At 37.4% G+C, this 72089-nt stretch overlaps 1 protein-coding gene across 1 annotated transcript; it reads left to right on the top strand.

Annotated features, from left to right (window-relative positions):
• The first annotated feature begins 39170 nt into the window (after nt 1–39170).
• Nucleotides 39171–69367, top strand: LOC106082766 (THO complex subunit 2). The gene is made up of 20 exons (XM_013245495.2): nt 39171–39631; nt 39973–40138; nt 44371–44618; nt 44678–44811; nt 44870–45117; nt 45187–45330; nt 45488–46050; nt 46112–46298; nt 46368–46639; nt 49016–49133; nt 49196–49540; nt 49612–49896; nt 49955–50160; nt 50229–50331; nt 52836–53547; nt 53625–54224; nt 59910–59953; nt 64837–65014; nt 68256–68311; nt 68389–69367. Exons 1-20 carry the CDS (start codon nt 39309–39311, stop codon nt 68545–68547), a joined length of 5091 nt encoding a protein of 1696 aa, XP_013100949.2. The 5' UTR covers nt 39171–39308; the 3' UTR covers nt 68548–69367.
• The last annotated feature ends 2722 nt before the right edge of the window (nt 69368–72089 follow it).

The following is a 72089-nucleotide window of genomic DNA, read 5'->3' as shown; positions in this document are numbered from 1 at the left end:
TTTAAAAGAAAGTAAATGCATTTTTAATAAAACTTAGAATGAACTTTAATCAAATATACTTTTTTTACACTTTTTTTCTAAAGCAAGCTAAAAGTAACAGCTGATAACTGACAGAAGAAAGAATGCAATTACAGAGTCACAAGCTGTGAAAAAATTTGTCAACGCCGACTGTATAAAAAATCCGCAGTTACTTTTTGGGCAACCCAATATATAAAATTTGTGTTTGTTTGTTCCGCATAGACTAAAAAATGGCTGAACCGATTACCTTGAAATGGTCACAGATTGTGTAGGTTGGTCTCGAAGGAAACATAGGCTATATAATTTTTGGATATCGGGAGGGGGCGGACCCTCCCCCTTACCTCAAAAGTACTACTCAAAAATAAAAGTGAACCGATCGGGACAATATCGGATTCAAATGAAAGGTATTTAAGAGTAGGTTACGAATTTCACAATAAAAGTTGGGTCCAAGTATCTGGGGGGCCGCTCCAGCCCCAAAACCCCATAAAATAGGTTTATTTGACGATCATGACAATATGGGACTCAAATGAAAGGTATTCGGGAGTAGATTACGAATATGGTCATAAAGTAGGAATAGGTTTTATTATTTATTAATAACGGAATGGGGCGGACCCTCCACCGTAACCCCAAAAACACCACCCAAAATCAAAAGTGGATCGATAAGGACAATGTGGGTATCAAATGAAAAGTATGCGCGAGTAGATAACGAATCTGGCATACAAAAACAACCAAGATGGGCACATTAGCCAATCACGCATGTATGGGACTCGGTTTGTTTGTTCCGTATAGGCTGAAAAACGGCAGAACCGATTTTCTCGAAATTTTCGCATATTGTGTAGGTTGGTCTGGAAAGAAACATGGGCTATATAATTCTTTGGTATCGGAAGGGGGACAGACCCTCTCTCCCTTATGCCAACAACACAACTTAAAATCAAAAGTGAACCGATCGGGACAATATAGGTATCAAATGAAAGGCTTTGGAGAGTAGAACACGAATATGGAATTAAAATTTGAGTCTAAATAACCATCGGACCGCCCTAACCCCAAAACTCCCCCAAACAGACATATTGGACGTTCATTTCAATATGGGGCTCAAATAAAAGGTATTCGGGAGTAGATTTCGTATGCCAGATTCAAAATCGGATCGAAGTATAGGGGTTCACGCCACCCCTCAAAAACGCCATTGGACACATTATGATTATATGATACTTGGCTGACCGACGATTTTCTTAAAACATAGCCTATATAAATTTAGATATCGGGTGTAGGCGGACCCACACCCAAAAACGCCACCCATATCCGAAAGTGGTCCGATGGGCACAACAAAGGTATCAAATGAAAGGTATTGGAGATCAGAAAACGAACATGGTATTAAAATTTCGGTCCAAGTACCCAGCGGGGCCCCCAACCCCAAAACTCCTCTAAACAGATATATTCGAAGTTCATATGAATGTGGGACTCAAATGAGAAGTATTAGGGAGTATATTACGTAGATTAACATTAAAATTTGCATTTAAGTCTAAGTGGTGCTTTTCCTCTTAAAGATACGTCAAATGGGGTATTTGTGAGTAGAAAACGAATTTGATATCCAATTTCGGAACCAACTGTTTTGGGGTACGCCCTAAAGCACCCCCTTAACTGAACTTCGTTTCCGTTGGGAATAAAGAACGAATTTGATATTTATTTTTAGTGCAAAGTGCCGGTGGCCGCCCCAGCACCAAAACACCCTCCAAACGGTTCATATTTACCGGCCATGGCAATATGGGGCTCAAATTAAGGGGATTTGGAAGTCCTGCACAAATTTGATATACATTTTTGAGTCGAAATGTCTGAGGTGCTATCCCTCACCTAAAAAGCACTTCTCATTGCCCTAATTTTTAAAAACACCAGGAACCGAGCAGGGGCAAACTTCTTACACATCAATGAGTGCTTTCCGATTCATGTTTAAATTCAATGATAAGAAAAATTCTAAGATAAGAAAAAAATAACTCTTTTTGTTTGCCTTACTTGTGTCTATGATGTTGTTATATGTTGGTTTGCAAAGAGTGCATTTCAACAACAATTTTTTACTTTAAGTCGTGAAAATTCAAAAAAATTGTTGCAGGAAAATTAACAATTTTCGTAGTAGTTTTTTTGACCAAAGTTGTTGTTTTTCAAAATTATTTTTGTCTGTGTACTTCGCGGTAGACTTCTGTTACTAACACTCAGCTTGAATAAAACTTTTTTTTAAAAATTGGCAACTTCTAGCTTGTATATATGTTAGCATTTCGAGTCTTCGGGAATATGCAAAGACTAACTTAACTCGCTAAGGACGAATGGTAAGAAAAATACCTAAGAATAGAACTGTCTTTGAAAAATTCTTGTTCGAGTTAGGAAAGAGATAAGTGTTGCCTTTTATATTTCGGGATTGGACAACCCATGCGTTGCAATCTGCCAACTGACAGCTCTATCGTAAAGCTTGTCATTATACGTACTCAGAACATTTTCACATACGAGCGCTATTTGAGTTGTTTACATTAACTTAAAAGATTCATCTCGCCCAAAAAATGGAATTAAATTGTAAACATTTTCGTGCGATTATTTTTTACAACTTTTGATGTGGATTAACTCAACAACAACGCATCGATTTTTGGTGATGAAGCTCCATCAAGGGCCAGTGTTTATCGATGGTATGGTAAATTCAATCGAGTTCGTAGTTCACTCCAAGACGAATTTCACGAAGGTCGTCTAAAAGTCTGTTGTTATTCCAAAAACCATTGATGCTGTACGCCAACTGATATTGCAAGATGATCATGTGACCTATCGTGAGATTGAGACAGCCTTAGGCATTAGTGGGACCAGCGTACAATCAATATTGCATGAATATTTGACAGTCAAAAATATTTGTTCGTGTTGGACTCCATACAATTTGTCAATCGGTCAAATAAGGGCACGTGTCGATTGGTCAAAAGAAATGCTCCAAGAATACGATCGCTGTGCTTCGAAACATGAATCGTGGATTTACGCGTATGCTCCCGAAAGTAAACAGCAATCAGCTGTATGGGTGTTTCAACAAATGTTGCTCGCGCACGAAGCACTTCCAAACAAATGATTGCCTATTTTTTCGGAAAAACTGGACATGTCGCAATCGTACCACTAGAACAACACGGAGCAATAAATTCTGAGTGGTACACAATCATTTGTTTGCCAGTTGTCAGGAAAACAAACCGCCGAAGTCGGATCACTCTTCACCACTTCAATGCGTGCTCTCACAACTGCATTTGTGAGCACTCAAAACGTCGATTTGATGAGTCATCCGCCGTATAGTCCCAACTTGACACCGAATGGCTTTTTTTATTCCCGTACTTCAAAAATAAAATGGCAGGTCAACGTTTTTCGACACCTGAAGAAGAGGTTGATGCGATCATAATGCATGTTTTGAAGAAAGCTCAATCAGAGGGGCAAAAGTGCTTCGACAATTGGTACAAACGCATGCAAAGGTGTATTGATTTTAATGGGGAATACTTTGAAAAACAACAAAGCGATTTTTTGCTTTTGTTCTCTAATCCCGAAATATAAAATGCAACCCTATATTCTAATACAATTTGAATTGGCCTTCACGCCAGACAAATGAAACAGCTGGCAGCTATATCACGTTAGAATGGCAGCTACATCACCGATTTGAAACATATAAGAATTGAGCTCTGTCGTGGCTCAAGAAGTCAATATTCAAGATCGGATTATATTGCAGATATATTAAAACATAGACCGATTTGAACCATACTTAGTACAGTTGTTGGAAGTCATAACAAAACACCTCATGCAAAATTTCAGCCAAATCGGGTAAGAATTGCGCCATCTAGTGGCTCAAAAAGTCAAGATTCATAATCGGTTTATATGGTAGCTATATCAAAACATAGACCGATTTGAACCATACTTCGCACAGTTGTTGTAAGTCATAACAGAATACTCCATATCAGGCTCATATGATAAGAATTACGCCATCTAAAGGTTCAAGAAGTCGAGATCCCAGTTCAGTTTATATGGCTGTTATATCAGATAACGAACCGATTTGAAACATACTTAGCACAGTTGTTGAAAGTGATACCAAAACACCACGTGCAAAATTACAGCTAAATCGGATAAGAATTGCGCCCTCTAAAAACTCAAGAAGTCAAGACCCAAGATCGGTTTATATGGCAGCTATATCTAAACATGGGCCGATATGGCCTATTTACAATCCCAATCGACCTACACTGATAAGAACTATTTGTGCAAAATTTCAAACGCCTAGCTTTACCCCTTCAAAAGTTATCGTGCTTTTGATAGATGGACGGACAGACACGGACGGATGGCTAAATGGCTAGATCAACTTAAAATGTCATGACGATGTATAATATATATACTTTATGGGGTCTTAGACGCATATTTCGAGGTGTTACCAAGAGAATGACGAAATTAGTATACTCCCATCCTATGGTGGTGGGTATAACAAGTCACAATTTTGTCTGGTGCTGGTGGCATCATTGGAACGTACTTCTTCCAAGATGATGCGAATCGTAACGTAACTGTGAATGGTGAGCGCTACCGCAACTTTTTTTTTGCCCAAAATGCAAGAGCTTGACTTGCATGCCTTTTCGTTTCAACAAGACCGTGCCACATGCCACACAGCACATGCTTAACAATGGACTTTTTGAGAGGCGAGTTTGGTGAACATTTTATTTCACCTTTGGAACCGGTCAATTGGCCACCTATATCGTGCGATTTAACGCACGATATATGCACGCTTCAATTGACGCATTGGCAGGCAACATTGAAGCATTTATTCGTGAAATATCGGCCGAAATGTTGGAAAGAGTATGCCAAAATTGGACTAAGCGGATGGACTCTTTGAGGCGCAGTCACTGTCAACATTTTCATGAAAAGATCTTCAAACATTAAATTATATGGACCGTACTATCGATTCAAACAAAGATTTCAGGCATTTTTCTGATTTGTTTTTGAAAAATTTTCCTATAGCCCTTAAAAAATCACCCTTTATATACACTGAGGAGATCAGAGAAAGTGAAATATTTTTTGCACCGCTTAAGAAAGCCCAAGCACTTGAATGCTTCTTTCGAAACTTCGAATATATGTTTTGACCAACGGATATCACATTGTATTCTCATTCCTAGAACATCAAGAGCATTTGACTCCTCAACATCGATATTGTCAATGAATAATGACGATCGTAAAGGGTCTAAGTCTTAGTACATTCTACTCTACTCTGTTCAACTGACCACACACTGAAATGGCCAATAAGTCCCGGTATCATGCCTAATCCGCCTACTGTTATCAATCTCTTAAAAACTTCAAGACAGAGGTTGCTGTCATTCTCAAATGAGTAGATCGGATTCGAAGTTTGACGCAAAAGATCGTCAATGAAGATGTGGAAAAGGGAAGAAAAAAGGACAGAGGCTTTTGGTGCACCTTCGTTCAATTTGTATTCAATGGATGAGAACGCATCTATTACGATCTCGAAGAAAGCTCGATATAAATCTAACGAAGTCATTACCGATGCCAAAAGCGACCAGCTTTGACAAAAGTGCACCGTGCTATATAAAATGCCTTCGAAATATCTAGAAGTACGACCTTACTCTCCCCAAACTGGTGGATGAAGCCGCCCCAACGTTCCGACGGAATGCCATCAGAAAATGCCATCGGAAATGAGATGATAACAAATAACTCACAAGATTGTGATTAACCATGCTCTCTATAACCTTGGAAAATGCGGAGCATATCGCAATTAGTGTGTAATTTGTTCGCCTCGCCCTACTTGGGGATCGGCTGTACGTTCGCAATCTTCCAACACGCTAGGAAAACTCCCGCACGGTTAGCAAGGTCGAAGAGGTTGCGTAATGGACAAACAAGCGTCGAACAACACTTAGACAAGACAAGTGTTGATATACCAACCCGGCCCGGGAATTTATTTACGAGGAGATCCAAAAGAACCCTTTAAACCCCTTGTGTTCGAAAGAATATCTTGGGCATCGAACCAGATGCGTCTTCAATCACAGGCGGTGGTTGATTGCTTATCGGCAAAGAAGAATTTCCTGCGAATATTTCAGCCAGTAGGTAAGCATTATCAACCGGGTCAGTAAATATCTGACCATCTTTAACCAGAATCGGTATAGTCGACGAGTTGCCCTTTACTCTTTTAACAAATGACCAAAAGCTCTTACTTCCCCTTGGAGAAGCAACAATTTGTTCATAAAGAAACTTTTCGTTTTTACTTGTTATGAGTTAAATTGGTCATAATTATAGTCGACCTAAGTGTGTGTAATATCTGGCATTTATTCGAATCTACTACTTCAACTCGAAAATGAGTTTTATATTTCAAAGAAAATAACCAAGTTTATAGAGAGTGTCATGTTTTTCTGAGCAAGCAACCGATGACAATTCCATTCTTTAGTATCATTAAAAACAAACAAATTCTTTGTTTGTATCCCACCTTTATGAGTAAAGAGTACATATGATCTAAATTCTTATCGGGCAAACAAACAAAACTGGAAAAGCCTACAACGAACATTTTGAGTCATGTCTTCCCCACAATATCCACAAATGACTCCTCGTATGAGATGGGCAATGTGTCTGAGTAGCTAGAAAAACTACACCTATTATCAACTAAGTTCATATTCCTGTACATTATTGAATGAGAGGTAGAGGTAGCTATACGTATGGTAAGTGTTTAAGTTTTTGTTTTTTTTTACACCCTTCACAATAGGATGGGGGTATACTAATTTAGCGATTCCGTTTGTAACAACTCGAAATATTCGCCCAAGACCCCACAAGGCATACATATTCTTGATCTTCTCTACGTTCTGAGTCGATGTAGCCATGTCCGTACGTCCGTCTGTCGAAATCAAGATAGCGATCGAACGCGTTGAGCTAGCCTCTTGAAATTTTGCACAGATACTAACTATTTTCCGGATTTGACTTCTTGATCGCTTCCGAACTCGTAAAGCTAAACGCTTGAAATTTTGCTCATATACTTCTTATTACCGCAGGTCGGTAGAAATTGTAAATGGGCCAAATTGGTCCATCTTTTGGTATAGCTGACATATAGTCATATGGTTTGTTATAACTTTCAACAACTGTGCTAAGAAAGGTTTAAATCGGTTCATAATCTGATATAGCGGCCATATAAACCAATCTCGGATCTTGGCTTTTTGAGCCTCTAGAGGGCCCAATTCTTATCGGATTTGACTGAAATTTTGCAGGTGGTTTTTTGGTATCACTTCCAACAACTGGGCTAAATATGGTTTAAATCTGTCCATGTTTTAATATAGCTGCCATATAAACCGATCTTGGGTCTTGACTTCTTGAGCCTCTAGAGGGCGCAATACTCTTCCGATTTGACTGAAATTTTGCACGTGGTGTTTTGGTATCACTTCCAATAACAGCGCTAGGTATGTTTCAAATCGGTCCATGTTTTGATATAGCTGCCATATAAACCGATCTTGGGCCTTGACTTCTTGAGCCTCTAGAGGGCACAATTCTCGTCCTATTTAACTGAAATTTTTTACATAGTGTTTTGGTATCACTTCCAATAAATGCGCTAGGTATGTTTCAAATCGGTCCATGTTTTGATAATGCTGCCATATAAACCGATCTTGGGCCTTGACTTCTTGAGCCTCTAGAGGGCGCAATTTTCGTCCGATTTAACTGAAATTTTTTGCATAGTGTTTTGGTATCACTTCCAACATCTGTGTTTAGTATGATTCAAATCGGTTTATAATTTGGCATAGCTGTCATATAAACCGATCTTGAATCTTGACTTCTTGAACCAATAGAACACGCAATTCTCATCCGATTTGGCTGAAATTTAGCATGAGGTGTTTTGTTATGACTTCGGATAATTTGCTAAGTGTGGCGCAAATCGGTACATAACCTGATATAGCTGCCATATAAACCGATCTAGGATCTTGACTTCTTGAGCCTCTAGAGGGCGCAATTCTCATCCGATTTGGAAGAAATTTTGTACCACAGCTTCTCTCATGACCTTCAACATACGTGTTTAATATGGTCTGAATCGATCAATGGCTTGATACAGCTCCCATATAAACAGATCTCCCGATTTTGCTTTTTGAGCCCCTACAAGGCGCAATTCTTATCCGAATGAACTGAAATATTACAGAATGACTTCTGCAATATTCAGCATTCATTTATGGTCCGAATCGGACTATACTTTGATATAGCTCCAATAGCATAACAGTTCCTATTCAATATTCTTTGTTTGCTTGTAAAGAAAAACCGGGCAATGAACTTGACAAATGCGATACATGGTGGAGGGTATATACGATTCGGCCCGGCCGAACTTAGCACACTTTTACTTGGTTTTTTTTCTGTGGTTGCTGCTGGTGATATTCTATTTGCATTTATCATTCATGTGGTGTAAATGTGTAAATATTTGAGATGTTTTTCTTTCTTTGTTTTTGACGTTTTTTATTCTAAATGACATAATAGTGACAAAGCCTAAGCCGAACATAGAAAGAAGTAGCTGCAGTTGAAATGTTTGAAAAAAACTCAAGTAATTTGCTTGAAATGTGGTGATTCACTTGTGCAGTTTATGTTTTATTATTTTTTTTTTTTTTATGGGCAAATACTAGGAATGCAACATGGCAAGCTGTAAATCACAGTGGGGGATTAAGTTAAATTTTCTATTAAAATTGTAAATGCCTTTATCTGAATTGATATTCTTATCTTTATCTTTATTGGTCTACGAATTCGCTCGAAGGGTTACTTACTTTAATTCGCTATGACAGAACATTTGTTTCACTTGCCGAACATAGAATATCATTCCAAGTGCCTCGATCTGCTGCGTTCATTCTAAAATCTCTGACACCAAGTTTCGTGGTGTCTCCTCGCTCGAAGGGTTTAGGGTCATTTAATTCTTGATGTTAGATGTACTCCACTCTTAAACGGCTTTTTTTGAGCCCGATATTTTGGGAGTGGAAAGGCCCCAGGGTGGTGATTAGTTGGTTTAGTAGGTAGTCTGGACCCCCAGTGTGGCACGCCAAAATTGGTTATCAAATTCGTTTTCTAATCTCAAATAACTTTCATTTGAGTCACATATTGTCATGGTCGGTAAATTGGTATTCTTTGGGGAATGTTTTGGGGAAGGGGTAGATCCCCAGCAAATTGGTCCCGGAAGTAGGTATGAATTTCGTGCTCTACTTCAAAATGATTCTCATTTGAGCCCCATATTTCCATGAACGGTATATAAGTCTGTTCGATTTAGGGGTGTTTTGGGGAGTGGGGTGGTCCCCCAAACACTTAGCCCTGAAAATATATCAGCATTGTGCTTTATCCTCATATATCTATATATCATTTATTTAAACCCCATATTGCCATTGGCCTCAAAATTCGGAAGCAAATTTCTTTCTAATCTCAAAAACCTTCATTTAATCCCCTTATTGCAAAAGTCAGCAAATTTGTCCAGTTTGGGGTATGGGCCCTAAAAACTATTAGTATCGAACTCCACTCTCTTTTAGGCCCAAATTGTCATGGTGAGCAAATTCGTCTTATTTGGGGGTTATTATGGGGGTGAGTCGTCCCCTAGACAGTTTGTCTGGATTTGAGCCCCATATTCCCATAGTCAGCAAACATATCTGGCTTGGGGGGGTGTTTTGGGAGATGAGGCGGCCACTCAGTGACTTGGCACCTGGGTATATCCCAATTGTGACCAGGGACCACACGACACACGTCACCTATTTAACTGCCAAGCCATACCCACCACACAGGCTAGAACATTGAGGTCCGATCTGTGTGGTGTTCGAGCTACCGGTTGCGTTCACAGGTTGCGGATAGTGGAATGCTCCATACTGAGTAGCGCAACGACAGACGCGGACAATAAGCGGTATCGAGGGGAGAGAGTAAAAGGCCGGGCGGCACCGGCTCTTGCACAAATACTGAGTGCCTATAATGCTCGGTATGATAAGGCAAGTTATTGGCACCTTTAAATACCCAAAGACCACCTTGTTTCCTCGGCGATCAGTCCTTTGGACCGGAATGAGCATGCTCATACAGGAGCTTGACGAGGATCCCCACCTCCACATGAAGATGCGGCTTCAACAACAACAACCCATCACCCCATCTTAGTCGCGGAGTTATTGGATCTGGATACTCAAGATCAGGCAGACGAAAGATAGAACACAACACACTGCTACAGTAACAACAACAACATGTTGGCAGATTGAGTGCAAGGCAGCCACTGCGGTTATGAGACTTAAGGCGATGGGAGAATGGATAGAGGATAGGAGCAGGTCATACCATCGCGGTATAATCGAGGCAACAATAGGAAACCTGGAAGGAATGGAAAAGATTTACGATCGGATACCTGAGACGATAATTCCTGTCGAGTGCGAGGCCTTGCTGCCAGCGGCACAGTCTTGAATTGACGCAACCCTGATATTGCCATGCTACACAATAGGATCAAAGCTAGAGAACAAAGTGAGCCTAGGGGTCTACATATGCGGACAGACGGACATAGCTAAGCCGAATCAGCAGGAATTTCTGAGGTCAACTACAAACTTTATCACAGCCGCAGTAGTGGTGTAGGGTACAGTTTGTGGTTTTGTAACAAATTCCATATAATTGTATACTTAGTTTACCAATTTTATGCTAGGACCTAAAATACTCAACTATAATCCTTAGAAAGCACTACATTCAACTTTGGACGCCGTTGTGGCACGTGTTATCGTTAACCGATCGTCATAATATTTCGTATTTGCTTAATGAGATCAAAGGGGGAAAATGGAGGGAATGCGTTAAAAAAAAACACTTTTTGTGTTTTGGGACACTAACGAATAGTCTTGGAGTGTAAGAAGGGGAATAATGCCTTCTCTGAAGATGGCATGATGCGCATCGTTTGGGTGTCGGACCACAGCAGAGTAATGGGAAAGAAAGAGAAGACGAATTGGCAGTAAAAGCCAGAGGACTGCCGTCAATAAACTTGGTTAACCCGAAGCCTTTCGGGGTGACGCAATCCGAGTTAAGGGTGTGGGCAAAGAACAGTCATGAAACACTGCGGAACAGCGAAACGGTCGGTAGGACGACGAAAATTATATCGGGAAATCCAGATCGTGAAAAGACGAGGCTATTTCTGAAGGAGGTAAGAAGGAGCGCAACGGTGGAGACCACCGTAGCGCAGAGGTTAGCATGTCCGTCTATGACGCTGAACGCCTGGGTTCGAATCCTGGCGAGACCATCAGAAAAAAATTTTCAGCGGTGGCTTTCCCCGCCTAATGCTGGCAACATTTGCGAGGTACTATGCCCTGAAAACTTCTCTCCAAAGAAGTGTCGCACTGCGGCACGCCGTTCGGACTCGTCTATAAAAAGGAGGCTCCTTATCATTGAGCTTAAAACTTGAATCGGACTGCATTCATTGATATGTGAGAAGTTTGCCCCTGTTCCTTAGTGGAATGTTCATGGACAAAATTAGCAAGAAGGAGGTCAGTATAGCTTTTGGTAGCATAACGGGACACATAGGACTACGAGCTCACATACGCAAAATCGGTGCGGCAAGTGATAGCAAGTGCAGGGCATATGGGGAAGATGATGAGACGTTGGAACATTTCCTCTATCATTGCCCGGCTTTCACTTAAGTCACTTAAGTAGGGACACAATACCAGACATGAATCAACCAAGGGGAGTGGTATGGAAATCAATTTAAGATTTTGTAGGTAGCACGGAATTCCTAATTTAGATTTTCTTTTGCCATGTTACTTTTTAGTATTTCGAGCGCACAACAAGCCAATTAATGGCTTTGGTGTATGTCCATAGTGCCATGGGGCGGATTAATATCCGCACCCTCTTTTCAATCTAACCTAGCCTTCTTCATTCAGTGAAAATTTCTATTTTCCCAATCAAAAGTTTTTCAAATTTCATTTATACACAAAATCTCTGCAAATAACACCCATTGTACATACAACATACAATAAAACAAAGCCCCTAATATGGCTTTGCCCGAAAGCTAAGCTATTTATTGGTTGATGTTGATTTTTATAGAGACTCTTAGCTGTTATCAATGGCCATAAATTAAATTTATCACCTTTTGTTTTCCTCAAGTAAATACCAATGGACGAAGCCAAGTATGGCTGGCTGACTGCATGCGTTCCATACGTATGACCAACAACCACAACAACAACAACGTGCATGTGCGTCCGTCCATCCCATATGTCTGTCTGTCTGTCTTTCTCATTGATGTAAATATGAAAATTATCTCATTTGAAATGCATTCAGTCCCAGTGTAGCTTATGTGGTACGTTGAATGGTTTCCAAATGAATGGGATTTCCTTTGTTTTGTCTTCTTGAATGGGAGTTGCAGTGCCTATGTGTGGTGGCTGTAGGCAATCAAAAATGAGAGCACCCGGTAATCGTGGCCGTAAAAGGAAAATAAAGTAACCCACTGTCAACGCATATCATATCGTATTTTTTTTTTTGTCAAAATTTATCTCTAAAAGCGTTTTTGTTTTATTTAGTTGGAAATTCTGGAGGTATCTGTTAATGTAGAGGATAGGGTTGGGCTGTTGATTTTATTATTATTTAAAAGAGTACTTAACAAAACACTAAGGTAGTTTTATAGGAATTTTAATGGATCTGATAGTGGCTTTGTCAGGCCGCTTCCCCTAAAATACTATAAATCATAAGAGAAGCTTAAAAATTTTACATTGCAAGTTGCATATTAAAACTTAAATTCTTAAAGTATGATACAAAAGAAAAAAAGAGTGTTAAGTTCGGCCGGGCCGAATCTTGTATACCCTACACCATGGAGCCCATTTGTCGAGTTCTTTTCCCAGTATCTATTTTTAGGCCAACAAAGGATAAAAGAAAATAATTGCTACGCTTTTAGAGCTTTATCAAGTTATGGTCCGATTCGGACCATAATAAAATTGAAAAATGGAGGCCATAGTTGAATCATTGTGTGAAATTTCAACCAATTCGGGTAAGAATTGAATCCTTTAGGGGCTTAAAAAGTGAAATAGAGAGATCGGTTTATATGAGATCTGTAACAGGCTTTAGACCGATTCAGACCATATTTGACGCGTATGTTGAAGGCCATAGGAGAAGCCGTTGTTCAAAATTTCAGCCAAATCGGATAGTAATTACGCCCTCTAGAGGCTCAAGAAGTCAAGACCCCCGATAGGTTTATATGACAGCTATATCAGGTTATGGACCGATTTAAATCATACTTGGCACAGTTATTGGACATCATAACAAAACACGTCATGCAAAATTTCAGCCAAATCGGATTAGAATTGCGCCCTATAGAGGCTTAAGAAGTCAAGATCGGTTTATATGGCAGCCATATCAGGTTATGTAACGATTTGAACTATACTTCGCACATTTGTTGGAAGTCATAACAAAACACTTTATGCCAAATATCAGCCAAATCGGATAAGTTTTGCGCCCTCTAGAAGCTTTAGAAGCTCAAGAAGTCAAGATCCCAGATCGGTTTATATGGCAGCTATCTCAGGTTATGAACCGATTTAAACCATAGTTGGCACAGTTGTTGGAAGTGATACACCACGTACACCACTTGCAAAATTTCACTCAAATCGTACGAGAATTGCGCCCTCTAGAGGCTCGAGAAGTCAAGATCCAAGATCGGTTTATACAGCTATATCAAAACATGGACCGATATGGCCCATTTAAATCCCAAACGACCTACACTGATAAGAAGTATTTGTGCAAAATTTTAAGCGCCTAGCTTTACTCCTTCGAAAGTTTGCGTGCTTTCGGCAGACGGATGGACGGACATGGCTAGATCGATTTAAATTTCAAAACTATCAAGAATATATAGAGATGGGTGATGGGTAAATACCCAAAAGGTAGTTACCCGGTAAATTGGGTAAATACCCGGGTATTTTCCATTTTATACTCAAAAGCTGGTTATTTATAAATTTGCAGATATTAACAAGTAAGAGCGTGCTAAGTTCGGCCGGGCCGAATCTTATATACCCTCCACCATTGATCGCATTTGTCGAGTTCTATGCGCGGTATCTCTTTTTAGACAAACATAGAATATTGAATAAGAACTGTTATCCTATTGGAGCTATATCAAGTTATAGTCCGATTCGGACCATAAATGAATGCTGATTGACATTGTAGAAGTCATTGTGTAATATTTCAATTCATTCGGATAAGAATTGCGCCTTGTAGGGGCTCAAGAAGCAAAATCGGGAGATAGGTTAATATAAGAGCTGTATCAAGCTATTGATCGATTCAGACCATACTAGACACGTATGCTGAAGGTCATGAGAGAAGCCATTGTACAAAATTTCAGCCAAATCGGATGAGGATTGCGACCTCTAGAGGTTCAAGAAGTCAAGATCCCAGATCGGTTTATATGGCAGCTATATCAGGTTCTATATCGATTTACGCCATACTTAGCACAGTTATTGGAAGTTATAACAAAACATCTCATGCACAATTTCAGCCAAATCGGATACGAATTGGGCCCTCAATTGGCTCAAGAAGTCAAGATCCAAGATCGGTTTATATGACAGCTATACCAGATTATGAATCGATTTGAATCATACTTAGCACAGTTGTTGAAAGTAATACCAAAACACTACGTGCAAAATTTCAGTTAAATCGGAAGATAATTGCGCACTCTAGAGGCTCAAGAAGTCAAGACCCAAGATCGGTTTATATGGCAGCTATATCAGGTTATGGACCGATTTAAACCATACTTGGCACAATTGTTGGATATCATAAAAAAACACGTCGTGCAAAATTTCATTCCAATCGGATAAGAATTGCGCACTCCAGAGGCTCAAGAAGTCAAGAAGAAGTCGTGCAAAATTTCATTCCAATCGGATAAGAATTGCGCACTCTAGAGGCTCAAGAAGTCAAGACCCAAGATCGGTTTATATGGCAGCTATATCAAAACATGGAACGATATGACCCATTTACAATACCAACCGACCTACACTAATAAGATGTATTTGTGCAAAATTTCAAGCGGCTAGCTTTACTCCTTCGGAAGTTAGCGTGCTTTCGACAGACAGACGGACGGACGGACATGGCTAGATCGACATAAAATGTCGCGACGATCAGGAATATATATACTTTATGGGGTCTCAGACGAATATTTCGAGTAGTTACAAACAAAATGACGAAATTAGTATACCCCCATCCTATGGTGGAGGGTATAAAAATAGAGCACATATGTAAATGTATGTCTTGGTGGATGTTTATAATCACCGCTGAATGTGTACTTTCCATAATCTTCTTTCTTTAAATTTAGATACAAAAGGCCATGCCATTCCTGTGCACATTAGTAGAACTATACCAATGGATGGGCCAGGTAGTTTCTTCACAGTAATATTCCACAAATTAAAAATATCTCTTCCAATAGAGTTTCTAAAACAAAAATTACCTAAAGTAATCAAAACAAGTAACAGACAACCACAAAATGTAGCATACAATTTTTTTTTTGGAGCAGACTTGTGTACTCAAAACAGCAGATTTTGTTACTTCAAATAGCAGCAAGAAATGTTTGCTAATACAGCAGCCCAGCGTTTGCTGAAACAGCAGTAATGTCTGCTTTCCCATTTTCAGCAGCCAAAACCTGTTGTTTTAGCCAACCTTTTTTGCTGTTCTGAATAATAAATTTGGTTGAGTGTATGTTACTCGCAACATAACAGCGATGACCTGATCTAATTAAGTTTTTCCTGTCATTATTTTTCTCACTTACTGCTCTAATACACATTAATATATCTTACACATACATATGTACTACACATACACACATACTTATGTACATTAAGTTTCGAAACATATGTAGAACCGCTGGGACCGCTGACATTTTGATCTACAATAGCCACCATACAAAAAACTAGGAATAGTTCGTAACAACCAAAAACCAACCAAATAGTTGAGTAGCTGAGTGGCCAGTCAGCTATCTAACCATCCGACCAGAGAGAGAGCATCATCATCATCCGCAGCATCAGTATCATCAACACCATACAGTTCACATATATGTTTTTCTAATGTTACCCAACGAGCAAAAGATGAAAAGTTTATTTTGCCAAAATGGGGTTTCATGCAGGAGTTATGGGGCTTGTGTAGGCGAAATAGAAGGCGGGCCACCGTTTTTTGTTCCAACTGTGGCGTTGTTGCCTGTGGCTTCCGTATTTCGTTGATGTTGAAAACTTACCATCCTCAGGGGCGAAAAAGAGAAGAACACCGAAAGGCCATGTACGAGTTTCATGTTAAAAATGCTCATATCAATGAATATGGTGGACGTGTGTGTTGGCAGGCCAATGAGTATAACGAAAAAAAAAAAACAAAAGCACGAAAAACATCAAACAAACCCAAGACGAGACCACTCATTTAGTAAAGAATCCCAAAAAATATCCACTCCATATTGAGATGCAGGAAACCATAGTTAGTTGGTGGAAGCACAGTGATGAGGCGAAAAAAGTTTTAATTAGGAATAGTGCCACCGAAACTCTAATATATCACCTGAAGACATTGCGTAAGTACACCCCTGCAGCTAATGGCAACAAGTAGTGTTATCGAGAGTTATCAAGGAATAAGATGAAGAGAGAAAGGGAAATTATGAATATACACAAGTATTTTACACAGGAGATCGATTTAGTTAGATGCATTACCAAATGTTTGAACCTTATGGACAATACTTGATAAAGATGCTACGAGTAAAAGTGGTTAAGTTCAGTCGAATTGGATAAAAATTTTGCCCTCTTGGTATTCTAATAGACTTATCGGGAGATTGGTTTTTATGGGAAATATATCAAAACATGGGCGGGCCCTGCCATTTAGATTTCTAACTGACCTTCACTTATAAGAAGTAATGGTGCAAAATTTCGACCTCCCTGCTTTACTCATTCGAATGTTATCATGCTTTTGGCAGACAAATAGACAAATGGATGGACATGGCTAATTAGACTTGAGATGTAATGACGATTAAGAATGCACTCAGATTACTATTTTGATGACTTTTAATGGTATGGCCAAGTTCCAAGACTAACGGCATAGAAATATAACCAACCGCCCGGTAGCTTTTTCTGCACAAATGTTTCGAGCTGGGTTTCAATTTTGTTGAACAAAATATTGGTCTTCTTGGTAGCTATGTCCAAATATATACCCCTCTGAACCATATACGAGCCTAACATAAGTCACTGTGTCAAATTTCAGCGAAATCGGATTATAAATGTTCCTTTTATGAGGCCAAGACTTTAAATGGAGAGATCGGTCTATATGGCAGCTATATCAACTCTGGACCGATCTAGGCCAAATTGAAGAATTATGTCGAAGACCCTAACACAACTCACTGTCCCAAAGATCGGTCTATATGGCAGCTATATCCAATTCTGGTCCGATCTAGACCAAATTGCAGAAAGATGTCGAGGGTCCCAGCCCAACTCACTGTCCCAAATTTCGGGAACATCGGACAATAAATGAGCCTTTTATTGGCCCATGACCTTAAATCGAGAAATCGGTCTATATGGCAGCTATACCAAATCTGAACCAATATGGGCTTAATTACAGAAAAATATCGAGGGGCCTAACATAACCCACTGTCCCAAATTTCGGCGACATCGGACAATAAATGCGCCTTTTATGGGCCTAAGACCATAAATCGAGAGATTGGTCTATATGACAGCTATAACCAAACCGGGACCGATCTGGGCCAAATAGAATGTGGATGTTGAAGGCCCTAACGTAACTCACTGTCTCAAATTTCGGCGACATCGGACCATGAATGCGCCTTTTATGGGTCCAAAACCTTAAATCGAGAGATCGATCTATATGGCAGCTATATCCAAATCTGGACCGATCTGAGCCAAATTCCAGAAATATATTGAGGGGCCTAACACAACTCACAGTCCCAAATTTCAGCAATATCGAATACTAAATGTGGCTTTTATGGGCCTAAGACCCTAAATCGGTGGATCGGTCTATATGGGAGCTATATCAAAATATAATCCGATATAGGCCATCTTCGAACTTAAACTGCTTATGGGCAATAAAAAGAACCTATCTTCTGTCTATGGAGAAGCTGCATCTGAGCGATATAATGATAATGTTTACAGGGCACAAGTTAAGAAATTATGATATCTGTCGAAATTGTCATCGCATTGACGTTCCAAAAGATAACTTTCATTTCCTTTGTCAATGCCCAGCTATATGTCGTAGTAGGGTACTTAGAAAGGAACTAAGACTGGTGTATCCTGGCACATTCAAGGATTTCATGATGTCATCTAAATAGTTGACGAACCGTCTTGAGGTAGAGGAGAAGGAGTTCGGTACAGACCCGTGGCTGAAGGAAAGAAAGGAAGGAGGAAACACAATAGGCCTCAACGGATAGTAAAAATATGTTATGGTATCAGCCTCTTCCAACCTAACCTAACCTAAATTTAGAACAATCACTTGCACTGGTCCCTCTATGTCCGATTTAGGTATAGTTGCCTTTGAAACAGTGGATTTTCTTACCATCTGTGGCGAGTATGACCCGGTTCAGACTGTATGGATGTATCTGCCATACTCTCGTTTCAGACCTTTAGCCAATAAAAGTGAAGGAGTATCCAAACTTCAGCCCCATCGTACATAGCACGTTGTTACTTGGTATTATTTTTTTATTTTTATACCCTCCACTATAGGATGGGTGTATATTAATTTCGTCATTTCGTTTGTATCATCTCGAAATATTCGTCTAAGGCCCCATAAATTATATATTCTTGATCGTTATGATATTTTAAGCCGATCCAGTCTTTTCCGTCCGTCTGTCGAAAGCACGATAAATTTCGAAGAAGTAATGCTAGCCGTTAGAAATTTTGCACCACTACTTCTTATAAAAGGTCGGATTGGATTGTAAATTGGCTAAATCGGTCCAAGTTTAGATATATGTCCCTTGTGAACCGATCTCCCGATTATACTTCTTGAGCCTCTAGAGAGCGCAATTCTTATCCTATTGCCTGAAATTTTACATAACTTTGACTTTTGCTATGACATTTAACATATGTACCAAGATCTACCGATTGGTTTATTTTTCTTTTTATCATTCCATTTGCAACACATCGAAATATCCTTTTGCGACCCTATAAAGTATATATATTCTTGAAATAACGCTACAATCTTTAAAAATAGAGATATTGTCCATAGACAGGTTAAGTTCGAAGATGGGCTATATCGGACTATACCGCGATATAGCCCCTTCTTCTTCAGCTTTTAGAGGGCGAAATTCTTATCCGATTTGACTGAAATTTTGCATGAGATGTTCGGTTATGACTTCCAATAATTGAGCTTAGTATGACTCAAAATAATATAAAAAAATAAAATAAAATAAAATTTGGGTTGCCCAAAAAGTAATTGCGGATTTTTTAAAAGAAAGTAAATGCATTTTTAATAAAACTTAGAATGAACTTTAATCAAATATATAATTGCCATTTTGTTCGATAACCTTTTGCCATCTTCCTGGCAAATTTAGTATTCCACGCTCATAGAGCTTCTGGCCTATATCTGCAAAAAACTGAACCAAGTGCCATTTTATAGCCTCATCATTGCCGAAAGTTTTACCATTTAAGGAGTTCTGCAAAGATCGAAATAAATGGTAGTCTGATGGTGCAAGGTCAGGGCTATATGGTGGATGCATTAAAAGTTCCCAGCCAAGCTCACTCAGTTTTTGGCGCGTGACCAAAGATGTGTACGGTCTAGCGTTGTCCTGGTGGAATATGACACCTTTACGATTGACCAATTCTGGTCGCTTCTCCTTGATGGCTGTATTCAATTTGTCCAATTGTTGACAGTAAACATCCGAATTAATCGTTTGGTTCCTTGGAAGCAGCTCAAAATATACCACACCCTTCCAATCGCACCAAACAGACAGCATAACCTTCTTTTGGTGGATATCAACAAATGTAAACAAAATTTCGCGCACTTTTTTTTTAAAGCAAGATAAAAGTAACAGCTGATAACTGACAGAAGAAAGAATGCAATTACAGAGTCACAAGCCGTTGAAAAAATTTGTCAACGCCGACTATATGAAAAATCCGCAATTACTTTTTGGGCAACCTAAATTTTATTTTATTTTATTTTTTTATATTATTTTATTTTATTATTTTTTACTTTATTTTATTTAAATTTTTTGTTGTATTTTTTTATTTTATTTTATTATTATTTTATTTTTACTTCATTTTATTTCATTTTGTTTGTTTTGTTTTATTTCATTTTATTTTATTTTATTTTATTTTATTTTATTTTTTTTAATTTAATTTATTTTGTTTTATCCTATTTTATTTTATTTAATTTTATTCCATTTTATTTTTTTTTATTTTATTTTATTTTATTTTATTTTTATTTTATTTTATTTTATTTTAATTTAATTTATTTTGTTTTATCCTATTTTATTTTATTTTATTTTATTTTATTTTATTTTTTTTTTTTTTTTATTTTATTTTATTTTATTTTATTTAATTTAATTTTATTTATTTTATTTATTTTATTTTATTTTATTTTATTTTATTTTATTTTATTTTATTTTTATTTTATTTTATTTCATTTTATTTTATTTTATTTTATTTTATTTTATTTTATTTTATTTTATTTTATTTTATTTTATTTTATTTTATTTTATTTAATTTTATTTTATTTTATTTTTTTTTTATTTTAGTTTAATTTATTTTGTTTTATCCTATTTTATTTTATTTCATTTTATTTTATTTTATTTTATTTTATTTTATTTTATTTTATTTTATTTTATTTTATTTTATTTTATTTTATTTTATTTTATTTTATTTTATTTTATTTTATTTTATTTTATTTTATTTTATTTTATTTTATTTTATTTTATTTTATTTTATTTTATTTTATTTTATTTTATTTTATTTTATTTTATTTTATTTTTATTTAATTTTATTTTATTTTATTTTATTTTATTATATTTTATTCGGAAGTCTTTAAATGTACAAAGTTACTGGCTGGTTCATCGATATTCATAGAGCGGGATCTAAGCGGCGTACGTTTGCAAAAAAAGAAGGTGATGTTGTTAATGAAAAAGGAACTACAGAAGCTAAATAGAGACAAAAGGATTGGTGTAAGAGGTGAACAGCTTGTGGTTGAAGGAAGAACATTTTACTGGAATGCTGAAAATAGGCTTATGTGTGGACAAAGTTGCGGTATAGAGGAGCTAACAAACATGTTTGGTGACGGTATGAAATCCCTTAATATGAATTATAATCATTTAGTTGGTAATTTATCTTCAAAAAACTATTAAAATTCAAAAACTCCATTATTCAAAATAATAATATAAGCGAAAATAATAATATATATGAAATAAATGTAGAAACCATAGAAAGCTATAAACATGTTACATTAAAAATTATAGCATATAATATTCACGGCTTGAGCAGTAAAAATCTTCACCACCACTTTTTTGAATACTTAGAAAACTTTGATATCTTTATGCTTTCGGAAACGCATGTTGAGACAACAAAACAAGATTTCTATATAAGAAAATTTAAAAAATTTAAAATATACTGGAATGCTGCTACCAGGAACAGTACAAGAGGTCGAGGCATTGGTGGCCAATTATATGGAGTACGCAGCGATTTAGAAAGGAATGGTGTTAAGCATGTTTTTACTCGAAGAGGGGGCCAAGATATACTTCAATGCGAGTTTAACTCGGTCCGGTTCGAAATTTTACCAGTATACCTGAGAGGTGCTGATTGGGCTCAAGATTTCGATAATTTAAAATCGGCGGTTGAGAGTAGTAAAGGAAGCAAAATTGTTATCGGAGATCACAATATTCGGATCGGAGAGGAGCAAGAGGTACCTACAGAGATGCTAGAAAATTGCCTCAGCACCAGGCAGTCAAATGATAAAAATATTAATTCGAATGGGAAAAAATATGTGGAATTTTGTAATGATAATGGCCTAGTAATTTTGAATGGACGAACGCCAGGTGATGAAGAAGGCAGGTTTACATTTACAAACAAAAATGGTAGCTCCGTGATCGATTTGTGTGCTGTTACGTTAGAAACTCTGGGATACATAAGGACTTTCAGAGTTGACGATCAGATTTGGTCTGACCATTTCCCGTTAGTCCTAACTGTATCCTTACCAAGTACGAGTCTGAACACACTGGACAGATTAAACTTATTGCCAAAATTGATATGGAAAGACACAAATAAAATCAGTTACCAGAGTTCTTTGAATCGAAATCTTCGCAGCCTACCACTAAATCCAAAGCTAGGAGATTTAACGAAGACCATATACGAGTCTTATCCGAAGAACTCAAACTCTCAAAAAGTGCGTTTTAAAAATAAGTGGTTTGACACAGAATGTCTGAAAGACAGAAAGAAGACAATGGGGTTGCTCTCCAAGCTCAGGAGATCTGGGTCAGCAAAAGACAGAAACGCCTATATGGAACAAAAGAAATCTTATGATAATTTATGTAAAGCCAAAAAGTCAAACTATTATACCCAGATAGAGAGGAAGCTAGACGTTACTTCCGATAGTAAGGCATGGTGGTCGCTGGCGAAGGAACTCAGACAGCATAATAATGATGTTTCCTGTCATATATCAGTAGAAACATTAAAAAACTACTTTAAGTGCCTGCTAAACCCTGTATGCAAAACTCTACCAATTTTTTATGCACCCAACAATGTAACGGATTTCGTTCTGGATAGAGATTTTACAGTCGGAGAAATTAAACTGCAACTAAAAAATGTTAAATCAAATAAAGCGCCTGGGGAAGATCGAGTTCCCTATGAGTTTTTTATCCACGCTTCAGATGACTACTTGCGAACATTATGCGAGGGTTTTAACAAGATTTTGGATGGCTTCGACGACTTCGAAACATTTCGCGTCGGCGTAATATTTCCAATACACAAGAAAGGAGACCCAAACGATGTAAACAACTTTCGGGGCATCACGTTCATGAATTGTATTGGAAAACTCATGATTGGAATGATCAATGGTAGAATAACAGAATGGGTAAACAGATACCAAATATTAAATGAGTACCAGGCGGGTTTCAGAAAAGGCTATTCTACAGTCGATAATATCTTTAACCTAGCAGCAATAGTCAATCTTAAATTAAACGAAAACAAAAAGGTTTATGCGTACTTCGTAGACTTTAAAGCAGCTTTTGATAGAGTGCCAAGAAACCTCCTTATATACAAGCTTCATGATATAGGACTGTCGTCAAAAATCATCGGTTTTGTAGAGAAGATCTATGGAAACACAAAGTCCGCAGTATGGTCAGGCACCGAAATGTCGGAGTATTTTGATACTTGTACTGGCGTAAAACAAGGTTGCTTATTGTCGCCAGTTCTATTTGCTATATATCTAAATGATTTACATAGCCATCTTGAGGGCGGTCTTTTCGTAGAGGAAACAAACATTCGTCTTTTAATGTACGCGGATGACATAGTTATAATGGCTGATAGCCCAATGATTTTGCAGCGGATGATAGACAACCTAGAATCGTATTGCGACAGATGGGGGATGGAAGTGAACCACACCAAGTCCGAAATAATGGTTTTTAGAAGAGGAGGAAAGTTATCTGCAAATGAAAAATGGACATTTAAAGGAGAAAGCATAAGAATAGTAAACGAATATAAATACTTGGGAATTATATTAACACCCAAATTATCTTTTACTAAACACCTATTGAAAAAGGAAGAAGCTACGAAAATGGCAATAAATTCAACGTGGAGAAATTTTATTTCTAAACCCTCTGTAAATCTGACGACGAAATGGAAGATGTTTTTGGCTGTTTGTCGTTCGATCCATAGTTACGGAGCACAGATATGGGGGAATTCCCATTTTAGTGAGGTTGAAAAATTGTATCGTTATTTTATAAAAAGAATTCTGAAACTACCAGAGTCTACTCCAAATTACGTCCTTGCCTTGGATACCGGATACGAGCCGGGGTATATATATACGTATTCTCTACATCTACAATACCTGGCAAAAGTACTATTTGATCTGGAGAGTCACAGACTACCACATATACTTGCCAAGAAACTTTCAGATAAAAACTTAAGCTGTTTTAAGGAGTTTTCTTGCCAACTAACAGAGCATAATATCCAGAGCAGTAATGTAAAATTGAATAAGAACTGTTGGATGGCTGCAGTTAAAAAACTTTTGACGGAAATAAAAAGCAAGGCTTATATTGAATTTATACAACATGCGGAGCGAAGTGAGAGACGAATTTTTAAATTCCTTGACTTTAGTGCTGGCCCACTTTACTGCAATGATAATTACGGTCAAGAACAAATAACCTTGATAATGAAAGCTAGAGGAGATCTTCTTTGGCTGAATTCTAATAAAAACGGAACTGCAGATGAACAAAGATGCTCTCTGTGTAACCTTGGAGAAGCAGAAACATTGGAACATTTCATGGGTTGCTGCCCAATACTTAAAAGTATTCGCGAGCGATATTTCAATAAAATATTTTTGTCCCGAAATGAAATTATTAATATCCTAAATGGTGGGGAAGTTTTTAGCTGGCTAAGCCTGTACAAATTCTTGAAAGAAGCACTTAAATATAGAAAAGTTCTTATAGAAGAGTTCAACTACTAATTATTTAAAATAAATTCATTAGAAATAATAAAAAAAAAAAACTCAATTTTCCGGCAGACGGTTTGAATAAAACCATGCTGTATAATTCTTTATTGCTAATAAGTTAACATTTGTAAATTTCTATACCTTTTATAACGTTACATGAAAATAAAGAACAATTGAATTGAATTGAATTGAATATTTTATTTTATTTTATTTTATTTTATTTTATTTTATTTTTTATTTTATTTTATTTTACCTCATTTTATTAATTTTTTTTTTATTTTAATTTAATTTATTTTGTTTTATCCTATTTTATTTTAATTCATTTTATTTTATTTTACTTAATTTTATTTTATTTTATTTTATTTTATTTTATTTTATTTTTATTTTATTTCATTTTATTTTTATTTTATTTCATTTTATTTTATTTTATTTTATTTTATTTTATTTTATTTTATTTTATTTTATTTTATTTTATTTTATTTTATTTTATTTTATTTTATTTTATTTTATTTTATTTTATTTTATTTTATTTTATTTTATTTTATTTTGTTTTATTTTATTTTATTTTATTTTATTTTATTTTTTTATTTTATTTTATTTTTTTATTTACTTTATTTTATACAAACACTGTGCACATTTTGGCTTTGTTAAGAGGCTATCTATGGCCAAACTTGAGCTAAAATAGATGTGAGTGTCATCATGGGGTTAGACATAATGGCCGCATATCGCCCATGTTCGCATTGTAAATGTATCTAATGCTGATATTGCATTAGTGAGGATTGGAGCCTGCGAAAACAAAAAATCCTAAAAAATGTTTTCGCAGATAACTATGGATGTACGTGTATTGGTAAGTGAATGGCACACAGACTCACACAAAGTTGGTACACAAGCAACGAAATACAAACATTCAAAGCAATATTTGCTTATCACACTGATAAGCGCGTTAATTTGTTTAAGCTTATTATGCATGTTCTTCCCAAAGTCGCTATATTGGGAGTGGGAAGAGGGTAAGCCAACAACCAGCCCAGTTTGAAAATGAAAATGTTCGTTTCCTCATCAGATGTCGAGCATAGCAGCTGTGTGTGTGTGTGTGTCCAAGTGGGTGCGAGTGAGTGCTACGACTTGACAGTAACCTTTTTGGGGTTATTCCCTGGGAGCATGCCACCAACATTGCTCCAATTACCAATGTGGAAGTATTTCCATGACCGTAGTCTGTAGCAGAAAGAGAAAATTAGCATGTCGATCAATCGGAGGAAGTTGTAAATTTCTGGATATGCGAAGATGATTCCAAAATTAGATCTTATCAAAGAAACAGTTCTCAAAGAGCCCAAACTGAAATTTTATTCATACAAACGGATACTGTGAGGCTGTAGATCGACTGTAGGGTAATCTGTTTCTATTGCAAATAGAAAAGCCAAAAACCCTTGTTTTTAAGTTTGACAGAAAATGTGTTTTTGCTTTGTAATAGCATTTGATTGGTTTCCTAGATCGCAATTTTGTTTGGTACCACCAAACTCATCAGTAGGATTTGTCAAATGAAATTTTATTTTCATTGCTAGTGGGGGACATCCTCTCTAACGCAATACTCTCACAGCTTTTACAAAAATCGTTTCAGTGTATGGGGTAGACGCCCATCGTTTTATTGACGTCTGCGGAGATTCATCTTCCACAAAAACATCTGTTACCCATTCTTCCATATTATGAAGCCTATTCTGAAGATCCGATCATCAATTGGCCAAGTTATCAAGTACGCTGATAACTTCTTCGTTTTTTTTTCCAAAGAGTCGTAAACAAAATGGAAATGTAGCCGTATCCATCTTTCTTTGGTATGTCGAGTTTCCTTAGCCTAAACGAAAGATTCTAGTCTATCATGTTTCTTAGATATCCCCCACTCCTTACTACGCCCATGCTCAATGTTGATACATTTATGCTGGAGCATATGTACATGTTTTCATATATGTATATCTATGTATTCGTGGTGTTCCCTGGGAGTGTTATCTTGTTATCTAAAGTTTCGAAATTCAAATATTAGTTTAACATTTCGTTTTTATGGAATTAGTTAACACCTTTAAATTATGTTGGCGTTTTGTTTGCAAGCGACACTTTTTAGTTTGGCTTCACGAGACGTTCCTTTTGTTCTTTCTACCCACATCATATCTCTATGGCAAACTAACACACGCACGCATACACACAAGGCAAATGGGTGTAAGTTTTTATGACTGTCATAAACCTAAATGAATATGGTTGGCTTGATTATTGAAAAGTATTTCGATGTAATTTTCAGTATAAACTTTATAAAATAAATGAAAATAAAAAAAAGCAATAATATAAGAAAATTAAGAGCCAGAAAATGATCATGTAGGAAGGAACTTCTACATTGAGGAATGAAATTAGGCCGGACAATCGTAACAAGGATCTCTCGAAGGAAACTAAAATCAACTATTGGGATGCCCAAAAAGTAATTGCGGATTTTTCATATAGTCGTCGTTGACAAATTATTTCACAGCTTGTGATTCTGTAATTGCATTCTTTCTTCTGTCAGTTATCAGCTGTTAATTTTAGCTTGCTTTAGAAAAAAAGTGTAAAAAAGTATATTTGATTAAAGTTCATTCTAAGTTTTATCAAAAATGTATTTAAAGGGTGATTTTTTTGAGGTTAGGATTTTCATGCATTAGTATTTGACAGATCACGTGGGATTTCAGACATGGTGTCAAAGAGAAAGATGCTCAGTATGCTTTGACATTTCATCATGAATAGACTTACTAACGAGCAACGCTTGCAAATCATTGAATTTTATTACCAAAATCAGTGTTCGGTTCGAAATGTGTTCAAATTTTGACAAATTTTGTTCAGCGATGAGGCTCATTTCTGGTTGAATGGCTACGTAAATAAGCAAAATTGCCGCATTTGGAGTGAAGAGCAACCAGAAGCCGTTCAAGAACTGCCCATGCATCCCGAAAAATGCACTGTTTGGTGTGGTTTGTACGCTGGTGGAATCATTGGACCGTATTTTTTCAAAGATGCTGTTGGACGCAACGTTACGGTGAATGAACACATTTCGAACCGAACACTGATTTTGGTAATAAAATTCAATGATTTGCAAGCGTTGCTCGTTACTAAGTCTATTCATGATGAAATGTCAAAGCATACTGAGCATCTTTCTCTTTGACACCATGTCTGAAATCCCACGTGATCTGTCAAATACTAATGCATGAAAATCCTAACCTCAAAAAAATCACCCTTTACATTGAGGAATGAAATTAGGCCGGACTATCGTAACTAGGATCTCTCGAAGGAAACTAAAATCAACTATTGGGTTGCCCAAAAAGTAATTGCGGATTTTTCATATAGTCGTCGTTGACAATTTTTTTCAAAGCTTGTGATTCTGTAATTGCATTCTTTCTTCTGTCAGTTATCAGCTGTTAATTTTAGCTTGCTTTAGAAAAAAAGTGTAAGAAAAGTATATTTGATTAAAGTTCATTCTAAGTTTTATCAAAAATGTATTTACTTTCTTTTAATAAATCCGCAATTACTTTTTGGGCAACCCTACTTGGTTAAATCGGGAGATCGGTTTATATGGAAGCTATATCAGGTTATAAATCGATTTGAACCGTACTCTGGGTTATAAGGGCTCAAGAAGTCAAATCGGGAGATCGGTTTATATGGGAGCTATGTCAGGTTATAGACCGAGTTGGACCGTACTTGACACAATTGTTGGAAGTCATCAGAGAACACTATGTGCAAAATTTCAGCCAAACCGGACGAAATTTGTGGCTCAAGAAGTCTAATCGGGAGATCGGTTTATATGGGAGCTATATCAGATTATAGACCGATTTGAACCGTACTTGGCACAGTTGTTAAAAGTCATAACGGAACACCAAATACAAAATTTCAGAGAAATCGGATGAAAATTGCGGCTTCTAGGGGATCAAGAAGTCTAATCGGGAGATAGGTTTATATGGGAGCTATATCCAAATCTTAACCGATGTGGCTCATTTGCAATCCCCAATGACCTACATCAATAGTAAGTATTTGTGCAAAATTTCAAGCGGCTAGCTCTACGCGTTCGACCGCTATCGTGATTTCGACAGACGGACGGATGGACATGGCTAGATCGAATCAGAATGTCAAGACGATCCAGAATATATTGGGTTGCCCAAAAAGTAATTGCGGATTTTTTTAATAAAACTTAGAATGAACTTTAATCAAATCAATAAGTAACAGCTGATAACTGGCAGAAGAAAGAATGCAATTACAGAGTCACAAGCTGTGAAAAAATTTGTCAACGACGACTATATGAAAAATCCGCAATTACTTTTTGGGCAACCCAATATATACCTTGTGGGGTCGCAGATCAATATTTCGAGGTGTTACAAACGGAATGACTAGGTTAGTAAAGCCCCATCCTATAGTGGTGGGTATCAAAACCACAGTAAACAAATAAAAGCGGGAGATTACACACACACACCAACCACTAAGGAAAGCATTTCGTCATTTGGTTAGAATAACTCATCGGCCATTTTAGGTGTGAAGACTTCAAGGGCCGTACATTGGTATGTTTTTTTATTATATCGTATTTATTGCGTAAACGACTCTATGATATAAATACCACATTGTCCACTCTCGATAACCCTGTCTGCTAGCTGTTTCCTTCCCAATGCATGTGTTTGTGTAATGACAGATTTTTTTTCTACACAATTACACTACTCCCATGGCATACACATGATTCTGTGCACCTTTTGGAAGATGTTTTAATGGCTTCGAACGCTAGACGGCAATGGTTCTCGCTGCTGCTCCGTGTGCCCTGGTTCGAATCCACGCTGGGCTCTGCCGAAAGAAATCTCTCATCATTGAGATCGTCAAAATAAATATTTATACAAAATAAATTTAGTTGAAGGGCACAATTTTATTCTACATACCAAACTTCTGTCAAACCAGCAAACATTAAAGCTTATAGGAACCGAACAAGGATGATCGTGAGACCGGTTTACATGGGAGCTTTATCAGGTTATAGACTGATTCGGACCTTATTTGGCACAATTATTGAAAGACCTAATAGAACATAGCAAAATTTCAGCCAAATTGGACAAAAATTGCGGCTTGTGAGGGCTTAAGAAGTCAAATCGGGAGATTGGTTTATATGGGAGCTATATCGGGTTATAGAGCCATTTCGACCGTACTTGCCACAGTTGTTTGATGTCATAACAGAACATCACATGCAAAATGTCAGCCAAATCGGACAAAAATTGCGGCTTGTAGGGGCTCAAGAAGTCAAATTGGGAGATCGTTTTATATGGGAGATATATCACATAATACACCGATTTAGACCGTACTTGGCACATTTGTTGGAAGTTCAAAAACAGAACACTACATACAAAATTTCTCCCAAATCGGACAAAAATTGCGGCTTCCAGACACTTAAGAAGTTAAATCAGAAGATCGGTTTATATGGGAGCTATATCTAAATCTGAACCAATGTGGCCCATTTGCAATCCCCAACGACCTACATCAGTAGTAACTATCTGTGCAAAATTTCAAACTGCTAGCTTTAAGCGTTCGACCGCTATTATGATTTTGACAGACGGACGGACGAACGGACGGACGGATGGACGATCGGACCCTCCACCATAGGATGGGGGTATACTAATTTCGTCATTCCGTTTGTAACACCTCGAAATATTCATCTAAGATCCCATAAAGTATATATATTCTCCATCGTCATGACATTTTAAGTCGATCTAGCTATGTCCTTCCGTCCGTCCGTCGGTTGGATTGAAAATGTGCCATATCGGTCCATGTTGTGATATAGCTTCCATATACACCGATCTCGGATCTTGACTACTTGAGCAACTAGAGGGCGCAATTCGCCTCCGATTTGGGTGAAATTTTGCACAAAAGGTTTTGTTGCGACTTTTAACAACTGTGCTATGTATAGTTCAAGTCGGTCTATAACTTGATATAGCTGCTATATAAGTCGATCTGGGATCTTGATTTCTTAGGCCTCTAGAGGGCGCAATGCTCATCCGGTTTAACTGAATTTTAGCATGAAGTGTTTCGTTATAATCGGTCCATAACCTGATATAGCTGTCATACACACCGATTTTGATTTCTTGAGTCACTAGAGGGCTTAATTCCCATCCGATTTGATTAAAATTTTGCATGAAGTGTTTTTTATGACTTTCAATAGCTGTGCTTAGTATGGTTCAAATCGGTCCATAAGCTGATATAGCTGCCATACAAACTGATCTTGGATCTTGACTTCTCGAGTCACTAGAAGGCGCAATTCTCATCCGAATTGGCTGAAATTTTGGATGAGGTATTTTGTTACAATGTCCAACAACTGTGCTATGTAAAGTTTAAATCGGTCTATAACCTTATGCCATATACCGATCTGAGATCTTGACTTGTGCCACTAAATGGCTCTTGAGCCACTAAATGGCCACTAATTTGGCTGAAATTTTGTACAACGACTTCTCCTATGACCTCCAACATACGTGTCCAATATGGTCTGAACCGATCTATACCCTGATACAGCTCCCATATAAACTGATCTCCCGATTATGCTTCTTGAGCACGTACAAGGCACGTACAATCTAATCCGGTTGAACTGCAATATTATCCAATGACTTCTACTATGGTCTTCAGCATTCAATTCATTTATGGTTCGAATCTGACTATAACTTTATATAGATCCAATAGCATCACAATTCCTATCCATTATACCTTGTTTGCCTAAAAAGATATTCTGCGTAAAGAACTCGACAAATGCCATCCATGGTGGAGGGTATATAAGATTCGGCACGGCCGAACATAGCATTCTCTTATTTGTTTTAATGATCTGTTAATTTCTTTTCGAGATTAGCTTAATGATCGAAATTTTGTTATGGACCAACCATGGATTGATGCTTTTTGACCCCTTGGTAAGAGGGGCCATCATCAGAAATCTTTTAGAAAAGCCTTAAACACAACTTCACAACAATGCACAAAACTATGTGTATACCACTGACGGACAAATACGCACTTACTATTGCATATATGTATGTGTATGTGTATGTGTACGTGCACAAGAACATAAGACCATGGGCTTGGAGATATTTCGCACACTAGCACGGGTGTATACCCTGGAAACAATTGTAGGTGTGTGGACAAGAAATCCATCGCTACAACAAACACATACATTGGAATAGAGACCGCAAAATGCAAAATTTGCCCATGAGCATTCCATTAAGGAACAGGGGCAAACTTCTCACATATCAATGAGTGCAGTCCGATTCAAGTTTAAGCTCAATGATAAGGGGCCTTCTTTATATAGCCGAGTCCAAGCGGCGTGCCGCAGTGCCACACCTCTTTGGAGAGAAGTTTTACATGGCATAGTACCTCACAAATGTTGCCAGCATTAGGAGGGGAATGCCACCGCTGGAAATTTTTCCTGATGGTGTCGCCAGGATTCGAACCCAGGCGTTCAGCGTCATTGGCGGATATGCTTTCCTCTGCGCTTCGGTGGCCTCCTCAGATTTGGATATATTGTAGCTTCTATATGTATGTTCGTCCGATTTGCAATAATAATTCAATAAAATGGTCATTTAGTAACCGATTCTCTCGAAATTTGGCAGAATAGATTTTCTTATGACTCTCGACATTACTGGTGAATTTTACAGAAAACGGTTCAGATTTAGATATAGCTCTCATACATATATATCGCCCGATTTTCACTCCTAGAGGCAATGCAAGCGCATTCATCAACCAATCTTTCCAAAACTTCGTATCTTCCCAAACTTGACGACTTCCTCAGTGTCTGTACAATTTGCTCGAAATCGGTTTAGATATAGATATAGCCCCATATATATGTTCGTCCGATTTGCAGTAATAATGCAATAAAATGGTAATTTGCTATACGATTCTCTCGAAATTTGGCAGGATGGATTTTCTTATGACTCTCGACATTACTGGTGAATTTCATAGAAATCGGTTCAGAATTAGATAACGCTCTCATACATATATATCGCGCGATTTTCACTCCTAGAGTCACTGCAAGCGCATTTATCAACCAATCTTTCCAAAACTTTGTACAACGCTTTCCTTGACGACTTTCTCAATGTCTGTACAATTTGCTCGAAATAGGTTCAGATATAGATATAGCCCCCATATATATGTTCGTCCGATTTGCAGTAATAATGTAATAAAATGGTCATTTGTTAACCGATTCTTTCGAAATTTGGTAGGATGGATTTTCTTATGACTCTCGACATTACTGGTGAATTTCATAGAAATCGGTTCAGAATTAGATATGGCTCTCATACATATAAAGGGTGATTTTTTTGAGGTTAGGATTTTCATGCATTAGTATTTGACAGATCACGTGGGATTTCAGACATGGTGTCAAAGAGAAAGATGCTCAGTATGCTTTGACATTTCATCATGAATAGACTTACTAACGAGCAACGCTTGCAAATCATTGAATTTTATTACCAAAATCAGTGTTCGGTTCGAAATGTGTTCAAATTTTGACAAATTTTGTTCAGCGATGAGGCTCATTTCTGGTTGAATGGCTACGTAAATAAGCAAAATTGCCGCATTTGGAGTGAAGAGCAACCAGAAGCCGTTCAAGAACTGCCCATGCATCCCGAAAAATGCACTGTTTGGTGTGGTTTGTACGCTGGTGGAATCATTGGACCATATTTTTTCAAAGATGCTGTTGGACGCAACGTTACGGTGAATGAACACATTTCGAACCGAACACTGATTTTGGTAATAAAATTCAATGATTTTCAAGCGTTGCTCGTTAGTAAGTCTATTCATGATGAAATGTCAAAGCATACTGAGCATCTTTCTCTTTGACACCATGTCTGAAATCCCACGTGATCTGTCAAATACTAATGCATGAAAATCCTAACCTCAAAAAAATCACCCTTTATATCGCCCGATTTTCACTCCTAGAGTCACTGCAAGCGCATTTATCAACCAATCTTCCCAAAACTTCGTACAATGCTTTCTTTGACGACTTTCTCAATGTCTCTATAATTTGCTCGAAATCGGTTCAGATTTAGATATAGCCCCCATATATATGTTCGTCCGGTTTGCAATAATAATTCAACAAAATGGTCATTTGTTAACCGATTCTCTCGAAATTTGGCAGGATGGATTTTCTTATGACTCTCGACATTACTGGTGAATTTCATAGAAATCGGTTCAGAATTAGATATAGCTCTCATACATATATATCGCCCGATTTTCACTCCTAGAGGCAATGCAAGCGCATTCATCAACCAATCTTTCCAAAACTTCGTACAACGCTTTACTTGATGACTTCCTCAATGTCTGTGTAATTTGCTCGAAATCGGTTGAGATTTAGATATAGTCCCCATATATATGTTCGTCCGATTTGCAGTAATAATGCAATAAAATGGTCATTTGTTAACCGATTCTCTCGAAATTTGGCATTTTCCCTTGACTCTCGACGTTACATGGTAAGATCGCGAAAATCGGTTCAAATTTAGATATAGCTCTCGTATATATATATCTCCTGATTTTAACTTCTTGAATCACAGCAAGCTCATTTGTTGACCAATTTTTCCAAAATTTTGCACAACGCTTTTCTCGACGATTACCACTTTATCTGAGAAGTTTGCTCGAAATCGGTTCAGATTTAGGTATAGCTCCCATGTATATGTTCGTTCGATTTTGAGAAATATTGCACTAAAGTGCTCATTGTTTAACCGATTCTCTCGAAGTTTGCCAGAAAGGATTTTCTTATGACTCTAGACATTACTGGTGAATACCATAGAATTCGGCCCAGATTTATATATATATATATATATATATATATATATATATATATATATATATATATATATATATATATATATATATATATATATATATATATATATATATATTCAGTATTTCACCCGATTTTCACTTCTAGGATCACTGTTAACGCATTTATTGACCAATTTTGCACAACGCTTTCCTTGGCACCTACCACATTATCTGAAAAGTTTTTTCGAAATCGGTTCAGAATTAGATATAGCTCCCATATATATGTTCGTCAGATTTTGGGTAATTTTCAATAATGTTGTAGTTTCTCAATCGTAGTAATTACAGTTTGAACATACCCATTTGAAAACATCCGCCGAAGTCGATCAATATCGGTTCACAATTGGATATAGCTCCCACATTGTTATTATAGGCTAGGTGTAGGGTATTATACAGTCGGTACCGCCCGACTTTTGCCCTTTTTTACTGGTTTTAGTTTCATTTTATTTTTTTGTTTAAATTGACGCCAATTAATTTTCATCATTCTTATCGCACTAGACGACATAACATAATGCTCGTACTTATGGGGTAAACGACAAGCCGCTACTTCTACGATTATGTTGAATCTTCATTTGCATTAGAAAGTTGTGCGCTCCAGTGCATTTTAAAAACCCATTTAAATTTGTTCGCTTGCTACTGATAAGTGTAAGAGCAGAGGTCCAAAGATCAAGAAGGCAACATTAAAAATGCCCTAAAAAGCCTTAATTTGTTTTGGAAGACATTAAAGCACCCCACACATGGACCTTGTTATCACACAAATTATGCTGCGATCATTTCTAGAGCGGTTTGAGGGTGGTTTATGATGATGGCAAGCACAGCCTACATATATATGATATAGTCTAATTTCTACTCAACACTTATCATTAAATATTATTTTGATACTCAGCATTATTTCTGATTAAAAAACGACTAAATTTTAATGAGAAATAAAAATCACATCACAAAGATGAAAAGTGATATTTAATATAATTGAATTAAATGTTGACACGAAATTCACTGCATATAAAAATCAAAATTCGACAAAGTTTCATCGTACATCCAATTTTACGGAATTTTCTATGAAAATAAAATTGCAACACAATTGCAACATGGATAATAATTGTGACCTCTAGAGATTCCAGATCGGTTTCTATGGCAGCTATATCAGGTTATGAACCGATTGAACCTTATTTGGCACAGTTGTTGAAAGTCATAATAAAATACGTCATGCAAAATTTCAGCCAAATCGGATAAGAATTGCGCCCTCTAGAAGTCAAGTCCTCAGATCGGTTTATATGACAGCTATATCAGGTTATGGACCGATTCGAACCATATTTGGTACAGATGTTGGATATTATAACAAACTACTTTGTGCAAAATTTCGTTTAAATCGGATAAGAATTGCGCCCTCTAGTGGCTCAAGAAGTCAAGATTCAAGATCGGTTTATATGGCAGCTATATCAGGTCTTTGACCAATTTGAATCTAATTTAGCACAGTTGTTGGAAGTCATAGCAAAACCCGTCGTGCGAAATTTAATTCCAATCGGATAAGAATTGCGCCCTCTAGAGGCTCAAGAAGTCAAGCCCAATGGGGTGAGGATTGCGCGCTCTATTGGCTCAGGAGTCAAGACCCAAGATCGGTTTATACGGCAGCTATATCAGGTTATGGACCGATTTAAATTTCAGCGATATCGGGTAATAAATCAAGCTTTTATGGCCTTCAGACCCTTTATCGGGAGATCGTTCTAAATGACAGCTTTATCTAAATATAGTCCGATCAGAACCATATATAGGTCGGGTGTCAGGAGGCTAAAAATAACTCACTGTTTTAAATTTTAGCGAAATCGGTTAAAAAATAGAGCTTTTATGGGCTTCAGACCCTTTATCGGAAGATCGATCTATATGGCAGCTATATCTAAATATAGTCCGATTTGAACCATATTCGGACGTCAGATGTCGCGAGGCTTAATATAACCCACTGGTGCAAATTTCAGCGATATCGGGTAATAAATAAAGCTTTTATGGTCTTCAGACCCTTTATCGGGAGATCGGTCTATATGGTAACTATATCTAAATATAGTCCGATCTGAACCATATTTGGGTCAGCTATCGGGAAGCCTTAACTTACTCACTGTTTCAAATTTCAGCAAAATCGGATGAAAACTAAAGTTTTTTTTGGCATTAGACCCTTTATCGGAAAATCGGTCTATAAGCAGCTATATCCAAATATTGTCCGATTTGGCCCGTTCAAGAACTTAACTAGCGTGCATCAAAAAGACGTATCTGTGCCAAATTTCAGCTCAATATCTCAATTTTTGAAGGCTCTAGAGTGATTACAAGAGACGGACGGACAGTCACACGGACACCGTTAAATCGTCTTAGAATTTTACGACGATCCGAAATATATATGCTTTATGGGGTCGCAGATCAATGTTTCGAGGTGTTACAAACGGAATGACTAGATAAATATACCCCCATCTTATGATGGTGGGTATAAAAACCTCACATTTTGAAAATCTACAATATGGCAGATGACTTTGAAGATAGCAACCAACTACACAATTCCGTTTTAGCACGTTCGCAAACCTGAATTAACTTTATACTTATCTATACTACTAATAATATTAGTCATAGTCACCCTGTCTTGAATTGCCAGATATATGCTACACCCAGTATGCAACCTTGCTATCGAACTCAACAACCAAGCATGGCAACGCCGTTTTATAATGCCATATGATGCAAAGAGGATTGAAATAACAGATATTTTTTTGCTCTCAAAATTTTATAGCAAATGTCAAGTTAACAGGTGTCAGTAATTATTCTTTTTCTTCAGCAAAAAGAAAAGAAATAAAAAAAGATACACATATTGGAAGCTACGACTGCCGAAACCTTATATACGTGAATTACGCCATAGTTTCCTTCATGCGAAAGGAAATAATGCATCTTTAGAAAATGCAAACGACGGAAACTCCATGCCACTGAGAGCAGAATTTCTATTTGGGGAATGTTCTTACCTAGTGAGCCAAACGTTCAGAAATCGGTCAGAAGTGTAGCTGTCAAAATATCGATGGCACTTTCGATATTTAATTTTTTGACTGAATATCGGTTGTTATTTTTCCGATGGATACTACCGGAAAAGTTTAATTTTTGGCAAAACAAAACAGAAATAAGCAATCCGACACTGAGTGTATCCTTTAAGATACATTGTGCCTGTAGAGTGCGCAATTTTCATCCGATTAGACAACATTTTGCGCAATGATTTCTGTCATGACTTCCATGGCGAAACAATTAAAGGTGGTCTCATTTGTACAACAACTACAAATCTTATGGTGTAATCTGCCATCTTGTCATGAAGCTGATTGGCGTTTAACCAAACACGCAAACAAATTTGTGTACGTGTGCGTACATTAGCAGAGAATATGCAAGAAAGAAGATAACAACAAAGAGAATGCCAACAAAAATCTGACATCTAAATTCAGTCAAGCCCGGCCGGCTGTTAACAGCGCCTGCCTTGCCTGACTTCCAACTGACTTTATTAACATTAATTTTATTTGGTCTGTGCATTGATATTGATTCTTTATGAGATCGATAGGAGATCGCTCCTGATTTTTACTTCTCATTTTTGTTTGGAATATAGGTGATGGGAAATTAACGATAGAATCGATACTATCGATATTTATTATTAAAACTATCAAAAATATCAAATGCTGCGATTATCGATAGTTTGCCGGTTCTAGTCAAAAGTCTGTACAAAGATTCGGCAAATTCATCCGTGGTCTGCCCGAATTCTTAACTTTCAAAATTCGGTCAGAAGCCTGCATGAAAATTCAGCAAAGTCAGCCGAAGTCTGTTCAAATCAATATTCAAGATCGGTTATGGCAGCTATGTCAAAACATGGCCGATATGGCCCATTTACAATACCAAACGACCTACAAAATTCCTAAAGTTACCGTGGTTTTCGACAGACGGACGGACGGAAATGGCTAGATCAACTTAAAATGTCATGACGATCAAGAATATATATACTTTGTGGGGTCTAAGATGAATATTTCGAGGAAATATTTCTAAGAAAAATAATTCTCATTTATCTATATTCACAAGCGCCACCAACCAGCAGTGTAAACTGGGTTTTATGTACGCACACGACAATGTGGATCAGCTTACTAACAAGATGGCGATTTCACCATATGGTTTTTATGTTGTTGTACAGTTTTAAATAATTCAGCCGTGCGGTAGTTCAATCCCGCTATCAACTCGGATACTGCGGTGAACAAGCCAATGTATATATAAGTTCCTAACAAAAGATTCCAACAAACTGCAACATCTCAATTCGTCTACCGTTATCGTCGTGTTTAGAATCTGTAGCAAGATATGTTGATTTACAGGTAGTGACAGTTGCCCAACAACAAAAAAATATTGAGTGCACCAGCTGTCAAAAGTTATTAGCACAACAAAAACTCGATGAAAGATAGTGCACTTCGCGAGAAAACATTGTACTCAGCTGTTTATGGTACACTACTTGGTAATAATGTCATTATTCTAGAAACTGCAACATCTCAATTCGTCTACCGTTACCATCTTGTTTACACTCTGCAGTTGTTGTTGTTGTTGGAGCAGTGTTATACACTGAGGCGGCAGCCCTTGCCAATGAAGAACTCCATCGGGTCAATCCGGTACGTACAACCGGCTGCCATTTGATTGACTTTGCAGTTAAAACGCATATTGCATAGGTCGTCATTATTGGCGTTGCCAATCAAGATTTTTATCAATATGCCATCGCCGTCCATTTTACTTCGGCCTTGTTCTGTGGAAGTCATTTTAAGAATTAAGAACGTAGAGAAAATATTGTTTAAATCAAGATAAAAAAAACTGATAAAGCGTAAAAAGTATACCATTTTTCTCGCGTAGTGTTCACAAATAACTTACGCGATTACATGAGGCGTTTGCGAAAACCATCTGCTAAGGGAAAAAGTGGAGACGATACAACAACTGCGAATACCAATAGCTCAGGCGACCATCCAACATCCGTCAATACCATCGTCACCACGCCAGAGGACAGGGATAACGCGACGCATGATACCAATATCCATAATTCCGAGCCTGTATCGCCTACAAAAGCGTTGGTGACAACACCACCAACGAAAATCTCCAAATCGAGACGAGCCATAATGGACACAACAAATGGCGGCAGTGGGCCGACAACTTGCCTTAGTGCAGATGTCTTCAAGCACTTTGAAAAATCGGGAAAAAATGAATTGTAGGCAACGTTCTTATCTGTCTGTCTTTCAATAGTTATTAGTTAACCTCCACTCCATACGCACTTGAATAATTCAACAAAAATTGCAATATTAGCCATATCTATTGCGAATGCCACACAGTTAAGAAACATGCATGCATACATACTGATTGTGTGTATGAGTGTGTTATGTGATCTGGCTTTGCGGACAATAACATCCCAGCTGCTTTGTTGTGTATTGCCCTCCTGGATAAATTAAATCACTCTCCAATACTACCTCTACTACTGCTTCTACACACAAACACACAGACGTCTTGTTTTTGCAAAAAAAAAAACCTCATTCTTGAATAATTTCATTTTAGTTTAAAATATTTGAAACAACATGTTCGAGACAACGAGAGTCCTTATATGGGAGCGAAGAATGATTTCAAATTTGGTGTCTCCAGTGCCATTTACGATCTGCTGTGGCAAGGTGTACGATGTACCTTGAAAAAGGATACGGTTTTGACGACACTAAGTGAAGTGGTGGTAAGTACAATCCCTATACACTATTTTTAAGAGTTACGAGATATTTATTTCAATTTTAATTTGTTGTAAAAACAAGTTTAGATCTTTGTAACATTTCACTAAAGGGCATCAGACTCATTCAAAACCAAGCCAATTTCTTTATTCCTCATATTAGGCTGTATGGCCGATCGCCCCAAGAACATGGTAGCCGTTGGTTAGTTAAAAGCGCCAATAACTCGCCTTGTCATATCGAGCATCATATGCACGCAGTATTTAGGTTAGGTTAGGTTTAAGTGGCAGTCTGCCATTAGACTCCCTCAGACGTTTTCGTCCATTGTGATACCACAGGGACAGAAGAAGGAAGATGCCTTCTAGTTCCTACCGTTGAACCATCCAGATCGCTTTAAGCCCAACAACTTGCGAATGTTCCCATCCGCTAAATCAGACAGGTTCTCTAAGAAATGAGAACCTAAAGTGGAACTCCTTCTAACTGCTAGTGCGGGACACACACACAGAAGGTGTTCTATAGTCTCTTCTTCTTCGATGTCCCTACAGCTTCTGCAAACGTCGTTGCTGGCAACCTTCAGTTTGTCAGCATGTTTTTCGATTAGACAGTGACCTGTCATGACGGGAACAATGACTGAGACGTCTGTTCTAGCCAATGACAGCAAAGCAGTAGACCTCTTCAAATCTAGATTAGGCCACATAGTTTTGGAATACTCACAGCCCCCTATGTGTGACCATTCAGTATTTATGCAAGAGCCGATGAGGCCCGGCATCTCACTGAGACTCTCCGCTCGATACCGATATTTTTGATTGGGACTGCCGTTGCAGTATTCTAAGCTTCTCGTGCCAGCGGTGAACACTAGTTATTGTGTAAGGACATTTTTATACCCTCCACCATAAGATGGGGGTATATTAATTTCGTCATTCTGTTTGTAACACCTCGAAATATGCGTCTGAGATCCATTGGCTGAAATTTTGCATGAGGTGTTTTGTTATGACTTCCAATAACTGCTAAGTACGGTGCAAATCGGTACATAACCTGATATAGCTGCGATATAAACCGATCTGGGATCTTGACTTCTTAGCCTCTAGGGGGCGCAACTGTCATCCGATTTGGCAGAAATTTTGTACAACGGCTATTCTCATGACCTTAAACATGCGTGTCTAATATGGTCTGAGTCGATCAAAGCTTGATACAGCTCCCATATAAACCTATCTCCCGATTTTGCTTCTTGAGCCCCTACGAGGCGCATTTCTTATCCGAATGAACTGAAATATTAAACAATGACTTCTACAATGTTCAGCATTCATTTATGTTCCGAATCGGACTATATCTTGATATAGCTCCAATAGCATAACAGTTCTTATTCAATATTCTTTGTTTGCCTAAAAAGAGATACCGCGCATAGAACTCGACAAATGCGATCCATGGTGGAGGGTATATAAGATTCGGCCTGGCCGAACTTAGCACGCCCTTACTTGTTGTATTTCCGATTTTTCAGTAAATTTGCGAGGTAGATTTTGTTTTAACCATGAACGCTGCAAGTGTACAGTTTGAGTATTCTGAGATTATTCCGGTCATGGTTGTTGTCGTTGTAGCCACATGTCTATATGTACAGTTGGCTATCCTCGTCTAGCTTCTATATGTAGGCAAACTCGTTCCGGTCCAAAGGACCGATCGCCGCGGGAACGCGATGACCATTGGTTATTTAAAGGCGCCAATAAGACGCCTTGTCATCGAGCATCATTGGCAGTATTTATGCAAGAGCCAGTGCCAACCGGCCTCTCACTGAGACTCTCCACTCGATACCGCTGATTGTCCGCGAATGCAAATGAAGCTACTTCGTATGGACCATTGCACTACCCGTATTTTGTGGACGCGCCCAGTACACAGATCGGAGCTCAAAGTTCCAGCCTGTGTCGTGCTCACAGTTATCCCGCGCCGGGCAATAGTCCCAAGATCAAACATCTGGTCGCTTCGATTGGTGCGGTCCACACTATGCATTTAAATTAATCGGACTTATGTATATTAATTAGAGAAAACCGTGGCGCAGAGGTTAGTTAGCATGTCCGCCTATGACGCTGAAAGCTTGGGGTCGAATCCTGGCAAGAACATCAGAAAAACATTTTCAACGGTGGTTATCCCCTCCTACGCTGGCGAAATTTGTGTGGTACTTTGCCATGTAAAAACTTCTCCTCAGAGGTGTTGCACGGCGGCACACCGTTCGGACTCGGCTATATAAAGCAGGTTCCTTGTAATTAAGCTTTAAATTGAATCGAAATCATCATGTCACCACGGAAGTTAAATATTGCCCCCTGTCAGAATAGAGTAGTTCTCTCCATATGATATTATTTCCCCACCATTAGGGGGTGGATGGAGCAATGAGAGTTAGAGGTTAAACAGTATCAGGAAGAGAACGCCCACTAGAAACTTCCTGTTTAACTCAACGGGGTTAACGGTGCAGCGCCTTGGACGACTTGGTGCTGGGGGTGATATTTGTAACTTCATTCACCGTAATTTGCATAGTTGTTCATCGCCACGTATGTGAAAGGCACTTCTTCTGCGATCGTACGATAATGGCTTTAGGCTCCCCACCCATTGTTGAAATCTGCAATAGGTTGAACGTCTACCTCAACGAACTTGCCCCATATTTCGCTGCAAAGAGTCTGAAGATATCTGCCACAAAAAAATAAAAAAATATCTGCCAACAAATCTTCAGCCACACTGTTCACTACAAATACGCGTGAGGTGAATACTGAGCTGACCGTGATGGTCGATGGAGAGATGATTTCTACCATCAAGTGTCCCAAAATACTTGGCGTCACATTTGACAGCTCTTACACATTTTCCCCACATGCCACAGCAATTTGCGATAAAGTCAAAAGTAGAAACAAGGTCCTCAAAGGAACCTTGTTGACCACGTACAAAGCAATTGGCCGGTCTGTGATAAGTTATGCCGAGCCAGTGTGGTCTCGTCAGCTCTATGACACACAGTGGAATAATATTGAGATCTGTCAGAATACCGCCCTCCGAACTGCGACGGGCTATCTCCTCAGTTCTCATATGCACCACCTCAATCAGGAGACAAAGTTCCTTCCAATACCTTTTGGGCTGTTATCGCAGAAACCATTCAAATCAACATTTTTTGGATAGATATCCAACACCCAGAAGCCTTAGGGTAGATCTACATGATCTAGAGCGTGAGGTTCAGCGCTATAAGGGAGAACCTCTAGATCAAGCGGCGGGTCTAGACAACATTCATGCAGACACGGTAGCAGATGCGATAAATAGCTACCGGTTGAATGTAGTCCTAGAAGAACGACCGCCTCCAGTTGCACCTGAAGAAATTGACCGCTCCCGGCAAACCAGAGTAGTTCTAGCTCAATTACGTTCCGGCAGATGCAGCCGCTTCAATTCCTACAGAGCAAGGATTAATGCGGACGTGCAAAATGTATGTCCCGATTGTGACTACACACAGACCAAAATCCCTCTGGACGCACCCCATCTTAGTCGCAGAGTTCCTGGATCTGGACACTCAACAGAATCAAGCAGACGAAAGACACAACAAAGTGCTACAACAACAACAATATCCCTATAAAATATCCAGCCCGGAAATTTTATTTTTAAGAAAATTTTATTAAAATTTGGTTTCTAAGAAAATTTTATCGAAATTAGGTTTCTGAGAAAATTTCATTAAAATTAAATGTTTATAGAAAATTTCGCCGATTCTGGGCACACGGAGCAACAGCGAGAGCCATTGCCGTTGTCTAGCATTCGAAGCCATCAATACAACTTCCAACAGATGTACAAAATCAAGTATAGTACGGAAGAAGTTAAATTTGCTACAGACAGAATGTCTGTCATTACACAAAAATACATGCATTGGGAAAAGTACAGCTAATAAGCAGGGTTGTCGAGCTTGGTTAATGTGATAATTGTATCATAGATGCGTTTTCGCAATTAAATACGATTCAAATACAGAATACAAACTCACGGCCCTTGGAGCCATCACACCTAATATGGTTGAAAAGTCTTCTAACCAAACACGAAACGCGTCCCATAGTGGTTGGTGTGTGTTGCTATCTTTGGCTTTCCTTTTCCATTTGCATCTCCGACCATTGAGCTCGTCTTGAAAGAGAAACAAACAAACATTTCGCCGAATGATTTATCTTTTATTTTTATTTAATTATTTTCAAAAATACTTTTGTGGCTTATTATGGTTATTAACCTCTTTTTTTTCTTCCAGCCCCTACATGAAGATTTTCCCTCTCTTATATTGGATGTGGTTAATGTATTGGATGCCGAGACTTCTCTAATGACCGATGGTATACAGGAGGAGCGTCTTATGTTTTGCCAGATACTTAAAGATTTAGAAAAGGTTATACCTGATAAACTTATCAAAGAACGGCTGGAGATAGATACTCTACAGGAAGTTGGTATTGTAAAGAATAAAGTCTTTTACACCAAATTCATAAAAATTAAAACAAAGTTATAGTAAGTGCGTCAAGGAACATATGAATATAGTAAAAATAACAATATTTATAAATTTTCAGTTATAAACAGAGACGTTTTAATCTATTTCGTGAAGAGAGTGAAGGTTATGCCAAGCTTATAACGGAGTTAAATCAAGAATTTGAAGAAGATGTTACCTCGGATAGCATTATGGATATTATAAAATCATTAATTGGTGAGTGTAACTGCTAAAAACGGCGGTAATCATTAATAACTTTAATGCCTAATTGCAGGTTGCTTTAATTTGGATCCCAATCGTGTTTTGGATATTATATTGGAATCATTTGAATCCAGGCCAGAACGTTGGCAGTTGTTTATACCATTGCTGAGGGCATACATGCCCAATGGTTCCATTATATGTGAAGTTTTGGGTTATAAATTTCGTTATTTCGCTGATACAAAGACGCCGCGTTCATTGTTTCATGTCTGCTCATTGCTATTGAAATATGGTGTCATAGATCTAAATGATATTTATGTATGGGTAAGTGGAAGCGAAACAATTTACTACAAACAAAGAAACATTTTAATGGGACATTCTCTAATTTTACAGTTGGCCCCCACTGACAGCGATATCATAGGCGAATGGGAACAGGATTTGGCTGATGCCAAAGAATTTGTAAGAAGAATTAATGTCATAGTTACCAACAAAGACAAAGAACCCACCGAGCCAGAACAGGAAAAGGAATATAGTTTAGTGAGTATTGAAAAAAAATCTAAAATTGGAAAAGTTTTCTAGTTTTACTAATCTTAAGGTGAAGATTATTTTTAATATCCCGGACAATGTCCTGCAATGGAATCTCATTATGATACTTTTTAAAGAAAAACTAACATTTCAATTCCTTTTTTTCTAGGACAAATATTTCGCCAATCAAAAGTTCGGCTTATGTGAGGGTCTCCTTAAAGTTGGTGATTGGGAAAATGCTTTGAAGATTATCAAAAAGCTACCCGAACAATCGGTGGTGGTGCATGAACCCATCGCACGTGCCCTAGCCGAATTAATCCACATCAGCATTGATCATGTATATCGCACGAAATGTTTCAAAATCTCACCAGCAGCCACATTACAAAAACGCCGTCTTAGTGATGACTCAAAACTTTTGCAGAAAATAAAGGCCAAAGACTTTTCCGATTTGAGGAGTTATGTTATTCCAATGGTTATAGCATTGGGACCATCGTTGCACTTTGATACAGTGCTTATGTACAAATTGATACGTATAATGCGTACCATTATTATGGATATGGGAGTGGATAGTCAAAATTTGCCACCACCCAATACAGAGGCGGAGGCTTTGTACAATGAGGCCATGACCATAATGGACTCGGCCATTTTACCCGCCCTATCCTATTTGGATTGTAATTGTCCCATGGCTGAGGAGATATGGACGGTTTTGAAATATTTTCCCTATCATTATCGGTAAGAGAGTAGAGAGTAAAGTACCAAAGGAAACATTTAAAACTTATATATTTGTTTACAGCTATGCATTGTATGCCCGTTGGAAAAATGATACCTACCAATTGCATCCCCAGCTCATACGTCGTCGTGGTAAGGCTCAAAAGCATATAAAGGCCATTATGAAGCGTGTAAGCAAAGAAAATGTTAAACCTCTGGGGCGTCTTATTGGCAAGTTGAGTCATTGTGCTCCTGGTTTCCTTTTTGATTATGTAAGTTGACTGCAAAGACTATTTTTCTTATATTTATAATTGATATAATTTCTCTGTATTTTTTTTTAGATTCTGTTGCAAATTCAAATCTATGATAACTTGATTGGCCCTGTGGTTGATTCTTTGAAATATTTAACTTTCCTCTCCTTCGATTGTTTGGGCTACTGCCTTATTGAGGCTTTAACCATGGCCGATAGAGACCGTTTTAAACATGATGGCACCTCCATATCATTGTGGCTGCAAAGCTTGGCTTCATTTTGTGGGGCCATCTTTAAGAAATATAACATTGAATTGAGTGGTTTACTGCAGTATGTGGCTAATCAATTGAAGTCTCAGAAGAGGTGAGAAAATTTTTGTATTTAATTTTTCTAATTTCATTTCATAGATTTTTGTTATAATTTAGCCAATTATTGATTTTTTTAACAAAACTGATTTTTCATAGTAAATTTCGGCAAAACTTGATTTTCAAAGAATTTTTGTCGAAATGAAATTTTTTAAAGAAAATTTATCCAACATTGAATTTTCTTAAAATATCTCGTCAAAGTTTAATTTTAAAGAAAATTTGAATTTTTGATGAAATTTGTTAAAGCTAGATAAAAAAAATTCGTCAAAATTCGATTTTCATAAAAAATTATCGTAAAAAAAAATCGTAAGTCACATTTTCATGTGGAGGTGGCGATCCTCGTCAAGCTCCTGTAAGGGAGCAAGATCGTTCCGGTGGACGCTCCCGGCAGTACGCAGCTGAGCTCGTCTGTCCTGCGCCTTCTTTCAGTCCAATAACTTTTTTTTGAGCCCCATATTGGCATGGTCGGTAAATATGTCGGGTTTGTGGTGTATTTTTGGGGTGGGGTGGCCATGCAGACACTTGGCACTGAAAGCAAATATCAGATTCCTGCTCTATTCTCAAATACCTTTTGTTTGAGTCCTTAAACCGTGTTCAGTAAATAGTGCATATCAATTCCGTGCTCCTCTCCCAAACACCTTTCATTTAAGTTCCATATTGCCATGGTGGGTAAATATGGCCTACTTAGGGATGTTTTAGGAGCAGAGCGGCCCCCAAACCACTTTGGTGCTACATTTGAATAAAGGATTCATATTATACAATCCAATACCTTTAATTTGAGTCCCATATTATGATTATTGATTTATATATCCATGTAATGGGCTTTGATTTTCGAGAAAATTTCGTCGAAAATTGAATTTCATAGAAAATCTCGTCAAAATTTGATTTTCATAGAAAATTTCATCGTCATTTGAATTTCATTGAAAATTTTGTTAAAATTTTATTTTCATAGAAAATTCGTCGAAATTTGACAGAAAATGTCGAAAATGGATTTCCATAGAAAATTTCGTTGAAAGTTAAATTATATAGAAATTTTCGTCAAAATTTACATTTCATAGAAAATTTCGTCGAAATTTAAATTTCATAGAAAATTTTGTCGAAATTTGATTTTTAGGAAAATTTCGTCAAAATATAAATTTCATAAAAACACGTCGAAATTTAAATTCACGATAATCTCGCCGAAATACAAATTTCAAAAATAATTTCGTTGAAATTTAAATTTCATTGAAAATTTCGCTGAAGATTTCGTTGTAAACAGGGTGGCAACACCTGGTCGGTGAGGATTTCAGCTGCGTCGTCAAAGAAAATCTCGTCAAAATTTGAATTTCATAGAAATTTTCGTTGAAATTTGAGTTTCATAGAAAATTTGGTCAAAATTTAAATTAAATAGAAAATTTCGTCGAAATTTAATTTTCATAGAAAATCTCGTCGAAATGTGAATTTCATAGAAAATTTCTTGAAATTGGATTTTTATTTTAAAGAAAATTTCGTCGGAATTTGAATTTTATAGAAAATCTCGTCGAAATTTAAATTTCATAGAAAATCTTGTCCAAATTTGAATTTCATGTCGTCGAAATTTTTATTTCATAGAAAATTTCGTCGAAATTAAAATTTCATACAAATTTTCGTCGAAATTAAAATTTCATACAAATTTTCGTCGAAATCAAAAATTTCAAAGAAAATCTCGTGGAAATTTGAATTTTATAGAAAATTTCGTCGAAATTTGATTTTCATAGAACATTCCGTCGAAATTTAATTTCCACAAAAAATTTCGTCGAAATTTACATTTCATAGAAAATTTCGTCGAAATTTAACATAGAAAATTTCGTTAAAATACAAATTTCATAGAAATTTTCGTCGAAACACAAATTCATAGAAATTTCGTCGAAATTTATTTCATAGAAAATATCGTCGAAATTTTAATGTCATAGAAAATTTCGTCGAAATTTGGTTTTCAAGAAAATTTTGTGGAAATTTAATTTCCATAGAAAATCTTGTCGAAATTTAATTTCCATAGAAAATTTCGTCGAAATTTAATTTCCATAGAAAATTTCGTCGAAATTTAAACATGATTTTCGTCGAAATATAAATTTCAAAGAAAATTTCGTCAAATTTTAAATTTCACAGAAAATTTCGTTAAAATTCTAATTTTATAGATAATGCCGTCGAAATTTAAATTTCATAGAACATTTCGCGGAAGATTTCGTCGTAAACTGGGTTGACAACCCCAGGCCTGTAGGGATTCCAGCTGGGTTTGACTTTTTTACAGAAAATTTCTTTGAAATTTTGAATTTTTCATAGAAAGTTTTTTATTTTTTTCTGGTCATTTGCTTACAATTATTGGGTTTTCAATTTTTCTTTTTGTATATTCCAGTTTGGATCTTTTAATTCTCAAGGAAATCGTTCAAAAAATGGCTGGTGTAGAGTCCGCGGAGGAAATGACAAACGAACAACTTAATGCTATGTGTGGTGGAGAACTGCTAAGGGGAGAGGTGAGTCGGCACATGCCAATGCAACACTTTGATGAATAACACAATCTTATCTAATCTTTCAGGCTGGCTACTTCAGTCAAGTACGCAACACAAAGAAGTCATCACAACGTCTAAAGGATGCCCTTGCTAATCATGATCTGGCCGTAACCATATGTCTGTTAATGGCACAACAAAAGCATTGCGTCATATATCGGGAAACTGCACAAAGCCATTTGAAACTGGTTGGTAAACTTTATGATCAGTGTCAAGATACGCTGGTACAATTTGGAACATTTCTGGGATCAACTTATTCGGTGGATGAATATGTGGAACGTTTACCTTCGATAATAGCAATGCTACAGGATTATCATATAAACTCAGATGTGGCCTTCTTTTTGGCAAGACCAATGTTTACACATCAAATAAATGTGAGAGAAGAAAATTGAAAATTTCAAAAAATTTTAAAATTTATTTTAATATATATCTCTCTCTTTCATAGCAAAAATATGATCAATTGCGAAAAGCTGATCCCAATGCCAAGAAATTGACCAATAATCAGAAATTGCAAAAATATCTGGAAGCCACCAATTTGATTATGAATCCCATTGTTGAGTCTGTTCGTCCCCTGCATGGTTTTAAAGTATGGGAAGATATATCGCCGCAATTTTTTGTGACATTTTGGTCACTGAGCATGTACGATTTGCAAGTACCCCATGATAGCTATCAAAAGGAAATTACCAAACTTAAGCAGTTGTCACAAATGGCGGCAGATTCAAAGGACTCGGTTAGTTCTAATTAATCTCGAAGGAAAGTTCATTTTTAATATTTCTTACTTTTTGTAGAATGCTTCGAAAAACAAAAAGGAACAAGAACGTTACATAGCCCTTATGGATAAACTGCAAGATGAGCGCAAGAAACAACAAGAGCATGTAGATAAAATCCTACAACGCCTGCAACAGCAAAAGGATAATTGGTTTTTGTCACGGTCAGCGAAATCTGCGAAAAATGAGACCATTACACAATTTCTTCAATTGTGTCTTTTTCCAAGGTTTGTTTGACATACATTCAAGCAGATGACTAAGTTTATTTATTGGTTTATTTACTTTCATTCTCCAGATGTACTTTCACTGCCCTCGATGCCTTATATTGTGCTAAATTTGTCCATACCATACACAATTTGAAAGCAGCCAACTTTTCTACACTGTTATGCTATGATAGAGTAAGTATGATAACTGACATGGCTGTGGGGATTTGTTTAAAAACGATTAGAAATAGTTCCTTGTGTCCTCTTTGGCGGACTCAGGGCCATGTAAGCGAAATTTTAATAAATGGGAAATAAGTAAAGACCTTGGGGAAGTTTCAAAGATTTGCTGCGATCTATATGACAAACAGGATGCTGTGTTAAAACTTCATTCATAAAGTGAAGCGCCACAAAATATGCCCTCAGAGTTCGTTATCTAGAATTTGGAGATTATTCTTGACCAATTGGTAGACTAAGAAGAAGAACTGGCAAGAAAACGACTGCGGAAGCGAATTTAACTGCTCGTGGAACTACCTCAGGATTTATTGTATGGACCAGAATATGTGGCCATCATTTTGAGTCATAAAAAATTCCTTAAGAGATAAGGAATTACATTGTCGCCTTGCTAATAACCAGAAAAGCATAGATTTTGCTCAGCTGATTGATTAATTGATTGATAAGGACACTCCCATATTGATCCGTAAATATCATCATAATAGGTAACCATGAGCTTCCTAATGTCCGTTGAAGACCAAAGAATGAAATATCGAGTTTTGGTATTTCCCAGTAACTTCTGGCACACATATAGATATGGATCTCGTAATGACGCCATATGGGTGTGAGATAGGGAATCTTAGGGTTTTAATAGACGTCTTAGGATGAGCATTGGGGTGGGACATTTGTTGGTCGTTGCCAAATTTGCATATGCTCAACCGTCTCCAAATCCTCCTTATCCCAACATACTCTGCAGAAATCCTCCTCTTCCCGATCCCATAGCCATTTCAGCGACCTGACATTGCAGTGGCCGGTCAGAACTCCCATCAACAATCCAAAGTCCCTCATTCCCAGCTTGTCGCACCGTTAGTTTTAGGTCAAGGTCGTCCCCAATACACGTGTCATAATAATAAGGGATCCCAGGACAACTTTGCAGAAGTCCAAAATGACCCGGTGTCGAAAGATTGTAGAGAGTTCAGCGAAGAGAAGAGGTGTTCACCCATAATCCTACGCCTTCTTCCCGTCATCGCGAGGCATTGGCACAGCAGATGTTTAACGGTCTCCAACTCCTCATACCCACGGACTCTGCAGTAATCGTCATCGTTCGGAGTCCATCACTCCCACCAACAATCCAAGGTGACACCTTCCCAGCTCGACCGAGCGTTAGTTTTAGGTCAAAACGGTCCCCAATACACGTTTCGTAATAATAGTCCAGAATGACTCGGGGTCGAAAGATTATAGAGAGCTCAGCGAAGAGGTGTTTATCCATAATCGTACGCCTTCTCCCCATCATCGCTGGGCATTTGCACAGCAGATGCTCAACCGTCTATAACCACTTCTCATACCCACAGACTCTGCACAAATTTCCCCGTCAGCGACCTGACACTGTAGTGGCCAGTCATAACTCCCACCAACAATCCAAGGTTACGCATCCCCAGCTCGGCCGACCGTTAGTTTGAGGTCAAGTCGGTCCCTAATACACGTGTCATAATAATAACCCAGTGAACAAAACGTTCAGAATTCGATCAGAAGTCTGAACAAAAGTTGGAAAATTCGGATCCGAAGTCTGTCTGAAATCTTAACCAAAAATATATGGAGTGGTTGACTAGATTTCGGAACGAAATCTCGGATTATCAAAAGATTCTAGAGAGCTCGTCTTCTCCCCGTCATCACGGGGAAACATTGGCACAGCAGATGCTCAACCGTCTATAACTCCTTCTTATCCCCACAGACTCTGCAGAAATCCTCATCTTCCTGACACCACACCATGTCAGCGACAATAACATGTCATAACTCCCACCAACTATCCAACTTCACGTATCCTCAACTCGACCCATCGTTAGTTTTAGGTTTAAGGCGATCCCTAATACACCTGTCATAGGAGTAACAATTCAGCTGTCCTGCCAGGCTCACCAATTTTGTACCAATCAGCCTGACGAAGCACCTTAAAAAAGGTTTGGCATACTATCTGTTGGGGGGAGGAGGCCACCGTAACGCAGAGGTTAGCATGTCCGCCAATGACCCTGAACTCCTGGGTTCGAATCCTGGCGAGACCATCAGAAACAAATTTTCAGCGGTGGTTTTCCCTTCCTAATGCTGGCAACATTTGTGAGGTACTATGCCATGTAAAACTTCGCTCCATAGAGGTGTGCAGCACATCGTTCGGACTCGGCTATAAAAAGTAGGCTCTTTATCATTGATCTTAAACTTGAATCGGGCAGCATTCATTGATATGTGAGAAGTTTACCCCTGTTTCTTAGTGGAATGTTCATGGGCAAAATTTGCATTTGCATCTGTTTGGGTGACCATAAAATCGCAACACCACATTAATTATAACACAGCATTGAAAACTCATACAATCTATAGCAGAAACAAAAACTTTGTGAAAGTTTTTAAAAATTATCTTTTTTTTTTCTTTAAATAACATATGACTCCATTTTTTTAGCACCACCATTTGTTAAATGTCTTTTTTTTTCCTTTCTTTCTAGATCTTTTGTGATATCACCTATTCCGTTACATCCTGCACTGAAAATGAAGCTACACGTTACGGTCGCTTCCTGTGTGCCATGCTGGAGACTGTAATGCGCTGGCATTCCGATCAGGCCACATTTAATCGTGAATGTGCCAATTATCCCGGATTTGTTACCAAATTCCGTGTAAGCAATCAATTTTCCGAAGCCAACGATCACGTTGGCTATGAGAACTATCGCCATGTGTGTCACAAGTGGCATTATAAAATTACTAAGGCCATTGTATTCTGTTTGGATTCCAAGGAATACATGCAAATACGCAATGCCTTGATAATATTAATGCGCATCTTGCCACACTATCCGGTGCTGGCCAAATTGGCTCAAATAATTGAACGGAAAGTGGAAAAGGTTCGGGAAGAGGAGAAAAACAAACGACCTGATCTCTTTGTAATTGCCTCAAGTTACATAGGGCAATTAAAGACAAAAGCGGCTCAAATGATAAAGGAAAGTGATTTTCATCAGGTCACAGAAAGACCGGTACGCGTTGAAGCGCCGGCAGCAACAACTACAACACCAGTGGTGGCACCTGCTGCAGTCACAACGAATACCGCTGTTGTGGTAACCGCAACAACACCTTCAACGCCTGTTATTAATTTGACTGGTAGTGGTAGTAATACACCTTCCTTAACCATAGATACAAAACAGACCTCAAATGGAGAATTGAAATCCGGTAAGATAAACTCACTACTCTACTCATTTTTTGTTATAAGATTTCTAAACTTCATCTCTTATTTATTTGAATTGTAGACAAACGTGAAAAGGAGCGCTCCGAGCGTCCCTCGAAAATGATTAAACTGAATTCTGGCTCAGCTGCCATAGAACGGGAGCGTGATAGGGATAGAGATAGAGAGCGTGAAAGTTCCAGTCGGAATATGAAAGTTATAGACATCAGTGATGAACCTGTCATGCCCACACCCCTCTTATTAGCGGAACGTGATTCTGATCGTCACAGTAGTACAAGATCTTTAAAAGATTCCAAAAAAGATGAACGTTCCCGGGATCGCGACAGGGAAAGAGAACAACGAGAACGTGAACGCGAAAGGGATCGCAATCAATTGTTAGAGGATGTCATCATGGAAGCCACTTCAACTCGTTCAAAACGTGATAAAAGGCGCGAGGAACGCTATCGAGATTCACAATCCGTGGAAGTGGTTGAACCATCAGCGATTACCACAACATCGAGCAACAAGAATGACTATGATCGTGGTGGTGATCGCGATAGAGATCGTGAATATGAACGTAACGAACGTGGAAGGGATCGTGATTTGAGTTCTGTATCGAATGAGAGTATTGGTTCAATGCAACAACAACAACGACGTAGTCAAGATGTTATTGAATATGAAAAAGGTAAGTAAATCCATATACAATTTTAATGTGTAGGAATGTATTGGGTTGCCCAAAAAGTAATTGCGGATTTTTAAAAGAAAGTAAATGCATTTTTATTAAAACTTAGAATGAACTTTTATCAAATATACTTTTTTTACACTTTTTTTTCTAAAGAAAGCTAAAAGTAACAGCTGATAACTGACAGAAGAAAGAATGCAATTACAAAGTCACAAGCTGTGAAAAAATTTGTCAACACAGACTATATGAAAAATCCGCAATTACTTTTTGGGCAACCCAATATTTAAGGAATTATGCACGGTTATATAGTGTTCCGATAGTGTTTTCCTGCTTTCATTTATTTTTCTTAAATTGACCGTTTATTAAATATTTGTATCTGGCTAACCACTCTGTGACCCTGGGTGATGTCTTGTAATCATCGTGTGGTCTTTCTTTGAAGACCTCATTGCCTGTGTACCCCGAAGTTGTATCATGCCCTCTTTAATGCAATCATTACAGAAGTCTAGAATTAGTTGTCGGATGTTTTAAAGTGGTAGAAATTTCCAAATTGCACCATGAGCAGTTTGTTATACGCTCCACCATAGAATGAGGGTGTACTTATTTCGTCATTTCTGTAATAAAGGGTGATTTTTTTGAGGTTAGGATTTTCATGCATTAGTATTTGACAGATCACGTGGGATTTCAGACATGGTGTCAAAGAGAAAGATGCTCAGTATGCTTTGACATTTCATCATGAATAGACTTACTAACGAGCAACGCTTGCAAATCATTGAATTTTATTACCAAAATCAGTGTTCGGTTCGAAATGTGTTCATTCACCGTAACGTTGCGTCCAACAGCATCTTTGAAAAAATACGGTCCAATGATTCCATCAGCGTACAAACCACACCAAACAGTGCATTTTTCGGGATGCATGGGCAGTTCTTGAACGGCTTCTGGTTGCTCTTCACTCCAAATGCGGCAATTTTGCTTATTTACGTAGCAATTCAACCAGAAATGAGCCTCATCGCTGAACAAAATTTGTCAAAATTTGAACACATTTCGAACCGAACACTGATTTTGGTAATAAAATTCAATGATTTGCAAGCGTTGCTCGTTAGTAAGTCTATTCATGATGAAATGTCAAAGCATACTGAGCATCTTTCTCTTTGACACCATGTCTGAAATCCCACGTGATCTGTCAAATACTAATGCATGAAAATCCTAACCTCAAAAAAATCACCCTTTATTTGTATCTGGCTAACCACTCTGTGACCCTGGGTGATGTCTTGTAATCATCGTGTGGTCTTTCTTTGAAGACCTCATTGCCTGTGTACCCCGAAGTTGTATCATGTCCTCTTAAATGCATTCATTACAGAAGTCTAGTTGTCGGATGTTTTAAAGTGGTAGAAATTTCCAAATTGCACCATGAGCAGTAAAGCCCTTTATACGCTCCACCATAGAATGAGGTTGTACTTATTTCGTCATTTCTGTAATACATCGAATTAATGATCTGAGTTCCAGCAAAGTGTATACATTCGAAGTCGCTTTAACCATGTCCGCCGGTCTGTCTGTCGATAACACACTAATAATGCTAGGCACTTGTCGATAGAGATTGTAATTAGTCTATATCGGTCCATGTTGTTGTTGTTGTTGTAGCAGTGTGTTGTAGTCTGAGGTGGCAGCCCTTGTCGATAAAGGATTTCATCGGGTCAATCCGGTACGTACAACCTGATTGATTATCGGTCCATGTTTTGATATAGCTGCCTAACCTCAAATCCTGATTTTCATGAACCTCTAGAGTACACAATTCTTATCCGATTTGTTTCAAATTTTGCATGATGTGTTTTGTAATGACTTCCAATAACTGTGCTGAGTATGGTCTAAATCGGTTCAAAACCTTATATATGTGCTCCCACACAAACCGAACTCGAATCTTGATTTCTTGAGCTTCTAGAGGGCGTAATTCTCTTCCGATTTGTCTGAAATTTTGCATGATGTGTTTTGTAATGACTTCCAATAACTGTGCTGAGTATGGTCTAAATCGGTTCAAACCCTGATATAGCTCCCATGTAAACCGATCTCGGATCTTGACTCATTGAGCCTCTAGAGAGCGCAATTCTTATCCGATTTGGCTGAAACTATGATCATAAACTATGCTAGATATGCTTTGTTCGGTTCATAACTTTTTATAGCTCCCATGCAAACCTATCTTCCGATTTTACTTCTTGAGCCCCTATAAGGTGCAATTCTTATCTGATTTGGCTAACATCTTGGGTAATGACTTTACGATTCATAACCTGATATAGCTCCATTAGCATAGCAATACTTTTCCAATATCGTTTGTTTTCCCATAAAGAGATATAGAGCAAAAAACTTGGCAAATGCGATGCATGGTGGAGGACACGTAAGATTCGGCCCAGCCGAAGTTAGCACGCTTTTACTTGTTTTATTATACATTTTAACAGGTGACATGTGTCGTGTAGTCCCAGGGACATTTAGGACACATCCTGCACGTTGGCATTAATCCTTGGTCTGTAGTAGTTGAGGCGGCGGCATCTGCCGGAACTACTCTGGTTGGTCAGAGCAGGTCAATTTTCTCAGATGGTTGCTCTCCAAGGACAACATTCACCAGCTATTCAGCGCTTCTGCTACCGTGTCTTCATGAATGTTGTCCAGACCCTCTAGAAATGCCGTTTGATCAAGAGATTCTCTCTTGTAGCGCTGATCCTCACGCTCTAGTCATTTAGATCCACCTAAAGGCTTTTAAACGGAGGATACCTATCCACAAGAAGACTATGAAAATTTGACGGCAGATATCTGCCGATCTATTGCAGCGAAATAAGGTCGACGTTTAAACTATCGCAGATGTCAACATTAGATGGGGGGCCTGATGCCATGATCGTACAATCTTTCGGATATGACACCATCTCTATGCCGTCTGGAGGGGTTGGAATGGAGAATATGTAGAGGTTAAACAGTGCCGCATATATCACCCCTTCTTGGAGAACTTCCGGTTTCACTCTACCGTGTTTCGACTTCTCAATCCTAAATTTAACACAGATAATCGCGACCCACCGTTTCAGACCTGGCTGGAGGGACGTGTTGGCGATGTTGTCAAAAATTTTGGCATGTCGATGCTTTCGATAGGTCCATTACCACGAGGATCGTCCTTTTCGAATGGCCTGGGCTGATTGAAGCCAGGCCAAATGTGTGCGGTGATGGTATACAAAACAGTTGTGCTAGGGAGTCTTGGTAATCCATGTTGATGGTGGGAAATTCTCCAACGAGACTGGGGAGGAGTAGTCTTTCAAGCGTCTAGGCTACTTGTGAGAAAAAGGAGATCGGTCTGTACGGCTACCCCTTACTCGGGTCCTTTTGCAGGCTTCAGTAGCGGGCACTATACGAGTGTTCAAAGACAGGTTGAGGACAGTTGTATGGTACTCGACTCCAGGTAGATTCAGATTCTTCAGCATCAGTGTAGAGATTCCGTCGGAGACCAACGACATTGTTAACTTGGCGCCACGGATAATATTCGTTACTTCGTCCACGGTAAATTGTGATAATTGTCTCCTCCTAGCTTTGCCGGATGTTCAATAAATTTACGGTTGAACATCCTGGCATGGCGAATCTCTTCGGATCAGTCACAGTAAGTCGCCAAAAACGACTGAGGTCTTATCATTGCTTATTCCGGTGTTCGAGATTGGCTTTAACAGTAGATCACAACTTGCCTTAACCGGTACTTAAGCTACATTGCTGCAAGTGGTCCAGCCACATATTCCGCTTATGTTCGTTGTTACCCTGCTTATTTCCAGATTAAGATTCAGCTCACGGATTCTGGGGTTAGTGGGGTCCATGCAACGAATACCATTATGCTACTTCGCTGGGAATTTCGGCCACACTTGGGTTATTCCACCCGTAGGTATATTGAATGCTGCAGCTTCTCCTAATGCTAGTGGGGGCGTCCTCTTTCATCGTGCAAAACGTGGAGATTTCAATCTGCTATGCCAAAGCTATGCACCGCTGGTCGTTACGTAGGGGATAATTGTCAGAAAACGTGATGCGCATTAAAGTTTCCTAGAATCAAGCGATTATGGCCAGACAGTAAGCCACTGAAGTCGAACCTGTTAACTTTGCCATTAACTGGGTCACAATTAGCAACCGGTATACGTTGCATAGCTCTATATCCGCCAGTACCGAACTTGACTGTCATCCTCAATCTCTCGGCAGCCGATTGTACGTACAGGATTGACCCGATGGAATCTTTCGGCAAGGGCTGCAGTGCACAACACACTGCTACGACAACAATAAAAAAATGTTATTTTTGTTGCAATGTGTTATACACTGGGGCGGCAACCCTTGCCGATGAAGAACTCCATCGGGTCAATCCGGTACGTACAAACGGCTGCCATGGGAACAAAAACTGTTATTCCCATGCATTCCATGTAGAGGTCACTAGTGCCAGGCGCAGGCTGGTTTGGTCTATACTGCACGGAATGGTGTATCACGAAGGCCAATCCCATACCTACACTCCGTATGCGATTATTACGTAGCACATTGTATCCGTGACAACTGTGTAGGCTTCAGGTGTTGGTCAGCTTTGTCTCCTGGATCGCTGTATGTAATATGTGCTTCCGACTCATAGAATCTACTATCTCGTCAATCTTGCCTCGGAGACCATTGTAATTCAATTGCAAAAAACATATACTTCTGGGCTTTGCCCCGGCAATGTTGGGGCTGGTATGATGCTGCTCCATATATTGCCGCACGGGAGAAGTCGGAGGGGTCACATAGTCTGACGACGAGAACGCCGAAGGCGACGACCATGACACTAGTCTATGTTCGAACAACACCTTGCAACAACATTGCGACTGTACTCCCTAGGTCGGAAATGCATTCACTCGATTAACCGCTTACACCTCACCGACACCGACCGATAACGGAGGCAGCTCTGGCAAACCGAACAAAAGTAGGGTTCGCGATTGATTCCTTTCAATCGCGCATGAACCAGAAGCGTGAGGATTCTATCGAGTCAATCTTGGTGTTGTTGTTGTAGCCACATGTTGCAAGTATATGGATTCTTCCCCCCCCCCCCCCCCACTCTTCTCTTTGAGATCATCCAGACCCGCCAATGGTTCCAAGATCCAGTTTAAAAAATATGGCTGCTTCAACTGTATCGGTCTATAGTGCCTCTGCAGTCAGACTCGTTGGTTTCACCGGGCATGTAAGTGTGTGATTGGTGTCATAGGGTTTAATGCGGCACTCAGGGAAATATTTGTAATGGTTCCAAGATCCAGCTCAAAAAATATGGCTGCTTCAACTGTATCGGTCTATAGTACCTTTGCAGTCAGACTCGTTGGTTTCACCGGGCATATAAGTGTGTGATTGGTGTCATAGGGTGTAATGCGGCACTCAGGGAAATATTTGTTATAGTATAGTCTAATCTTGAACGATAAGAGTTCAGTCTGTTACACTATCCGAATCTCAGTTGGGCTTGAGTAGTTCTGTCCTCCTGGGCAGGTCTTTCTCGCCACCAGCAATGGGTGGTGGGCGTTTACCAAGGATTATATTCAGCCACTCGGTCTTAGCAGATCCCAAAAATTTTGTTTTGTAAATTATTTTTAAGAATTTGCCATTTTTATTAATAGACTTAAGGGCATACAAAATCATTATTGACATTGAATTAATTATGGTATTTATTTTTTTTAGATTCCAAACGTCGTAAAGTGGATGCATCTTCTTCCAATTCAAAGGTTAGTATTTTGGTGGAATCGTAAGATTACCTAAAAATGTGAGAACTGCAGCGGCAGCAACGACTTCCCCAACAACAACAACAACAAAAACAGCAATATCAAGGCAACAGCAAATGAACAACTACAACAATCAACAGTGAAATTACAACAACACATGAACAATGATGACACAACAATTAATGGAAACACCCAAGCATACCAATTGTTGTAGCGCCCCTATTAAAGGCAGCGCAACTAAAGGCAGCAATATCAAATTCCATCAATTTTCCAACGTGCTCGACAGTTGCCATGAGTCTTTGGCTTTTAGTTGTTTTTTTTTTTTTAAAGAAAATATAGTATAAGTAGTTTTTAGATTAATCTCTCAGGGTTTAAACTTACGTAGTGTTTTACAATTCATAACCCCAACTGACAAGAACCCCAATTCCTATGTAGGGCATATGTTAATTTAATTTTTTTTTTTATTTTTGAAAATTTGGCTGGACCAAATACAGCAGAGGGAATCATTGAAAATGAAGATGTATTAAAATTTACTTTTATTATTATTTTTGAAATTACTTAAGTCAAAATCGTCCCTCTGTTTGTATTTCATTTTAAAATTAATTTTAAGTTGTAGTTTCCCCTTTTTTTTTTTGGAATCAAACTTTAATTCTGGGTTATTACATAATTTAGTATGTATAAACAATTATGGTAGCTATTCCAAAAATGTAATCATAAGTAAAACAGAGATTTGACTCGAATGAAAAATCATGAAAAAGTTTTATGTTGTGATAATTTTTTGAAAAAAAAAAAAAATATGTATATAAAATGGTAATGAAATGAATTTCTAAGACTATCAGAGATTAAAAATGAAACCACCTTAAGTTTACTTTAAGATATATATGTACTTAGCATAAGTTAGTTTATAAAAAACCAGTAACCTTTAACCAACATAATCCAATCTCAATAAGCAATGAGGACTCATCTAGGCTGTTTTATGGATTAAATACACCATGGAGCTGAGAATATCACTGCCGCCACGGTACAAACTATTAAGATCTTACCATTTTTTGACTCAAGCAGAGGTTTCATATTCCTGTTTCCTAAAGAAGTCTGGCGCAAAATGGAAAAAAAGCTTCAACGTTTTCCATCGAAAATTATACACAACATTAAAAAATAATAGAAAATGCCTTGCGTTTCATCATTAAAAACATCTTAAGAAAAAGTGAATGCATGAACCAGAAATTGCAACTAAAATTTGTAAAACATGGATCACCCGAGTATGAAATTAATGAACAGAAGGCACAGCAAACTTCACTTAAGAAACAAAGTTCCAAAATTTATGTCTTCTGCAACAGGCGAAAAACCAACATCGTCATCATATGAATATATAATGTGGAGATCAAGGATTTGCTAATCAAAATGAAAGGATTATGGAGGCAGCTATACACATCAAAAAACATTTTTATGCTTTGGATATTTCTTCAGTCGCATGGCAATATGACAACCTTGAAAGTGTTGGAACCAAAAATGATGATACGTACTGACGCTTAAAGTTTTATATCAACATATGAATATATAATGTGGAGATCAAGGATTTGCTAATCAAAATGAAAGGATTATGGAGGCAGCTATACACATCAAAAACCATTTTTATGCTTTGGAGATTTCTTCAGTCACATGGCAATATGACAACCTTGAAAGTGTTGGAACCAAAAATGATGATACGTACTGACGCTTAAAGTTTTATATCAACACCCTGCATGGAGAGAATTTAACTAAAAGTGTAACAAGTTTTCTACAGCTCAAGGAAAAGAACCAAAAACATTCAGGATTGTTTTCAACATTTGTGAAGCGATTATAAGATTTTGGGTTATCAAATTTGAAGAAACCAATTTGTTACATGAAATAGGTTTGCATTCCATGGCAAGCTCTTCTGCTCCAAACAAAACACCTACAACCGTTCAAGGCCTTCTAAGGGGAAGAATACCTTCACAATTTTTAAACTATTTATTGATGCTGTTGCCGCCGGACGGAAAATCAAACTCTTCGTACACAGTGCCACAGTTAAAAACTTTGAACTATTACATTTGGAATCCTGTATAGTCATAGTTGGCTGAAGTTTTGGGACGTCTTCATGGTATATATTTCTTCTTCAAATGCCTCGCCCAAGCGATTCCACCTTCCAATTTGCAATTTTCAACTAAAATAACGCAAGAGTTATACAATGTCAACTACATTTCTATGGGATTAACTTGACTTCTTGTACTGGATTGTATTGTCTTTTCCAAGACGTACTTGTTCTACACGTGACTCACCTTAATCATTTAGAATCTTCTGGAGCCTCTACGTCTATACTACAACTACTTGGCGGATAATTTTATGCATGCTTTCAACACATCTCATCATGGGAAAATTCCTACAAATGAAAAACATCGCCATCTGCTATTTCTATACCAAATGACTTCGTTGATGAGTTTGGGAATATTTTTAGGTGAATTGTTTTCAATCACCTCCAACTTTAAACCAGTTACTAGAGTGCAACTATGACCATAGTATAAATCCAGAGAACATTTTTGGAAAAACCAAAATGATCCAATGACCAATGCACTTTCTTCAAATGTTAACACATAATGATCGACACTATTGAGTTTTGAACTTCGATAAACCGGCGTTCCTGTTCCTATTATTCCAAAGCTTTTTAAAGAACTGGCTGTGAAACAAGAATCATCATGAAGCAAACTCCAATGGTTTTTTTTGAACTAAATTTAACTTCCAATTCGTGAACAGAGAGCTGTCAAGTTGTAATATTTTCGCATAATCCTTGAATAATAACCAACTATTATTGGTGATTTCTCACTCAGTGAATGTAATGAAAACGAAATGTTAACAGCCAAAGGAAGACTCTGATAATATGGTGCAAATAGTGAAGCCAAAAACCTCTGTTGCAGCTATCGAAATCGATGATATCGGTTAATATTTTTGTAATGGAATGAAAAATAATACAAAGCGGGACCACACAACACCTAATGCCTTTGAGTACTCTTCAGTTAAAATTATTTAACATTTTTGTATAACAGTGAAATATTGACAACTTTTTCGGAATCGACTCATCGATTTGTGATTGGAAAACTTTCTGAAATTTTACCTGGATTATTTGGTGAGCCGCCAAACATAGGAACACTGCGATGTTAGACTGTATGGTGGACAATCTCATGATAGCCGATCGTAACCTGATGGAGTCCTTCATCGGCAAGGGCTGCCGCCTCAGTGTACAACACACTGCTACTACAACAACAACTGTATGGTGGACAATCTCATGATAGCCGGTTGTACGTACTGCATTGACCTGATGGAGTCCTTCATCGGCATGCTACAACAACAATTGTGTGGTGAATTCGAAATAATAAACTATGATGCTACAACCTATAACCTAGAGACGCTAAGGGAAGGAGAATACGTCAAATAATAAGAAATTTTTTGCGAAAATCAGGACGTTCTCTTACCGACGACAATGTCTTTTTTCGTCGTATCAACCGGCCCCTGATAATTGGGTTTAAATCTTCATCACAGATGTAATTATGAGTTTATCTACATCTAAAAATCGTTGAAAAAGTATTTCAACATCATTGTCATTAGGACCATAGACCTACGTTTACAACAACGCCAATCTACGACCAAAGGACACACTATTGGTTACAGAAGAGTAACCAAAATGTATGCTATGTTCAAAGACTACAATGCAATTAAAGGACCTACCTATTTGGAAAACACAGCTGTATTTCCTAAACCAATATATGGATCTCAACATCATCATTAAAACAAACTGAGCTACGATTGAAGAAGAAAAATCTCATAAATATAGGCCACGATACAATTAAAGGAACTATGTTTTTGGAAAACACATTACAAAAACCATAAAACTGATCTCTCATCATCATTAATAACAACTGGGCTGTTATCGAAGTAGCGAAAACTTGCTTCTGGATTCAAGACGACGAAGATACATTGAGGACCTAACTATTAATTGAACAGAACTGTATTGCGAAAACCATTAAACCGATCTCAACATCATTTCACCATGCCAATCATCTCTAATGGGCTACGAACGAAGGAGCAACAACTCATACAGACAACTTATTAATATTTTCTTCCGAACAATAGATAAAACTTTCTTCACAAACAGCTTAAGCTGGCATTGCCGAAATAAACAACATTAAGAACTCATAAATACAACTGAACCTAGCCGAGGTATAAACAAACAATCCTTCTATTCGAATCTACCTCAGATGGTTTTCATCATTTGGCAACACCCCAACAAAGAAATTTTCAAAAACACATCTATACAATCATCTGCTGTTCAATTCACCTCAAGTGCCTGATCTACTGCAAAGTTTCTTACTGATGTGTGTGCCGCTTCAGACATTTTCTCAACAAAAGTTGTTTGATTCTAACATCTACTCAACTAGCTACCTACCTATATCTATCTATCTAGTATCTAAGGCAATAGTATGAGGAATTTCCAATGCTTGTTCACTATGTGCTCTAATGCTGCTGTGTATTGTTGTTGAGAAACGTTGGCCTGACAGAAAGTGTAGATTCTTGTTTTCATAAAAAACCGTCCTTCCCTTGATGGTTAGCGGTAAGTCTTTACAAAAAGGAAAAAAATCAACATAAATGCAATTATTTAATTATATTTAGAGAAGGTTAGAATTAGCGAAAGTAACCGGATGTTAGAACTAATGAAAGTAACCTAATATATTGGGAGTGGTTTTATGGGGAACATTTTATGGCAGGGTTTATTTTATTTTATTAGGGAATCACAGTTATGCCTTAAGAGTGGGTGATATGGTTTCGTTTTAACTTTAATGTATTCAATTGATATAATTTGTTGTATATAATTGCAGAAGCAAAATATAGATGATCACAATGAACTGTCGAAAAAGGAACGTGGCCTCAAGAGCAAAGAGCGTAAAGAAAAACTGACCGATGAGGAAAAGGATGCCCGCAAAGAGCGTAAATTGGGACGTAAAAGAGAACGTTTGGAGGAGACCAACACATCAGAACATAAGCGACGAAGGGATGGTAAGCATAAAATTTGGTCTTAAAGTGTATTTTAGTTAGGACTGCGTCAAAAATATCTCATTCGACAAGAAAATATAAAACACCAAACCATTTTGTAAGATTGATACAGATATTCCTCATACGTAACGTACAAAATGACAGTGAGGTTATCAGAATACTAACGCCTCTTAGAAAACCTTTTCTGAACTTGTTTGGGAGGAGGATTAAATCGTATAGTTGTTGTTGTTGTAGCCATATTTTCATGTGGAGGTGAACCGCATAGTAAATATCGCGGCCGACACGGGATAACGGCAAGCACCACAAGGGCTGGAACTTTCAGCTCCGACTTGTTTGGTGTTCAACGTTATCACGGATAGATAACCTGAAAGCTACGTTAGGTCGAAATTGCTGTAACTTCCTCAGATTTTCATTCGTTTTCCAAGAAAACAAATTTGTCAAAATCGATTTATTTTGGGCTTAAATTTTTCAAAATCGTTTTTTAAGTTTAAAAACGATGTAACTCGTTAATTTTTTCGAATATAGAAAATTTCAAAGCATTCCGCAGTTCGAAATTCGAAGCCGAATCGTAAAATAATCAAAATTCTTTAAACTGTAACATTTCATTTTTTTTTGCATTTTTTTTAGCAAAGGGGGTAACCTTTCCAAAATTTTCAATTTTTGATGGAAAAAAATTTTTTGAGTTGGCCATGCAGCATTGAAGTTAATGGCGAAAAATTATGTTTAGCGCAACTGCGGTGTTGATTCCTCAATAAACAAGCTCAAAATCGCATAATTGATATCCAAAATATGTAAACAACAAGTCCACGTTAGGTCGAACTTACTGTAACTTCGTCAGATTTTCGATCTCCGTAGTTCTGAAAACACCATTGGATTCCAGAAGAAAAGCTCTTTCCTTAATGGTGCTGGGGTAGCAATACTCCTAAGTTTTTTATAAAAAATCTTCAAAATCGTTTTATTTTGGGCCCAATGTTATCAAAATCGTTTTTTAAGCTTAAAAACGCTGTAACTCCTTCATTTTTTCGAATATAGAAAATTTTAAAGCATTCCGCAGTTCGAAATTCGAAGCCGAATCGTAAAATAACCAAAATTCCTTAAAATGTAACATTTCATTTTTTTCCCATTTTTTTAGCAAAGGGGGTAACCTTTCCAAAAATTTTCAATTTTTGATGAGAAAAAAATTTTTGAGTTGGCCATGCAGTATTGAAGTTCATGGCGAAAAATTATGTTTAGCGCAACTCCGGCGTTGATTCCTCAAAAAACAAGCTCAAAATCGCATAATCGATATCCAAAATATGTAAAAAACAAGCCCATTTTAGGTCGAAATTGCTGTAACTTCCTCAGATTTTCGATCTCCGTAATTCTGAAAGCACCATTGGATTCCTGAAGAAAAGCTCTTTCCTTAACGGTGCTGGGTGTAGAAATGCTGCCAAAATTTCTATAAAAAATCCTCAAAATCGGTTTTTTTTGGACCTACAATTTTCAAAATCGTTTTTTAAGCTAAAAAATGCTGTAACTCCTTCATTTTTTCGAATTTAGAAAATTTCAAAGCATTCCGCAGTTCGAAATTCGAAGCTGAATCGTAAAATAACCAAAATTCCTTAAAATGTAACATTTCATTTTTTTCCCATTTTTTTTAGCAAAGGGGGTAACCTTTCCAAAATTTTCAATTTTTGATGAAAAAAAATTTTTTGAGTTGGCCATGCAGCATTGAAGTTAATGGCGAAAAATTATGTTTAGCGCAACTCCTATGTTGATTCCTCAAAAAACAAGCTCAAAATCGCATAATTGATGTCCAAAATATGTAAAAAACAAGTCCATTTTAGGTCGAAATTGGTGTAACTTCCCCAGATTTTCGATTTCCGTAATTCTGAAAATACCATTGGATTCCTGAAGTAAAGCTCTTTCCTTAATGGTGCTGGGTGTTGCAATACTCTTAAGTTTTCTATAAAAAACCTCAAAATAGTTTTATTTTGGACCTAAAATTTTCAAAATCGTTTTTTAAGTTAAAAAACGCTGTAACTCCTTCATTTTTTCGAATATAGAAAATTTCAAAGCATTCCGCAGTTCGAAATTCGAAGCTGAATCGTAAAATAACCAAAATTCCTTAACCTTTCCAAAATTTTCAATTTTTGATGAGAAAAAATTTTTTGAGTTGGCCATGCAGCATTGAAGTTAATGGCGAAAAATTATGTTTAGCGCAATTCCGGTGTTGATTCCTCAAAAAAACAAGCTCAAAATCTCACAATTGATGTCCAAAATATGTAAAAAACAAGTCTATGTTAGGTCGAAATTGCTGTAACTTCCTCAGATTTTCGATCTCCGTAATTCTGAAAACACCATTGAATTCTTTTCGTAAAGCTCTTTCCGTAATGGTGCTGGTTGTAGCAAAACTCCTAACTTTTCTATAAAAAAACCCTAAAGATTCTGACTTTTGTGTTATGTAAGATGTCATTGTATCTCCAAACTTTGTTGAGTTTAAGAAAAGCCTCTGACCCTCCGTTCTTTGTTATTTTGCTGCCAAGTTTGGGTATATAAGGCATAGCGTGAGGTTGGGGACCATATGTGACTACCAGGTGACCATGTATATGCCTCCTATCCTGGTAAATTCGGTTAATACTATGCTGAAGGCAAAATCATCAACCCATCACTAGAATAGGACTTGATAACGAAGCTCATTTTCGTTTGGCGGACGTTGTCATCATGGTTGGTGGCCGTTTTCTCTCTATTTTACAAACATTGTTAAGGTTGTATTGAAAAATATGTCTATGACTTGACATAAAACCTAAAACATGGAGCTGCTACTATTCGCCAGATTCCACATTCACCAGTCCATTAGTCTACATATTCTGCATACAGTGGTATGTTCTGGAGAAGAAACGTCGAGGGAAAGCTCAAAAGGGTACTGAATCTCGAACGACCCGAGACAAGCGCTGAATGCTATACTCAGTCTAATGTGTTCGTCTCTAATGTTTCGCCTTTATGCTGAGCCAACCTGGTGCTCTTCGAACTTTGGACGCTCTTCTATTGTCTTGAAATCTGGTGATGGATTATATACCAGCGGAATCCTTCATTTTTTAAAAGGAAAAGCTCATTTCCTCCGAGAGGGAGAAAATGAGCTTTTGCCATCGATATTTGGCCAGCTCTATTCCACATGCAAATGCGACTTCGACAACAACAACAACTTGCCTTAAAAGGACTACCTTAAGACTTTATAATTCTTTTTTGTTCTTCTTTTTTTCAGTTCAAAACGGCGATGATGATCAACAGCAACGGGAACGCGACAAATATCATGCCAGAGTAAGATTTCCCTGAAACACACAAACGTCCTCAACGTTTCATTTATTCTCAAACATTCCAAAACCATTTTTCATTAGGACAAATCGCCGCATGTACGCGATACACGTGAACGTTCCCACGAAAAGTTCGAACGAGAACGAAGCTCTCGTGATGAACGAGCCTACGGTGGCGGCGGTGGCGGAGGCAGCAGCAGTAGTGCTAACACAAAATCAACGCGTACCCGTATTGGATATTAGGGTGGTGGTGAAAAAAAAAAAGTAGAAAAGTGAAGATAAATTCAAAAGTTATTTTAAGCATTTGTCAAGAAAGAAACTAAAATCAAATACATTTTCTTTTAAGTTGTAATTCTTAAGACCTTCATCAGGAAACAGAAGCACACATAAATCAGCGCTACCAATTCATAGATTTACACACACACACACATGTACTCACACATACACAACACAACAGTTCTAAATAACCTCCGAATAGTTTTAAAAATGGCATAAACTCACTCTCACCACATTCAAATCAAGATACACTTGTAAAATTATTTCTAAGTGAATTTGTAACTCTTAATAATTTTAGTAATGCGTTATTTTTTTTTGTATTGTAATTATAAACTATGATTGAACTTTTAAATGATTTATATATACAAAATATTATTTGAATTTTGTTTTATGCTTAAAAGAGACAAAATAAACAAAAAAAAAAGAAAACAAGAAATCGGAATCACCTTGACATATTTTAAATGTCCTATACATATGGAAAAGCGGATTGAGAGAAATTACCCTGCAACACAAGCGTCCTATTTTCCCCTCCTCCTTTTTCAAATTTTAAATTTAAGTGTAAAGATTATTGTTCAGATCATTGTAACTTTAAACACTAAATGTTAACAAAACAAACAAACCATTTTTCTAGAAAAGAAACGAAAACAAAACAAACAACAAAAATAAGGAAAGAGTAAAACCTGCGGAGATATTCAGAAAAGTGTGATGATAATTTTATTTTGGATCTAAATTTAAAACTGAATAGATTTAAAATTAAGACACAAATAAAGAAGACTTTTAAACGTAACAGATTTAGAAAAGTTTTTTTTTTCCATGGAAATATACAAAGTGGGGGTTAATGTGGCTAAATATTTCATTGGATACAAGGTAGCACCTATAAAGCGATAATATGACAACTAGCTGTTATGACATTTAACTATAGAAACTATAGAAGAAGCCTAATTTGTGGATTTTAAACGTAACATCAAGAGATCGATCTATGCGAAGTTCTTCTCAAAACGTGGAAACATTTGCAACAATGAAGTTACTTAGAGAAAACATCTAAAACCGTGCTAAGTTCGGCCGGGCCGAATCATCAGAACCCACGACCATGGATTCTGCTAAAATATGGGAGCTATATCTGGTTATAGACCGATTTGGACCGTACTTAGCACAGTTGTTGGAAGTCATACCAAAACGGCATAGGCAAAATGTTAGCCAAATTGGATAAGACTTGCGTCTAGGACTGAAGAATTCAAATCAGGGCATCTATTTATATGGCGGCTATATGAAGTTATAGACTGATTTGGAACATCTTTGGTTGTTGGATGTCATACTTAAACGAAATTTCAGCCAAATCGAATAAGAATTGCGATCTCTAGAGGCTCAAGAAGTCTAATCGGGAGATCGGTTTATATGGCAGCTTTATCTGGATGTGGACTAATTTAGACCACATTCGCCACATTTGTTGGATGTCAAACCGGAACGATATGTGCAAAATTTCAGCCAAATCGGATTCAAATTGCACCCTCTAGAAGCTCAAGAAGTCAAGACCCAGATCGGTTTATATGGCAGCTATATCAAAACATGGACCGATTGGGCCCATTTACAATCCCAGCCGACCTACACTGATGAGAAATATTTTTGCAAAATTTTAAGCGCCTACACCCAGACATTTTAATACCATACGGTATTGATAGTAAAGCAACACCGTATGTTAAAAAAAAACAATACCGGATGGTTTGGATGAAACATAAGATGATAAGTACCGTTTGGTACTACCACTATTACCGAAATGGTATTGGTTTTAATACCAACCTTTTATTGGTTTTAAGCAACAGACTGTTATTGGTTTTAGTACCAAGCAGTTATTTATTATTCCACCCCCTAATGAACCAATAAAAAAACATTGAACATAATTTTTAACTAATTTTATTTTGATTATTTATGCTAATAATTACAAAAATAATGTTACACAGTTTGGTTCTTAATTTTTGTATGATATTCGTATTCTACTCCAAAATATGTTTCGTTTTAGATCCATTTTGTGCCTATACGTATATATGTATGTTGGTTTCGAGGGGTTTTAGAATAGGGCAGCAGGTACTTTAGCCAAAATTTCAGATATGTAAAAAACCCTTGGCCTAAAAATTCTTAATACTTTTGGGGTCCTGTTAAATGTAACTTATAACATTTACATTAAAATTCGTGAAGTAAAGCTCTTTCCGTAATGGTGCTGGTTGTAGCAATACTCCTAAGATCTTTATTAAAAATTCTCAAAATTGATTTATTTTGGACCTAAAATTTTCAAAATCGCTTTTTAAGTTAAAAAACGCTGTAACTCCTTCATTTTTTCGAATATAGAAAATTTCAAAGCATTCCGCAGTTCGAAATTCGAAGCTGAATCGTAAAATAACCAAAATTCCTTAAAATGTAACATTTCATTTTTTTCCCATTTTTTTAGCAAAGGGCGTAACCTTTCCAAAATTTTCAATTTTTGATGAGAAAAATTTTTTTGAGTTGGCCATGCAGCATTGAAGTTAATGGCGAAAAATTATGTTTAGCGCAACTCCGGTGTTGATTCCTCAAAAAACAAGCTCAAAATCTCACAATTGATGTCCAAAATATGTAAAAAACAAGTCCATTTTAGGTCGAAATTGCTGTAACTTCCCCAGATTTTCGATCTCCGTAATTCTGAAAATACCATTGTATTCCTGAAGAAAAGCTGTTTCCTTAATGGTGCTGGGTGTAGCAATGCTGCCAGAATTTCTATAAAAAAATCCTCAAAATCGATTTATTTTGGGCCCAATATTATCAAAATCGTTTTCTAAGTTTAAAAACGCTGTAACTCCTTCATTTTTTCGAATATAGAAAATTTCAAAGCATTCCGCAGTTCGAAATTCGAAGCTGAATCGTAAAATAACCAAAATTCCTTAAAATGTAACATTTCATTTTTTTCCCATTTTTTTAGCAAAGGGGGTAACCTTTCCAAAATTTTCAATTTTTGATGAGAAAAATTGTTTTGTGTTGGCCATGCAGCATTGAATTTTATGGCGAAAAATGATGTTTAACGCAACTCCGGTGTGGATTCCTCAAAAAACAAGCTAAAAATCGCATAATTGATGTCCAAAATATGTAAAAAACAAGTCCATATTAGGTCGAAATTGCTGTAACTTCCTCAGATTTTCGATCTCCGTAATTCTGAAAGCACCATTGGATTCCTGAAGAAAAGCTCTTTCCATAATGGTGCTGGTTGTTGCAATACTCTTAAGTTTTCTATAAAAAATCCTCAAAATAGTTTTATTTTGGACCTAAAATTTTCAAAATCGTTTTTTAAGTTAAAAAACGCTGTAACTCCTTCATTTTTTCGAATATAGAAAATTTCAAAGCATTCCGCAGTTCGAAGCTGAATCGTAAAATAACCAAAATTCCTTAAAATGTAACATTTCATTTTTTTCCCATTTTTTTAGCAAAGGGGGTAACCTTTCCAAAATTTTCAATTTTTGATGAGAAAAAATTTTTGAGTTGGC

This window comes from Stomoxys calcitrans, chromosome 3 (assembly GCF_963082655.1).
Source record: "Stomoxys calcitrans chromosome 3, idStoCalc2.1, whole genome shotgun sequence".
Classification (NCBI taxonomy): domain Eukaryota; kingdom Metazoa; phylum Arthropoda; class Insecta; order Diptera; family Muscidae; genus Stomoxys; species Stomoxys calcitrans.
This window is presented reverse-complemented; position numbering and strand designations above follow the sequence as displayed.

Bases quoted from the DNA above. Each gene is read 5' to 3' on its own strand.
- LOC106082766 (XM_013245495.2), top strand. From the start codon at position 39,309: ATGAGGCGTTTGCGAAAACCATCTGCTAAGGGAAAAAGTGGAGACGAT. The intron at 39,632-39,972 runs GTAGGCAACGTT...ATTTCATTTTAG, and splicing joins AAATCGGGAAAAAATGAATT to TTTAAAATATTTGAAACAAC. The intron at 50,332-52,835 runs GTAAGTATGATA...CTTTCTTTCTAG, and splicing joins CACTGTTATGCTATGATAGA to ATCTTTTGTGATATCACCTA.